Source organism: Mus caroli, unplaced genomic scaffold, assembly GCF_978045245.1.
Source record: "Mus caroli unplaced genomic scaffold, Mus_caroli_1 scaffold_3, whole genome shotgun sequence".
In the NCBI taxonomy this organism is placed as follows: domain Eukaryota; kingdom Metazoa; phylum Chordata; class Mammalia; order Rodentia; family Muridae; genus Mus; species Mus caroli.
Window position 1 is genome coordinate 107,949,914 of NW_028227258.1, and position 72,089 is coordinate 108,022,002.

The 72,089-nt window shown below is 39.9% G+C and overlaps 1 protein-coding gene across 6 annotated transcripts; it reads right to left on the reverse strand.

Moving 5' to 3' along the window:
- Positions 1-19,628: 19,628 nt before the first annotated feature.
- Positions 19,629-48,663, reverse strand: Postn (periostin). 6 transcript variants are annotated; one of them, XM_021157324.3, is made up of 23 exons: positions 48,512-48,663; positions 47,065-47,163; positions 43,844-43,908; positions 42,142-42,299; positions 40,488-40,652; positions 39,460-39,606; positions 38,832-38,973; positions 37,368-37,580; positions 36,678-36,812; positions 35,725-35,873; positions 34,282-34,418; positions 33,291-33,421; positions 32,696-32,826; positions 32,502-32,604; positions 32,304-32,371; positions 31,927-31,972; positions 29,052-29,132; positions 26,358-26,447; positions 25,526-25,615; positions 24,811-24,888; positions 24,342-24,425; positions 21,304-21,345; positions 19,629-20,401 (listed from the first exon to the last, which is right to left on the reverse strand). In XM_021157324.3, exons 1-23 carry the CDS (start codon positions 48,634-48,636, stop codon positions 20,364-20,366), a joined length of 2,517 nt encoding a protein of 838 aa, XP_021012983.1. In that variant the 5' UTR covers positions 48,637-48,663; the 3' UTR covers positions 19,629-20,363. The 6 variants fall into 6 exon arrangements, with proteins under 6 accessions (XP_021012983.1, XP_021012984.1, XP_021012985.1 ...); XM_021157325.2 differs by lacking the exon at positions 29,052-29,132; XM_021157326.2 differs by lacking the exon at positions 24,342-24,425.
- Positions 48,664-72,089: the final 23,426 nt, after the last annotated feature.

A 72,089-nucleotide genomic window follows, 5' to 3' on the forward strand; every position in this document is an offset into this window, starting at 1 on the left:
TAGCCAAATGGATGGACCTGGAGGGCATCATCTTGAGTGAAGTAACACAATCACAAAAGAACTCACACAATATATATTCATTGATAAGTGGATATTAGCCCAAAACTTAGGATACCCAAGATATAAGATACAATTTATCTGCCTTCTTATAGCCCTAGAGAGTCCACAATTTTACTTTCCTACCATGATTAGTTTTCAGGCTCCCACAGTATCACTTCTTCTTGTTATCTCAGTCACTTCCATGGAAACATGAAACCTTTGTCCTTCCGCTTGGCTGTCAATGAGCTGATGAAAAGCACCAGAACCCTTTCAGCTTGCTGCCAGCACAAATAGATGACCTCATCTGCAAAGTTTCACAAAACTCCCAGGCTTTTAGGGACCCTCAAGGAGGGAGGGAGGGCACAAAAAATGTTATATTCCATTGCAGACATCATCGTGTGCAAATGGCTTTCGAAGGGATGAGTTTAGCATGAACTCATAGTACAGAATTAGAGCTGTAGATGTTCCAATGCCTTCTCTCCTGGCATTCTCTGCCCCAACTCTCAGAGACTTTTGCTGACTGTGCAGGCAAACTAATGATTGGTCTAAGGACTGACAAAGTTTCTCGGGGCAGAGGAGGCTAAAGTAGCAATTTTAGTGGTTGGGTTGGCCTGGAGCAACAGATTTGGAAACTTGAACCTGTTATTCAGGATTATTTGCTGACTTCAACAGAAGCTCAGAGAGGTGGAATTTCCCCTCTAGAAAGGCAGAGTGAAAACTGACAGTTTATGTAGTTTGAGAGGCCAACCCTACCAGTGGTAAGACACTATCTGAATTTTACTGATAATGTCCACATCAAGTCAGTCGTCAGAATTTATAGCTATGCTGGCATTTAGTTAGGGAACTGAGTTGAGAACTATTGCTGTTCCAAGCTCTCTCCATTGTGGTTTTGAATATTCATGAGCTAGAAACCTATTGCGTTTTCTATCTAAAGCAAAATATTGTGTCAAGAACAGCTAGAAAGATCTCTCCAAACTACATCTAGAGGAGTCCAGAATCAGCTTATCCTGAGGCTCAACTGATAATAAGATTGGGACTGAAAAGAAAATGAATGATACATTTAATAAAAGTTCCATACAACAACGAAAAAGATAGGATGCAAATAACGCTGATGAATTAAATGCCGAAACTCTCAAAACCTTCAAGTAGGCAGGATGCAATAATAGTTACACATCAGGGAACTTAATTACTGAACACTGGACTGATAAAACCTTGAAGCTATCAAAGCAATGCGAAACTGTAAAATCAAGGGAATAAAAATGTCTACCTTCTCAACAGGACTGCTGGGAGTGAGAAGAGAATATAACAAGCCCTTTAGTTGCAGAGAGACATTCCAATGACTTCATACGATGTCAAGATATCATCCAAAGCTTAAAGCAAAGTAATTTTTTTTTTAATTTTTTGGATAAAGACAAATTGAAGCAATTCAGCAAATGAGAACATTTCAGGATCAAGGCAGAACTAAGGAAAATAACTAAAAGCTTTTGTTCATTTCATGTGGGCTGGAGAGAAAAAGGTTAAAAAGAAGAAAAAGCATGAAAGGAAAAAAGAACAAAATGAGAATAAATAAATGTTAATGTAAAACAGTCACTTTTATTTAGAATTAAAATATCAAATCTAAATTATATATAGAATTAAAATCCATAACAACTACAACATGGAAATAAAGAGCTTAAAGGTTAAGAGATTCTTTGGTGGCTAGCTAACCACAAAAAAACCCCAAACAACCCAATCAAAAATTGGGGTATTCACAACCCAATGGCTGAGAAGAACCTAAAGAAATGTTCAAACTCCATAGTGATCAGACAAATGCAAATCAAAATGACCCTGAGATTCCACCTTATACCAATCAGAATGGCTAAGATCAAAACCTCAGATGACAACACATGTTGATGAAGATGTGAAGAAAGAGGAATACTCCTCCATTGCTGGTGGGATTGCAAACTGGTACAACTCTAGAAATCAATCTGGAGGTTTTTCAGAAAATTGGGAATAGATCTACCTGAAGAACTCTTGGGAATATATCCAAAAGATGCCCCACCATGCCACAGGAGCACATGTTCCACTAACGTTCATAGCAGCCTTGTTTGTGTAATAGCCAGAAAATGGAAACAGCCCAGATGTCCCAGGACAGAAGAATGGATACAGAAAATGTGGTTCATTTACACAATGGAAACTACTCAGCTATTAAGAATGAGGACATGCTGAGCTTTGCAGGCAAATAAATGGAACTAGAAAATATCATCCTGAGGGAGGTAACTCAGACCCAAAAGGACACACATGGTATGTATTCAAAATAAGTGAATATTAGCATATATATATATATATATATATATATATATATATATACACAGAATACTCAGATACAGTCTACAGAACACAAAAAGGTCAAAAGCTGAAGGGCCAAGTGAGGATGCCTCAGTCCCACTTGGGAGGGAGAAGAAAGAAATCACAAGGTGCGAGGGAAAGTAGATGGGGAGGGGAGAAAAGGGGAACCTGATCTGGTATTTGGTGAGGGAAAAGGACTGAAGCCCTGAGGGCCAGCAGAAAGAAAGGAAACAGGCAACCTAGGGGTGTAGAAGGCTGGGGGAACCCTCCAGAATGTATCAGAGACTTGGAAGGTGAGAGACTCTCAGGACTCAAAGGGAGGGACCTTACATGAAATGTCTGACAGTGCGGGGAGAGGGAACTGGAGCCCACATCCAGCAGAAAGACAGGGCATCAAATGAGGGATGGGTTTGCCATCCCACAGTCAAAACTCTGACCCATAATTGTTTCTATCTGAAAGAACTGCAGGGATGGAAATGGAGAGGAGCCTGAGGAAAAGAAGGATCAGCAACAGCAAAGTGGATCCAGCTCAAGGGGAGGTCTCAAGGCCTGACACTATTACTGAGGCTATGGAGCACTCACAAAAAGGGACCTATCAAGACTGCACTCCGAAAGACCCAATAAGCAACTGAAAGAGTCAGATGCAGATATTTGCACCCAACCAATGGACAGAAGCTGCTGATCCCAGAGGGTGGAATGGGAGGGAAATTTGGAGTATAAATAAATAAATAAAAGATTTAATTTAAAAAATGTTAAAACATTCATTTGCATTATGATGTGGATAACTTTTTTTGTGTGTGTGTGACCCCAACACATACAGCAGAGGACTATTGGGTCTGGGTTCTGTCAGAGATGATGCACCTAGCCCTCAAGAGACTGGAAGCCCCAGGGAGTTTAGAGGTCAGGTGGGATGGGGAGTGGGAGGTGGGGACATCCTTGTGGAGACAGAGGAGGGGAGGAGGTATGGGATGTGGAACAGTCAAAGGATGGACCGGGAGGGGAATAAAATATGGAGTGTTAAATAAATAAATAAAGTTAAAAGATTAATTTGTGTTGAGAGAGACATGGGTGACTTTTTTTGTAATTATTTCTATGGTCCTTCCAAGTCTGTATAGTCAATTTCCATCACTTAGTCCACTGTAAGAGATGAACTTGGTTGCCATTAAAAAGTGCTATAGCTTTTTTATCTTGCAGTTACTCTGCAAAACAACAGACAGGGTGTCTGTTATTCCTCAGATGTGGAAGAAGGAAGGGAATTGCTCTCTATGCTAAACACATTTATGAGGTGTCTCCTCAGAGAAACTCCCAGTGTTCCAGTCAGACCTGATGTCAGCATCCATGATTGATGCTGGCATTCCCAGTGCAGCCTCCACACTCTCTTTCTTGTTTGTTTTTCTTATCTGCATGTTACCACAACAGCGATGGTTGTTGATGTCAACTGTCATATGCTCTCAGGGTCTGGCTCCAGTGCGATCCTTCAACCTGGGAGTCATTAATATGTGACTCTGCACACATGGCCTCAAATGTTTAGGTTATTTTCAACCCAAAGGGGACATGCCAAATTTTCTGCTGATGGTTCGTATAACTTAGTGGGAGCTCAAAAAGATGTTTTGCTTTTTCCAGCTAACAGAAAACCAAGGGTCTAGATATTGCCCTTGAATACAAAAAGATAAATCTCAGTGAGCAGATATTTTACAGAGCCTGTCCCACCCGGTAATCTGTCATACAAGGCCACTCACAATTGCTTAGTGAGTTCTCTCTTGATTTCATTTCCTTTGTCCCTCTTGGTCTTTGCATTTATGTTTATTATTATTTTGTTGTGTAGGGGTATATGTGCATGTGTGTGTTTGTGTGTGAGTGTGTGTGGTCTACATACACATGCCATGGACACAGGTGGTGATCAGGACACAACTAGCAGGAGTCATGTTTCTCTTTCTACCGTATAAGTTCTAACTCAGGTCATCTGGCTTGGTGGCAACGCAGTGAGCCTCAGGCCCTTCTCTTGTACTTTTAATTTTAATTATTAAAATGTAAACTTTTTTGAGAATTTCATACATGGCTACTATATTTATATTATCTCATACACACAAATACACACATATCGATATATCTATATTTACATCTCTCTATATATGGTGGTGCATTTTATAGCTCTATCTATTATATCAGTCATTGATGTACATATCAATATCAATCGTCATGTATATGTCAAAGGACTCACCTCTGGAGAAGACTGATTCTCTCTTTCAGCAGCGGTTGGTTGTGTGTAAGCCTTCATGTGTGAGTGGGCCCTCATGAGATTTCCTCATCTCCTCTGGCATGTTGTCTGGTGTTATTATGGCTCAGGTCATGTTTAGCAGGCCATGCTGTTTCAGAGGACCAGGACAAAATTGCATCTTCAACATAAGACAGGGAAATTCTTGTACATTCTATAGCACTAAAACAGGCACAGGCTTGGTTTGATTTTGTGACATAATCACTCCAGGGGTCAAGTTTGCTTCACTTCATTACTTAGTGATGTGCTTTAGTTTTGATGAGAAAATGGTATTTATAAGAAATCAGGATGTTTGGATAGCATAGTTTGAAAATTATGCTTGATCCAGGGATGGCGATGCATGCCTGTAATCCCAGGGGATTTAAAGCTCTGAGTCTGTTTGGGATATGGAGTGAGATTCTATCTCAGGCAAATAAAAGAAAACATTTGTTTGGGTTGTCAAATGAGGACCTTGTTTGTCTCAGATGATTCTGAACATACATAAAAATGATTTTAAGGGCTAGAGAGATGGCTCAGCGAATAAGAGCACTGCCTGCTCTTCAGAAGGTCCTGAGTTCAAATCCCAGCAACCACATGGTGGCTCACAACCAGCTGTAATGAGATCTGATGCCACTTTCTGGCACATCTGAAGTCAGCTACAATGTACGTATGTATAATAATAAAGAAATCTTTGGGCAGGAGTAAGCAGGGTCTGAGCAAGTGGGGCTGACCGGAGTGAGCAGAGGTCCTAAAAATTCAATTCCCAACAACCACATGAAGGCTCACAACCATCTGTATAGCTGCAAGGTGCTCACATACATAAAATAAATAAATCTTTAAAAAAGATTTTAATATTATAAACAATGTTGCTAAAACAAGAATTACAAAATAATTCCTATATGAACAGAGGAAATGCTAGTGCAAAATCATCTTAATAACTTACCTTTTAGCTCAGGGTCTGGCTTAAGCATAGGTGGCAGGACTGAGTCTGTGACCTGACACTGGGGTAAGGTGCAAGAAGTGTTCTCTATCATTCAGAGAGGAGAGGTTTGAACAAATGAGTTTGGTGGTCTCAGTTGGAGATGAGGGCTAATTTCAAATCTGTTAAGACATATTCAAAGGAGAAGTACGGAAAAATAAAAATCCACTGATATTGTTTGCTTTTTAAGACAGGATCTTACCATGTAGCCATGGCTGGCTGCAACTGGCTGTATAGACCAGGCTGGGTTTAAATTTACAGAAATGCTCATTTATGCCTCTGGAATGGTGAGATTAAAGGCCAGGTGTTCTGGATTTCCTTTCAGGAACTAGCCATTTAGAGACTATACAGCATGGTGCATGATTCTAGCAATGATGAGATTTACAAACTCATGAACAGCCAGAAACAGTAGAACAAGAGATAGGCACTATCTCCATGTCCCCTCTGCTCACATGGCATTTGGGTGAATCTGCAGCAGGCAGATGTGACCCAACATTTGTCTGAAGCAAAGCACAGAAGTTCTGTCGATGAAAACAGGAAAGTGCTTTGTTAAACCGAGGTCGTCAGGTTGTAAGTTCTACCAGTGCTTAATCAGCCCAAAGATACACATGCAAGACCATGCCAAAGAGGTACTCAGTTTTATTCTTATGTAGTATTTAATGGATATAGCCTTTTGTCCCCATGTTCCTCTTAGTTTTAGTAAGGAAATCAATCACTTGGACTAGGAAGCCATATGGAGGTAACAGTTTTCTTCAAAAAATCTGCAGCTTGTTTTGAAGAAAATATGGTTAGCATTAATGCTCATTTTTGTTTCCCTCCAATGTTCTATCTGGTTCAAGTAGTGAATATAAATTTTTTTGTTTGGTAAGTTTATTTCAGCTGTGCCAAAACCTGACATCTGCAGTTCTAAGTATATGCTAAGCTAAGAAAAACAAAGTGTTCTTTTAATTAAGGGTGACTTCAGACCTATAAACACAACAGTGAAGTCAGTTTTCCCATGCTTCTCAGGAATGGATGCTTACTCAAGCCAGTCGTTCATGAGTTAGTATGTGAGGACTGGGATTTCCTGAGCACCCTCCATAATCTCTAAATCTCCTTTACTCTGCCTCACTCCCCTCCGGATTGTTTTACCTGTTTTAGGCTAAGCATTGCAGGAAGGCATGACCATCTATTCAGATCGACAAGAGTCATGAAGCATTATCCTTTCCTTAAAAAGAAATTCTTGTGTCGTCCAGCTGTGATATGAAAATAGGTGAGAAGATGGATAAGATGTATGATTGGGTTAAGATAATGAAATACATTGATGTCTGATGAAAACATACTGGAGAAAGGCTGACACAGAAAAGAGAAGTTAGGCATACAGGGGTGGCTCTCTGTGTTGATAGGGTGGGTATGAGTCTGGAAGCTGTTGAACAGCATTACCCAAGTGCATGTTCATGCTAAGCATATTAGAGAAAAACACAGGGCAAACAATATGTTGAGCATTTTATTATAGTTTGGGAAGAACCGACCCAATACGTGGAAAGGAAAAAAATGTTAAAGAGGTAGGGCTGATGAGGAAGAGCTAAAATAAGAGTTTGGCTTGGAAATTGAGGGGTGACTTTAAAGTGACTTTAAAAACATATGGGTGATATTGATGGCATGGAACAGAAGCCAGAGATATGGGATATATGTAGTAATTCATGTAAGAAATTATGGTGAAAATGAGGTAATGCAAATTGATAGAGCAGGATATTAAATATGTGTTTATCCCAACTAGTTACCTGGAAGATTTTAGTAAGACATTTTGCATGTATGTTTAAGCTGCTCGTCTTCCAGAACACTTTCACTGACAGCTGGTGACTTGAAATACATTGTTTCATGTGAAATGTTCACCTAAGCATCCCAGCAAACAAACCTAGTCCTTGCACTCTTCATTTAACCCAGAATCCGTTCTTGGTGTCTGTTCTTAGTGTCCCCAGTAGACCCCACCATGACCTCCATGCTGCAGTGGTCAGTGGGTGCTCCTCTCCCACCATTGCTATTCCTCTCTCAGCACGCCCAACCTCTCTGCTACCCTTGAGCAGTACAACCTCACAGCTGTCATCTCTAGCTATGGTCCCTCTACCTCTGTCCCATTTCATCCTCTCTTAGCCACTCTCCAGCCTCCTAAGTTCAACGGGGTGCATACCCTCCCTCCGTTTGTCTAATTCACCTGCTAAGTTGATTCATCTTATCATTTTATAAAGTACTCTTGTGGCAATATGCACACAAAGGACATTTTCTACTCTAATTGAAAAACCTTCTTATGTCCTCCTGTGCCCAAAGTTCATCTGCTAGATCTAGACATACAATTGTAAATATTCAAGAATTTTTAACAGTGTGAGTCCTCCTGATGATGACACAATTCTCACCAGCTAACTGCCTTCTCAGGGTCCTTAATGCCATCTAACTGTAGTTTGGGATTATATATTAGTTTGGAACAAAAACATTCAAAGAAACAATACTGTCCTAAGTAGGTACATGCTTGTGCATGTTCCAACTTATGACAATATAGGTTTAACAGTTTGGAAAGGTACATTTGGTTGAGAATTAAAATTTCCTGTTGTTGATGATGTTTACTTCTTTGTTGATGATGTATATGTGTATATGTATGTATATATATATATATATATATATATATCACATATGCATGTGATATTCATATACATATTCCATTAGTACTTTATATTTGAAAAAATAAATTAAGAAGATAAGTGTGGTTTTATATCACCTAGGAATAGGTAAAGACACCTAGAAATGAAAATCAATCTATAAGATTTGGTTATTTTTTCATATTTTGTACATATCTTTATATAGTTCAATATTTATGAGACTTGAGTTCTAGGAACTTAAGTTATTAGAATAAACAGTATCATGTCCCCTATCTGGATCATGAATATCTGCTTACAAATGAAAGGAGCGGGAGGAGGAGGGGATGACCATCGTGTGAGTCAGGGGCAGCTCTGTAGAGCTGCAGGACTACAGACGTTCCAGCTGGTTTCATCTCCTGATTTGAGAAAAATGTCTGAACTTTTAACGGAGTGGAGAGCTAGTGACTTTACATTACCATCTATATTGACATAATATCACACTAGTGTTAAGCCTGCTTTGGTTCCTCCAAACGTCCCGACTTCCTGTCTCCATGAAACATGGGCTGCTCTGGTTAAGCTTCCGTATTGCCTTGCTTACTTCGTAAGAGTCCTCAACAGGCTCGAAGCTACTGTACAGTATGATCGCTACTTCAGAAGGTCTGACTCGGAATAATCTTACCTCCACACTGTTCTGCAAGCAGTGATTGGTTCAAAGAACATACACGTGACTCGCAAACAACCAGTTATTTTCTTTCCTAGCATCCTGTTTCTGGTTTCCTTCTGATTTGGTTTATAGATTATCAATAGCTATCATCCATACTATGTAACCATCTAAAACATGAATAGCAACCTTCCATTGAAACCCCAATACAGCCATACAACCAATACAGCAGAAAAGAGCTGGATTTCATTTAGTCCTGAGCCACACCCCCAAATTTCTAGTTTGTGGTTAATTCCTGAAATGTACAAGTTACTTGATTTATATGCTAATATGTAAACAAAAATTTTAAATTACTCTCTTCCTCGGTTTAATAAGGTTTAGTTTCGTATTGTTTGCAGGCTAATGGAGTCTGGCTAGTAAACACATGGATAGAAAAACAGGAAAATGTGACTAAAAATAATGAGTTACAGTCAATCATTTGATGTGAGCATGTAACATTCTAAATGAGTGTTTTCCCTATCCTGTTCCAAGTTACTCATTGAGTTGGGAGAAATGGCATCCCGAGTTACGCTGTAGCATTCTACGCTCTGTGTCTGTACTCTGCATGGACCTGGCGAACATTTATTCCTCTGATTAAGAAGGAATGACAGTGGCCATATTTGGATAATAAAACTCAGCAGGTTTATGAGTTATCAGTGGCCTGTCTTTGTAAGTGGAGCTGGTTTAGTGAAGTCAGCTACACAGCAGGGCAATCAATCCCTTTGCCAAGCACACTTGTTCATTAGGAGCACACCACAGGGAGCCAAATGCTCCACTGCAATGACAAAGTCGGGGAGCAACCTGCAGTGATTTCTACTCAACATTCCTGTGGGAGAGAAGGTCACGTGGAATACTCAGAACCACATTTAACCTGAGGGATGTCATTATGGCAGGAAGCAGTCTGTATTATTCATCTTTTTTGTTTGTTTTGTTTTGTTTTGTTTTACCAAATAGTGGGCAAATGCAACTTTGTTCAGGGAGCAAGGATTCAGGCTGGCTAGTTCTTTCAGAGGGCTGTGGTTGGTTCTGGTGGGAAGGTGGGACAAAGTAGCTCCATCCGTAATGCTGGCACATGTGGCTATGGCCATTATATCCTGGTAGACTCAGGCAGGCATAGACTCAAAAGGCCCTAACTTACATAATCTACCACCAACTGGGTCCCCTCCTAAAGGTTTCACAGCCTTTAAAATAGCAGCAAACCTGGGGAGAGGATTTTTAAACTTGAGTCTATGGAAGACCTTTGCCATTCAGACCACGGCCCGGCTAGTGTAGCCAGGACCTAATGATGTTTGGCCAACAAGGAGAAGAAACTCTGAAGGAGAACTTAAGCAAAACTTGCTAACTCTCAGGCAGTCTCCTGTGACTAATAACCATCAACAGATGTGTACAGATGAACAGCAGCATGGGAGCTTCTCAAGCCATCTTTTTCTCACACTGTGTTTACAGCCTCTACTACTGAAGATGGCAAGAAACTTTACTGCTGAACAACGGGACGTGGCTATTTTGATTCAGGGGGTGGGGGTGGGTAAATAGTTCAAAGTGTTTAACAAGCTTTTTGGAGAAATGAACTTATTTTAACCAGCTTTTGTTAAATACAATTCAGCTGAAACATATTTTGTCTGGCTACAGTGTGTTGTAAGGGCTGCCTCTTACACTTCGCCACGTAAGATGAGTGTGAGATGGAAACTGTAAATGCGGACTGAAAGATGACATTGGGAAGATGCCAGTAGGAAGGAAACATGGTAACTGTAGGAAGACCGAGAGTAGGATAGAAACGTGGTAACCGTCACCTTCGGGCACATCCAGGAGATTGGGAGTGGTTTAGGATTGGTGTCCAACAGATCTCTGGAGGCTTAAAGTGAGGTTAGTTTAAAAATCACAAATATCCAAAGCACTGTAACTAATGAGAGCAAAGGACAGCTTCAGAGAGAACTAAGGAAGTCGACCAAGCAGGCTGTAGGTGTTCGGAAGACAGATCTAAGTCTTCTTCAGAGGCTCCACAGAGAGAACAAAGGAGCCTACTTAGTTCTGTGACCTTGCTTAGGAGCTGACTTAGCAAGGTCAGTCTGGGGCTGGGGCCAGGACTTCAGAGGAATTAAGTTCCTGGGAACTTAGCTTTTTCTTGTGAAAAGGCTGAGGTTATCAGTCCCCAGGCTGCTGTGTGCTTGGTCAGTAATGCTCTTGAGAAACCCTAGGTCCCTTAGTGCAAGATTACCTAACTGGCTTACTGTGAACTCTGTTCTATTTCTCCCCTGGAAGCAGTACATATGATGCTGTACTTCTTAAAAAGCTTGCTGGGCATAAGACAGATTTTGCAGGACCTCCTAGTCTCAAACTTTTCTACTTCCTTACCTTCTGACCTGGTCTTCTCTCTCCAAGACATGTCCCTTCAAAAAGGCCTGCTTGTCCAAGTCATGGAGTTTAAAAAGCCTTTGATGGTAATGGTATCCATATGTTCATCGCCATGCCAGACTTGTCAGCAATGTTTCTCCTAGAAGGAGGTAACATTAAGTAAAAACACATTAATAGTGAATATGTAGGTAAACCAGCATTCATCTACCTGAATAAGACAAATTAAAAATACTTTTTCTTTCATATTGTTGATTATTTCTTTGTATGTCTACATGTGTCATATGGACCATAAAGACCCATGAAAATAGTTGCAGAGGGTGTCAAAAAAATTCACCAATCAAGACATGCACTTTAAAAATGTTATTTGTGTAAACAGCTGTACTTGGCGTGATGACATTCTCGAAGAGTATAACGGAGGGAAGCTCTTGGTTTTGCTTTTCTTATCTACAGGAGTTGATTAATTTTCACATCTTCAGCAGTTCATCTTATTTGCACAAAACAGAGATGAGTTTGGATTTTACAGAGCTGCATTCTGCTTCCAGATAACCCAAGACTGCTTCTCATTAGCCAGTCTACACTGGCTCACATGACAACATTTGCATTTGATATACGTCCATGATACTCCATAGGGCACATCACTGCTGGAGCAAAGTCTCCTGTGCTTCTGAGACCAAGTCACATAAATATGGAAAATTTGTAGTGTGCTTTCATTTTCAAATTAGCACACGAGGAAATATATAATCTGGTAGAGTGTCTTTCCTGTTCAGATTCTACCCTTTCGCCACAACCCACTGGATAACTTCGGTTGTCATTATCTGGTCCCAGTTGCTCAAAGCATCACTTTCCAGTGCTAGCATGTCAATAAAGAGCTCAAACTCCAAAGCCATACCATGGGCATTCAAATTCTGATTCTTTCCTTTTCAAATCTGGAAAAAAATCTATGACAATTTTCTCTTCTCACAAATGCAGATTAAAATTGTGCACATGGCTTTAAACTCAGCACCAGGGAGGCAGGGGCAAGGGAATTTCTGTGAGTTCCAGGCCAGCCTGGTCTACAGAGCACATTTCTGGACAGTCAGTGCTGCACAGATATACCCTGTCTCAAAAAAAAAAAAAAAAGACATACCAAACCAAGCCAAACAATGTCATATCTGTCCAATAGTTGCTGTCTCTTCAGGGCTGGGACGTCTGTCTGGGTTGCACTGCAGATGTGAGATGGCCCTAGTAAGGACAATGGTGTGACACAGGGAGTCACACAAACTCTAGATTCAATCAAGCAACAGCCAAGCGTTCAAGAGATGTGCCAGGAGACTGCAAATCCTGGGTGACAAAATAGGAAGACCACAGTATGCAAATAGCCAGAGAAATCAGAAAAAAATGAAACTGATTTTTTCCTACGGCAAATATTGTGTAGGGTCTTTGGGACAAGAAATCCAAGAATTGTAGGCAGTATTGAAATAGCCCCCTTTCTGAACTCCCAGTGAGCAAAGGCACAGTAGCCTTTCTTATTTTTATTGAAAATAGATTCTCCTCTCAAACAATACATCCTTACCAGTTTCTCCTCCCTCCATTCCTCCAAGCTCCACCTCCACCTCACCTTTCCCTCAGAAACACTCTGCTTACATTTCCTCTTCAGAAAAGAGCAGGCCTCCAAGAAATGACAGTCAAACAGGACAAAACAAGATACAATAATATAATCTCGAGGCTAGAGAAGGCAATCCAATAGGAGGAAAGGAGTCTCACAAGCAAATGAAGAAAAAGTCAGAGAAACACCTGCTACCACTGTTAGGACTCTCACAAAAACACCAAGCTGACAGCCTTAACGTATACACAGAGGACCTGGTACAGACCCATGCAAGGCCATGCTTGTCACTTCATTCTCTGTGAGTCCAGCTGAACCCTGCTTAGTTGATTCAGTGGGCCATGCTCTCCTGATGTCTTCCATGTCCTCTGACTCCTGCAGTCTTTCCTACCCCTCTTCATTGGGGTTCCCTGATCTCTGAGGGGAGTGACCCAATGGAGATCTCCAGTTTTGATTCTATCCCTGCACAATGTCTGACTGTGGGTCTCTGCACCAGTTGCTGTCTGCTGTTGGAGGAATCTTCTCTGATGATGACTGAACAAGGCACCGATCTATGAGTTTAGCAGAATATAATTAGGAATTGTTTTATTTATTTATCTCCAGTTGTGATCAGTTCTACCCTGGTTCCATGGGTTATCCGATCTCTGGTCTCTAGCCATCCAGGCAGTGCAGGGCACAAGCTCCCTCATAGTGTGAGCCTTAAATTAAACCAAACATTAGTTGGCCATGCCCACAAGCTCTGGGCCACCATTGCAGAACATCTTGCAGGAGGGATAGCTTAGATAGGCAGAGGGTTTTGTGGGCTGAGTTATGTCCAGGCTTCTCTTTCCATAGCCTGCAGAGTTCCTTCTCACACGGAAAAGACTAGAACTTAGGGGTGAAAGCTCTATACTCACAGCAGCTCCATTTCTCTACACTCATTGAGCTGTGTTGATGTTTTCCTTGGCCTTGGCAAAGGGGCCCCACAGTTAGTTTTCAGAGAGCAACCTTTTGTCTTAGCATTAGTCTGGGTTGTTTAGGGAATCTCCATGGGATCTCCTCAGCCAACAGCTCAATGGAAAATAGCCCAGTCCTAATACTAGAAGACTTGCATGGTTACGAAAGATGGCCAGTTCAGACTATGCATTCTCTATCATTAGGGGTCCTTCCTTGGGACACCCTCATAGGTCCCATGAAGTTTCTGCTGCACAAGATTTGCACACTGCCCCTCAGAGCACCCCCAAATTTCACCTGTCTCTTCCAGAAATCTTTCCCTCCATCCCTCCCACCTGCCTTCTTCTGCTCCCAACAAACCCAGTCAACTTGTAGAATCTATTCTAGTTCCCTTTATCAGGGAGATCCATGCTCTGCTGACCCACATGCCCAGGTGTCCTCTTTACCTAACCTCCCTAGGTCTGTGGATTATAGCTTGATTATCATTTACTTAATAGCTAACATCCACTTAAAAGTAAATACATACTATGTAAGTCTTTCTGGGTCTAGGTTGACTTTTTTTTTTCTAGTTACATCCATTTGGCTGCAAGTTTCATGATGTCTTTTTTAAAAAAATAGTTGACTAATACTCCATTGTGTATATACATTGATGTACCACATTTTCTTTATCTATTCTTCAGCTGACACACATCTAGGTTGTTTCCAGTTTCTGGCTATCATGAATACAGCTGCAATAAACCTAGTTGAGAAAATGTTCTTGTGATAGGATGGACCATCCTTGTCCAAAAGTGGTATAGCTGGATCCTAAGGTAGATTGATTTCCGATTTTCTGAGGTTCTGCCATATTGATTTTCATAGTGGCTGTACAATTTTGCACTCCTGCAAGCAATGGAGGAGTGTTTTTCTTGCCTTACATCCTCACCAGCGTGAGCTCTCAGCTGTGTTATTGATCTTAGCCATTCTGACCGCTGTAAGATGGATTCTCAAAGTAGTTTTGAGTTGCATTTCCCTGATGGCTATGGATGTTGAAGATTTCTTTAAGTGTTTCTCATCCATTTGATATTTCTCTATTGAGAATTCTCTGTTAAGATCCGTACCCCATTTTTAATCAGATTATTCGATTTGGTGGTATCTAGTTTCTTGATTTCTTTATATATTTTGGATATTAGACATTCATTAGATGTAGAGCTAGTAAAAATCTTTTCCCATTCTATAGGCTCTGCAGTATAACTTGAAGTCAGGGATGGTAACACCTTCAGCAGTTCATTTATTGTACAGGATTGTTTTAGCTGTTCTGGGTTTTGTTTTGTTTTGTTTTTTTGTTTTTTCATGAGAAGCTGAAAACTGTCATTTCAAGGTCTGTAAAGAATTGTGTTGGAATTTTGATGGGGATTTCATTGAATCTGTAGATTAAGTCTGATAGGATGGACATTTTTACTGTTAATCCTACTGAGCCATGAACACAGGAGATCTTTCTCTTATTGATATTTTCTTCCTATTTTTCTTCAAAGACTTGAAGCTTTTATCATACCAGTCTTTCACGTGACTGGTTAGAGTTAGCCCAAGATATTTTATCTTATTTGAGGCTATTGTGAAAGGTGTTCTTTTCCTTATTTCTTTCTCAGTCTCTTTGTCACTTGTATATAGGTGGGCTACTGTGGTTTTTGGTTTTATTTTTGTTAATCTTGTGTCCAGCCACTTTGCTGAAAGTGTTTATCAGCTGTAGGAGTTCTCTAGGAGAATTTTTAGGGTCATTTGTGTATAGTATCATAATAATCTGAAAAATAATGATACTCTGAGTTCTTCCTTTCCAAGCTATACCTCCTTGATCTTCTTTAGTTATCTGTATTTCATTTGCTTATTTACTAGTCCTCTGCCTCTGTCTGTCTGTCTGTCTGTCTCTGTCTCTGTGTGTGTGTGTCTCTCTGTGTGTGTCTCTCTGTGTGTGTCTCTCTGTCTCTGTCTCTCTCTGTCTCTCTGCCTCTCTGTCTCTGTCTCTGTCTCTCTCTCTGTGTCTCTCTTTCTCTCTCTGTCTCTCTGTCTCTCTGTCTCTCTGTCTCTTACAAGCACACAATGGTGTATGTGGAAATCAGGACAACTTGTGAGAATTGGCTCTCCCCTTCTACCATGTGGCCCCAGGTCCTCAGAGTTGGAGACATGAATGAAGCTTTCTCTGCTGATCCCTCTCCCTGCTCCACACATCTGCTTTCTAAGGAGGATGGCTCAGGTTCTTGTTTTACCTTGAGAGTTTGCCCTGATATGTACCCTGTTCAGTGGCAGTGTTGTCTGTTCTAGGCAGTGTCAGGGTCTGGGTAAAGAATAGATTTCAGCCCTGGGCTTTCTTTATTGGGAAACTTTTAATATGGTATCAATTTTATCCATTATGATGTCTATGTGTAAATTGCTTTTACATTCTTGACTTAATTTTGCTAAGACACATATGTCTAGGAATTTATCAATCTCATTTGTAATTTTCATTTTTTTAGAGCAGCAGTTCTTAACCCCTTACAGAACCATTTCACAGGGGTTGCCAAGACCATGGGAAAACAAAGATATTTACATTATGATTCATAACAGTAGCAAAATTACAGTTATGAAGTAGCAACAAAAATAATTTTATGGTTGGGGGGTCACTAAACTACATGGGTATTAAAGGGTCTCAGCATTATGAAGGTTGAAAACCACTGTTTTAGAGTATATATTTCCAAAGTACTACCTAATGAGTCTCTGTATTTTAATGGAACTTGTAGTAAGTACCTATTTTATCTCTAACTTCATTAATATGGATCTATTCTCTCTGCTCGGATAACTTGGCTAGAGATTTGTCAGTCTTGTTTTTAAAAAAAAAGAAGATGAAGGAGAAATCCTCTTTGCTCAGTCCTGTGCATTGTCCAGTTAGCCCTCCATTCCCCTAAATCTCTCGCTGATCTTTGATAATTCTTGCTGCCTACTGCACTGGGTCTTGACTTGTTTTCTATGTTGACTACGACTTTGTGGTGCATTGTTTTTCACTTGGGGAATCTCTGATTATTATAAACACTCATAGCTTTTGAACTTTCCTTTCAGAACCACATAGGCAATACCCCGAAGTTTTAGGGGAGGTTTGCTTTTTTTTCATTTTTATTTAAGAATTTTATTAAATTCCCTTTCTAGTTTCCACAATGACCCATATTCTACGACATTTATTCTCTGCACCTCAGAGTAATTTCTGTAGAATTCTGTGATTTTTTTTTTATTCTGGTTCTGTTGTACTATAATTTATCAAAAATAAAAAAAACATTTTGATGATTTTGATGTATTGTTATGATAAAGAAAAATGCTGGATTAATTTTTAATTTTAATTTTTTATTTTTTTTGAGACAGGGTTTCTCTGTGTAGCCATGACTGTTCTGGAACTCATTCTGTAGACCAGGCTGGCCTCGAACTCAGAAATCTGCCTGCCTCTGCCTCCCAAGTGCTGGGATTAAAGGCATGCACCATCACCGCCTGGCTTTAATTTTAATTTTTAAAAGACTTATATTTTAGTCTGTGAATGTTTACCTGGGTATATATATGTGTGTGTGTGTGTGTGTGTGTGTGTGTGTGTGTGTAATGTGCATGACCTAACAATGGAGGCCAGGAGAATGTGTTGAATCTTGAACTAGAGTTGCTGGTTGTGGGCCACCACGTGGGTGTTAGGAACTGAACCCAGGCCCTCTTCAAGGGCTCTTAACCACTGGATTATCCCTCCAGTTTTTTTTTTTTTAAATAAAAGCAAACACCAAAAAACCTAACATACAGTTTTAAAAGTTTAAACAATTTAAATCAGAAAGCACTTTCCTTTGAGCTGATCATTAAAACATATACTGATGATAGATTCTTCGTTCTCTCCGGTACTGGTTTGTTTTGGTTTTCCCTTTCTACTCTCAAGTCTTCTATCGCTGCCCAGGCCCAGCCTCACAGCACCTGAAGGCTGTGATGTGGAAGTGTCCCCATTTCTTGAAGTTTCTTGGCTCTTTCAGAAATTTCTGTTTTCATAACTCTTTGTGAAACTTCATAAAAACGTAGACTGTGAGGTAGTTAATTGCTTCATTGTTAGATGTAAAAGCCACCTAGCAGCCTGCCTTACATATAGCCTAGTTTTCCAAGTGTTGCTTTTGGAATCCAGGTTGGGGAAAAAAAAATCACCGGACTTTTCTTACGATTTGGAGGCCACCCCCATCAATGAAGGTCATTGTGCATTGTGCATTGACTCAGACTTTACAGATGCCGAGCAGCAATGGTCCTATTTCTCAGAAAAAGAATAACTGGTTAAGATTTCAGGAACTATTTTCTGGTATTTACGGAGGAGGCGTGGCAACTGTTCCGATGGTCATACAAGGGTCTAGAGTGGCTAAAGGATGGGCATAAGTAACTCTTTCTTCTTCACTGCTTTCTCAGTGGGTGAGGGGTTCTGAGTGTGCACACTGTGCAGCACTGACTGTAGGTCAGGTGCTAGATAGTGTGTGTGCATGTGTATACCCCCCCCACACACACATATGTACAGACACACACACACACACACACACGGTTGAAAATTAAAACAATTTTTTTTTTTTTTTGGTACTAGTAACAGATAATGGATGGTAATGGCGCCTGAAATCTGGGGGAAAAAAAGGTGACATGAACGTGAGACTGCACGTTCTGTCCTGTGCGAGTCTCAGATTGGAGTGCTAGAAGAATCTAGGTGAGATCTAGCAGAAATGAGTTGGAGCTAAGTGTCAAAGGTGACTAAGAAGGCTCAAGTTCACAGATCAGAGCACTACAGAGGGGAGGATACTCACAAAGATGCCAGTATCTGCCACCGAAAAGGGTTAGACTCTGATACTGCAGAGCCTGCCTTCCTGCTACGACTCTTTCTGTGGATTCTGGGATAGTGGACATTTCCACTCCTGTTGGGGAGTCTAAATGAGTGGTAGAGGTCATCGCGCCACTCTCCTATGCTCCTCGGGGTCTTAGAAACCCAAACCCACCGAGTGCTTCTTCAGTAAACAGAATCCTTTATGTTTTTATTGCTAGGCTTCCTCACCCCTGTCATTTCTCACTTGAAGAACCATTGCAGGAGATACTTCCTAGCTCCCACAGTGGTACCTTAGGGTTAACCTCAGTTTCCTGAGCCATGTTGACCATTTAGGATGAAGTGTAGGGTCTTCACTCTCCACTCTCTCAGTTTTGGTGTCTCCAGTGACTGGTGTATAGGACAGTGTTTGATTCCAACACACTGTTGCCCACTTTGTTCCCATTGCATTGTGATTGGACTTGTTTTTATCAGTCAGTCCAATCTGCAGATGATACTCATTAGTGACTGAGGGTAAAGGCCAATCTAACGTTCTGGATAAACCAGTTGATTCCTTTTCTTTGACATACAGTAAGCATTCTGGCTACTTAAATCTTACTGAAGGGCATCAGTGACTCACATTACCCTGAGCCCAAGAATAATTAACTAATTGATGTCTTATGACCTGCTTATTTCATGAATGTCTATGGGACATTATGAATAACTGGCTGGCCTTTCGCCTTTTGAGGAGAGTAACTTTCTAAATATGAATACCTTAACACAGTTCCATGGTTATATTAGACACATTATTGCTCTGATTATCCCATTATGTCAGAAGTTTTCTCATTGAGATAAAATCCCTGCATGCTCCTATATTTCCTTAGTTCCCACCCCACAGGAGACTAACTATCGTTTTCTTAAGTTTCTCACGCAGAAACAAAGACATGAAGTCTGTGTTTGGCCTTGCTTTAAGATTGACTTCTGTTGGTTGTCATTTCAGATTCTGAAGTCTATTATATCACACAATAGTTTAAAAAATTTGAGCAACACTTAGTTTATTCAGTTTCCTTTATTGAGTACTTGTTAACAATAAAAAAAGGTATGAAGTCCTATTCCAAAGTCTAAACTCACTTTTAACTTAAACCTTGAGTTTTCTGAATTACCAACTCTGAAGTAATTCTCTTTATACCTGAAGAATGGTTTTATTGAAATGTTTGAGAGAAAACATTTGTATTGCAAGAAGCTTATGACAATCATCTTGAGGATATAAATCAAGTGTAAAAATAACAAAATTTAGCAGGGAACCCACATTGCATGAGAAATACGTAACACCACTGTTTGTAATTTGGTGGGTTTGTTTGCTTGTTGTATAACTGAACACCCCCTTTGATAGCTTAGCCTCCCGTGGAAACGTAACTGTGTGCTTTGGGTTTTTCTAGCCTCTTCTTGAGGTGGAAGGTTATTACTGTGCAAAGACTTAGCTGTATGGATCTAGTCACAATGATGTTCTTTGGTGGATTCTACTTTAATCAGAAGTTTTCTCATTGAGATAAAATCCCTGCGTGGTCCTATATTTCCTCAGTTCCCACCCCCACAGGAGACTAACTATCGTTTCTTAAGTTTCTCATGCAGAAACAAAGACATGAAGTCTGTGCTTGGACTTGCTTGGAGATTGGCTTCTGTTGGTTGTCATTTCAGATTCTGAAGTCAGTGTGGCTCTTACAATTTCCCTTAAAATCAGATCGTTGACTTAGGATTATATAAACTCTATGGTCTGGCCTCTGGGTTTTCACTGAGAACGGCCTTCCCTTGATCGTCTTCTAGACCCTGAGGAGAAGGAAATGAGAGAGGTTAGAAGAGACTAGGACAAAATCTCATGGGTAAGAAGAATGAGGTCTGTGCACACACATATCTGTCAAAAGTGACCATTGCTCCTTGTAATAAGATTTATTTAGATCATGTTGTCTGAATACTATCTTCACTTTAGGGTAAGAAAGACTGAATGCCTTAATTAAAGGTGTATTAAAATATAAAATTCATTGATTTTGAGTTTCTAGAAACTTGAAGTAGTCTTATGTGCCTATATAAATTCTTAATAAATCTTCTAATTAAAACCATATGCAACTGGCTTCTTAATGTCAACATTCTATATGCTGGGTTGGCTTAAGGTCAGATCTTCATGTACTGTATTTATGAATCTTATGAGTTTTTTTATTATTAGTGTGTAATTATCTCAAGAATTCGAGACTTTCAATTCAAAGTTTGTGAGCATTACAAAGAAAATCTTTGCTCTTTCAGTACATATATGTTTACTTACTTAAGAGAAAATTTTAGAAAATTGACATAAATGGAGGAAATTATATTGTAAACATCATATATGCAATAGAGAATTAAGTTAGATAAGTGCTTATTTAACTATTAATTGGCTTCTGTCTCAACTGTAGCGCCAGCATTTCTTTCTGACTTAACTCAGTGGTTTGATACTTTTAACCATTTATACAAGTCTATCTGCCATCCTTTTAAGATTTGTTCAACTTAAGTCAGATAATAAAGGAGAACATATACTGATGACTTCTTGACACGTATCACAGAAAACTTTGCATCAGATCTCACTAAATTTTCTGTCTGTCCAAACCCAAAACTCAACAAACTGCATTAAACTCCCCCTCTCTGTCACTTACATCATAAAACATATCTCAAGCATGCATTAATGTAGTTGATTCACCTACCTTGAACCCTTTTGTTGGCTGGTATCTTCTTTGCAGGTGTGTCTAAAATTAAAGACACATAGTTAGAAATGCTCTGGGATTCCTGGTAAAACCCGGAGGCCCTTGCCAAGTAGAAAAGTGTAAAGTATATGTAGGCATTGCTTCAATGTGTAGTTGTTTGAGTAGTAAACTTACTGATCCTTAGAATTTCACTTACTGACGAGCCATCTGCTTCTCATGCATCATAGTGAATGTTCACCAACATCCCGTGTTTTATTGTGTCTCTTGGAATCCCTTAATTGGTTTTCCTATTGCTGACATTTTGGTAAGATGTGACACTACCTTCCAAGAGAGCTACCCATATTTCAGTTATTATATGCATATATGTGCCTCTGTAAAATTTTCATTATAGACCATGAGCAATTTAGAAGTGTGCCTGTGTCCATTCCCCCTGATTCCATGGTCCATCCAATAAACCACTGACAAATTAACTAGGTATAAAAATATTAAAACTTTTCACTTTACATTTTCTTTATGTTTAGGGATGTTTTAGAAGCACATATGTCTGTGCACCACATGTGTGCCCAATGTCTGCAGAGCACAGCAGCGTAGAGCCCATCGATCTTGAGTTACAGACAGATGTGAGCTGTCATCTTGGGGCTTGATCTCAAACCTAGATCTTTGGGAAGAGCAGTCAGTGCTTTTAACCATCAAGCCATCTCTCCAGCCCCAGTGTTCTCCATTTTTCAAAGTGTTCATATGGTTTGTGTTTTTATAGTTAGAAAACAATTCTCTAATTTTAATCTAACTCCTGACGTGACTACCAAGTAAGCCTAAGATTATGCTTTATCTTCATTTTGAGGGTAACTGGGATTAAAGACTGATTGGTTCCTATGGTAGTTTCATTTTTTGGATTCCCTCCATTTTACTTTCCTTTAAAACTTTACTTGGTTTGTGCGTATCATCAATTTTCAAGAATAAAACCATTTTTCTTTATTGGTATGTTTTTCAATTTTGTACATTTGAAAAATGCTTGCACTAAGCTTAGTGCAAGATGTACAAAAGAAAGCAAATAGAAAAAAAACACTATATTTTAAAGAATTTATGAGCTTTGTTCCAGTCTTAATACATTTCCAACATGTCAATTCTCCATAAGGCATACAACTATTTGTCATAAAATGTTAGCACTATGGCTAGACACAGAAACATAGAAACCCCTTTGAGAATGGCTAATAAGAGGAAAATGTCTTTTAAAAGCCTCATTTATTTATTATGTGTATGTATGTGTGTGCATGTGTGTGAGTTTATATGCATCATGTGTATATAGTACCTGTGGAGACCAGAAAAGGATGTCAAAGCCCCTGGAACTGGAGTTAAAGGCAGTCCAGGCTGCTCTGTGGGAGCTGAGAAACAGAGCCAGTGACTCTGAGAGAGCAATGAGTGTTCTTAAGCTCAGAGCCATCTCTCCAGGACCACATCCTCCTTTTTAAGAAAAGAAAAACCCTTAGCAATAGTTTGCTAAACCTTCTAAATTGGCACTCTTGGAACCCATTCCTCATAGCTCTATAGACAGGTCAGATCCATAGAAGTAAAGAAACTGAGAACAATAGAAATTAAAATAACCCCATTAATTAAAGAGAAAACAGCATTTTTTTAAATGGACATATATCCTGGGAAGGAAAATCAGTTCTTTAATATTTAAGTTCAGTTTCAAAGAAGACTTTCAGAGTCTTTCTAATTAAAGGGGGCAAACGTACTTACCCATCATTTAATCCTACAAGGAGAAACAATATGAATAGGGACAAGCTCTAATAAATTCTCTAGAAAGCACAGCCATTCCACAAAGCTGCTGACTATGGCAAGGGTTAAAAAGAAAAACAAAGGATTCAAATTAAATTCCTCAATGTGTTCACTCTTCCTTTAAGGTCTGCTATGGTTTTATGGCAGGGAGGCACTTAGTGGGTTCTTTGCTGCATCGTCAAGAAGCCATTGGCTTCATTATGGCTGAGGTTATACCACAGGCTCCCTGCAGTCTGAAAAGAAGTCTAATACTTCCCAGATATATGTGAATATATACTTAAAATTCATTGTTGTTTGAATGAAGAATTATTTCACCAATCCAGAAGCATACTTCCAGAAATATACAAGATTTAAGATGGAAGAGAAATTATATTTTCTTAGACATAGTTATACAACTTTTAAAATTATAAACCAAAAGCCATCTGAACTGGATTTTAGGTAAACATCAGATTTCAACTGTCTTCCTTGATCCGTAACATGCTGTAAAGAACATATTTGTTGTAGATATCTATTTGCTTGTACTGTGAATAATTTTTAGTCTGATGTTTTGTTGTTAGTAAATTGAACTAAAAATGCATTTATTTAGCTGTCAATGGTCCCAATGACTTTTAAAACATTTCCTATTTTTGAATAACTATCACTGAGAGTTTGTATATTTTGAATCCTTTTTTCCTTTTGAAAGTAAGTCAATTTAATGCCACAGACAGAGAACATTCCATACTTCAAAGATTAATTTTATATGCTAAAGATTTTGTAATCCTGAGTATAGATTGTCACTCAAACAGTAAGAAGGACTACATACTCACTTGTAAGAATGTAGTTTTGGAAATGCAAGTTGCTAAAAGCACTGTTTAGCTTAACTACGCACTTACAAACTCCCAGACATGCCTGTCTTTGTTATGGGGACAGTGAATACAATTTTTTAGAAACATGAAAAGCATTTTCAAATTTAAACTTGCCTGACAGGTAGGAAAATCATTACTTTTTCATATAGTCAAAATATCTGTTCCATTTTCTGAGTCAAGGCAAAAAAAGTATTCACTGCTTCCTGGTTTACACCATAAAACTTTTTAAAGACTGTTTAAGCAGTAATGACTTTCTGGACTGACCACTTACACACACGAGTCAATTTGCCGAAGACAGCAGACGGCGCTGTCTTTTTAATCGAATGAAAGGAACAGCCTACATGTCCAGTCTTTAAAAAGCTGAAGGTCTCTTCCAGTGCCTGTTAAGGGGGTTAGTTTTCGATGTTTACTAACCTCCCTGAAGCAGTCTTTTAATCTCCTCATCTTCAAATAAGTGACCATCGCCACCTTCAATGAACTTTGTGACCTTGGAGACCTCTGAGAGGACACACGTTCACAGCAGAAATTGGGTCACACAATAAAAAGGAACTTGACACAATGCATGCTGCCACCTGCTCAGTAAGGAATCCCAGACACTTCTCAACAACTCCTAAGTTTTTAGTGTTGGTGCCTGGTACACTGTTTTCATCAGCAGTTAATCAGTATACAGGCAATGTAAGACGGCTGCCATTGCTATACCAGCAAACCATCTGCGTGGGTACCGTATCTGGCATCATCACTATTTTTGAATGACCCCTTATGCTGGTGTGGAATATGAATACTGGAGCAAGGTGGCATAAGACATGTTCTCAGTCTTCAAGCTGATGTGAGATATGGGACAGGTGGCTCAATGCCACACTTTTGCTTCTCTAGACATACTGACCTTTTTGCAAGAATTTCTGCAAGGTCTCTCCTGTTTCTCCACCTCCTGTGGAGATCCTGGTATATTTTATCTCAGGACCTAAAGGAAAGAGGGTTTTAAGCTGTGTGGGCACACGTCTGTGCTGCAACCATTCAGCTCCTCCGAGTAAGTGTAGCTGTTGGCACGATACCAATGATGGCCACGGCTGTGCTCCAGAAAAGCTTATTGCAAAATATGAGGCACAGGCTGTATTTGTGGGCTTCTTTAAATAAAGTATATAGAATATTGAATTTAGAATTTCAGGTTAAATCATCGATGTCTCACACAAAGTTTACTAAATTTGTCAGCTGTTTTAGAGAGACTCATATACATGATGCTATGTAGATGTACAGACTGTAACATGAATAGAACCCCAAAGGAATTTTCTCTTAGTATTCAGTAACTTGGGAAGCTGTAAAAGAAAGGCAGAATATCATAAAGCATGTATATGTACACAAAGTAAAAATGCATGTTTACAGACATGTCTATCAAAAGTCTTAGAGTAAGACAGGGGTAACATATTTTGTACATTTTCTTTTTGTCTTTTTTCTTTTTGTTTGCAAAAACAAAATGGGAAATGGAGAAGCTTCAATTGTCACCATGACAAAGGCTAGATTTGTGTAATGCACACATCCTAAGGTTAATATAACTTGTGCTTATAATCTGGATACAGCTCATATATGAAATTAAAAATTACCTGTAATGATTCGTTCTTCCCGGGTCTGTTTTTCAGTTATTTCAACAGGAACCCCATCTATGATTTTGGTGTACTTTTTAATGACTGGCTCTGAAAGAAGAGAAAGAATACCCCATGGGACTTACCCTCTCACAGTGTCTATACCTCCAGAGCTGGAGATTTAAATCAAGGATGTGTTTCTCATAACACGTTTGTTTAAGAGACAGCCCTAGCCATTGTTAGAACAGACTAGGAACAAATCCTGGTCAGTCTGAGTAACTCTTGTGTCTCAGCTGAGCAGGAGGGTTAACTGGCAAGCTGAGCTGTCATTGGAAAGGAAACCTTCCTAGAAAACCCAGTGCTGGTTTGTTAGGACAGTCTCTAAAAGGTTTATTGCAATTTCATTTTACTTAGGGGTGTGTGTACGTGTGTATGTGTGTGTGCATATGTGTGAATATATGCATATTTGTGTGTGTATGTATTGTGTTCATATGTGTGCATGTATATATGTATGTATATGTGTACATATGTGAATGTGTGTGCAAGTGTCTGTATGTGTGTATATTATGTGTGTGTATGTATTATGTGACTCTGTGTGTGTGTGTGTGTGTGTGTGTGTAAGCTATGGTGTACCTGTGGAGGTCACAGACAACTTAATTCTTTTCACCATTTGGGACCCAGGGATCTAACATAGGCTTGGAAGAAGATATCTTTCCCTCCTAACCCATCTCTCAACTTGTGTAAAGTTTAGATCAAGATAAAATTCACTGTTGAAAAATTCTAAATCAAAACTACTTTAAAACGTTCCAGGGATGCTGCCCCAGCATAAGAAAAAGCAGAAGGCATAAAGTACCTCCGTGGATCACTTCTGTCACCGTTTCGCCTTCTTTAATCAGCCTGAAGTCAGGATCACCTTCAATTTGGATCTTTGTCATTGCAGGTCCTGAGACATTATTTTAGGAGACAGATTAGTGCATTGAAGCAATCCCTTAAACTTTCCCAAAGAAGAAATTTATTTCCACGTTTCTTGTTATTCAGACTTCAGTGTTTCAGGTTTTATGAAACCGGTTTTAAACATTTCCTGTTGTTTTTAGGTTAGACAATATTTGGGGAACCAAAGAATTCAGTATGCTGCAGCTTCCCCACCCCCACTTTAGCATTTACAGTGATGCACGAGCAAGCCGTGCATGCACACCATCATCCCTCGTTAGTGACTATAAGGTATGATTACAGAGAATGTGTTATGTGGCTTTCTCTGGGAATCAACATTTACAGATTGGAGACGCTCAAGCGGCAACTAGTTCAAATCACACTTTGCCAGAGGACATCACGTGCCAATCTTTGCTAACATATTTTATTTAATGCTTTTTATCATTCCTGATCTTACATTATCAATGAGTATAGCACTGGACATAAAGAAATCTACTCTACTTACCTTGAAGATGCTATGTCTAAGGCCTTAGAGGAAAACTGACTTGTGTACTTACCTGGACTAGGGGAAGGATGTAAGGATCAGCATCACTAACAGTTACACATCCTTCAAATGCACAGGGGGTTGAGTTTGACTTGCAAAGTGATTTTGTTCCCAGAGAAAATCAGTTTGAATGTTAGAAAGCTTACTGCTACATTAGTTGATCAGGAATATTTTATGGAGCAGTGAGAATTATTCAGTTCAGTACATTTAACTTGTACTTCCCAATGGCTGAATGGAGTTATAATTAATCATCTTGAGAGGATTGATTTGTTTATTGAGAAATCATCAAAGTACACCATTACCCAGAACTAGGTAATAAATGATAAATAATGTAAGACATTATTGCTATATAGTAAGGTTCTTTCAACCTGTAAGTATTTCAGGCCATAGTGTTTTCTATGTGAGTCCAGTAGGAATGGTTAGCATAAAGGTATGAATAAGTTTTAACATGTGATAACAATCAAAAGGAAGTATGCCCAATGACTCAAGACAAGGAAATGAGTTAGCACTGTGACTAAGGCATTTTTTTTCTTTACAATGGACATTTCTCTGTTTTGAGATGCTGCAACATAGAAATGTGGCTTTATGGTCCTACAATGAAGAATATCTGCAGATGAGATGACCCTATCACCCTCCAGATAATTATGAGGGAGAACCCCAGGTAGACTGATGCTCAAGGATGCTCCCAACTGAAGGGGGACACACAGACCCCTGTTGACAAAGACTGGGAGGACACATGAGTTGAGTGAAGAAGTTGAATGGAAGGAGAAAAGTGTTTGGAAATGGGACCATGGCACCTACGGATGACTTTAGTTTTAGAAGCTGTGTATCAGTTATAGCAAATTTTATTGACTATGATTTAAAAACCATCCAATATTTTTGCCTAAAATTGGTTGATCACTTTTCACTAACAATCAAATATATATTGTCAGCAAAACACTTTAGATTTAATTTCTACTTAAAACCCCAATTTTTTTATTCATCAATAAATAAAAAGCAATGGAATAATTGAAATTCTTTTTTTAAGCTAAGCACAGATTCTAAAGGATGACTCAACTGTATACTCAAGAATGAATGACACCCATAGCTAGCCAGGCAGAGAATCAATGTTTTCAATGAGTTTAAGTCAGGGTTGCCTAAGGGAAGAGACACATGTATTTTGAGTTGGCATCTCATGCTACAGAATGAAAAACAAACACAAAGAAACCCAAATACCAGGATAATTAGAACAACAGAGTTCCTAAGATTCAATAAAGCATAATCTGTTCCTCTTTTGAAAGACTGAGCTGCAATTGGGACGTAACGTGAATTAAAAAAATATAGACAGAAAAAAGAAAGACTGTTTGCATCATTCTCATGGAAGAAAGATGACAGCAGATGTGTTCTCTGTGGCAAATTATCACTGCAACAAGCATGAAAGTGAACACTGGTGCCCAAGGTTGACATCAGTTAATATAATAAGTATAGAAAGACATTGACATTCGAAACATGAGAGGTATATAAAGTATGTTCAGAGATGAAACATAGGACCCAGCATTTGACCTACTAAACAACACTATTTTCTGTTTTTGTAATCTAATGTTTTAAAGGATTCATTAATTGTAATTTTTAAAGCCTTCATGAGTGTACACTTTCTATACCCTTTTAGAATTCTCACTGGAAAGGATGCCTGCATAGTTTTAAGCAATGTTCTTTCAGTGATATAAAGAGAATGTGTGATGGTGATGAAAGGGTGGAAATAAAGCTACAGAAAGTATATTTTCTGAAGGAATCTACAGCAAAAATATTCATGATTAATTTTTAAGTGATTATCTGGGTACCAGTGTTGATACAACCTCAATTAGATCAAAATAAATACAAGCAAATGTACTGAAAATATTAGGGATGCACCATCTACTTTGCTAAAAAAAATATTGCACTCCACAATCTGCAACTACACAAGCATGCCGTTTGTAGAGAAACGTTTAGCATGTTAGTTTCAAAAAGAATGTAGGTATATTCAGAGAGATGAGTTGATTACATGATATGTTTTTTTTCCAGAATGTAAGGAACCATAGAGAGTGTTGGCTTTACCTTCCGTTTTGATAATAGGCTGAAGACTGCCTTGAATGACTTTAATTTTTGGTTCCACGACTTTGGTTATAATTTTAGTTGCTGAAAACATAGAAAGTGGAGCATGAACGAAGTTTAACTAGAAACAACTCGGATAAAGTTGTCCTTTTTGGTCTCTATTGGGCGTTAATTTATCAGCTATGGCGCTAGGGTCAGGCAGTCACAGGAAATAGTCACAGCACATGAACGTCTTCTCGTATCCAGATGCTGAATCCTGCAGGTCAGAGACTTGGCTACATTCCCGAGGGGAAGACATGCTAACTAAATGCCGCATCCCATCTAGAAATCTACCACTCTCAACTGCATCACTAAGGCTCTGACTTCCCTTTGTGCTTCTTGAGAACACTGGCTGCGCAGCAACAGAAGACAAATAAACATGATTAATCTCATGCAGTTCATACTATCTTAAATTGCTTTGTCAGCTTATTTCTCAATTAAAAGGAGGATATGGGAAGAAAAAGACCCATGGAATACTCCCATGCATTTGGCACAGAAAAGAGAATATGGAAATGAATTCACAACTTGAGAGGAGGATAAATTTCAGCCAGGAAGTCATGAGCTTTTTTCAACAGATGTGAGTTGGTCAACATTTAATTTTCAGCCTTGTTATGATAATTTTAAGGTAGTTTTCCATGTAAAGGTGTTATGGTGAATGTATATCACCTCCCAAGTGAGGCTATCATGGATTTAGTTTGGATAGATGGTTTTATGTTTGTTTGTTTGTTGTTTTTATTTTATTTTTTATGTAAGAGCCAGGTCACCAGTTCTACTTAGGCCTCCTCCCTCCTAAGTAAAACCCTTAAAAAGTGATTCCAGTAGAAGGGTTGCTAACTTCAGTCACGCGTGTGACAAAGAGTCAATAGCACACTGTGGATTTCAACCAGTCTCTGCCCCTGATCTTACATGCTAAGCCGTGTCAACCTTTTGAATGGGTGTGGGCTCCTCTTTTATGAGGACTACCTTTCAACCATAGGTTATCTCTTGAAAAACTCAGACTATAAAGCCCTAAAATTTGTCAAATCTGCATGTTCAGGTCTTGATCTCATAAGTGGTTCTGCCACAGAGGACTCTGCCCCTGGAGCAACACAGAGACCTGCTGCTGTTGTTCAAGTGGAAACATCACTTTTAAGGTTTTACGTGCTAGGGAATTTGAACTTCAGTGTCATAATTGGCAGTTTTGCTTTTGTGAAGGCTTAAGTCATTTGAACAGCTCTGAAGATTTCCTGATCTTTGTCCTCTATGTAAAATCATTATGCATTTAACAACTTATAACAAAGTGTGCTCCCAATAAAAATTTAAAATGTGTGGTATTTTTGTGGGGACAAGGAAAATAAGTACCAACAGAACAGAAGAAATAATAGAGACAAATTAACAAATGATTCTGAAAATGGAATCTTTGTTTTATTCGGCCTGTACCTCTATTTGAAACAGCCAGCATAAGGATATAAATCCCAGAGCTCCTTCAGGCCTTTGAGTGGGCTGGCAAGTTACTAGATTTACATAATTTTGTAGACATAATTTATGAAATACTATAATAGTATTTTGGTTCATTATAAGCAATGTTGCCATGTGCAGCCAGTAATAGAACTGATGTAGATAAACTAAGAAGGATAAATACTACTTTCCTAAAGATTTATGGCACAGGGGAGAAGGATGGTGTCATATATATCTGATGGATGGAGGCCATGAAGACCCTTGTATTTATTATAAGATACACTTTTCCATGGCTGGAATTTAGAAAATGCTAAATTATCATGATTCTAGTGGAATCCCTTAGATAGCTCTGGGGTCTGGCACCACCACTGCAGAGGTTATATCAAGTAGAGAAGCAGACATTTTGTTTTGCTCCATACATTGGCTTTTCTCCTTTTTATGACCAGCATTAATTTTGAAGGAAAATGCTCATAATAGATAACAGGATGTTCATGATACTGAGTAGAATAATTTTCTAGTTAGAATAAAGGGGAGTAACATAACATTTTACCATATTTGACTGTTTTGGAGTAGAGCCAAAACAAAATGAAAAGAACTTCAGCTTTAAAAGCTACAGTAAAAGAAGCAGGGTAGGGTGGGGGAAGTAGGAACGAGAAACCATAATGAGGAAGCTATTTGATGATTGACAGCAGCATTTATGATTAGAGTGAAATGTCCTTTGCCATGGTTAAGAAGATGAACTTTGATCTTGATAATCTGGTACTGTAGGGGCTTAAAAAATAACTGCTTAGCAGATTTGAGGTTCCTTTGCCCAGTTTTGGCTGTGGTAATTTTTGAACCAGCATCTCATAAGAATTAGGAGAGAATGTACATAGTCCTGCAGTGACTTGAGGTACCAGAGAGGGCTGGTTCCCCAGGAGGGACCTCTCAGGTTCTCAGAGGGGAAGGAGGAGGGCGAGGGGAGGGGCTATGTGAGGCGGGGACTGGGAGGTGGTGGGCTGCAATGGTGATGTAAAGTTAATTAATTAATTAATTAATTGGAAAATTAGCACCCTCTGCACATCTTCCTATGCACAGCTCAGGCCCAGGGCAGGATAAGTGGCAGCCCTCTGCTGTGCTGCTGTGTTTGTGTACACTTATTAACATTTCCAGAAAGCTCTGGGGTGTCTTCTACTATCCTGTCCTTTTTATGCCCTTTTAATTGACTTCCCTTGGTTCTGTGGACTTGGAGGGTGTGGCTAAGCCTTTAAGGCTTCTTCTGATCTCAGGCCCTGTTTGAAGGATAATGAGTTTCAGAGAATTTGGAATCCTAGATACCAGATTATCAGCAGACTTCGTATATGCAAGGAGAAGTTATTTGCATATCATCGCCATCTGTAGCCCAAGCTGTTCATATACTTACTATAGACAGTCATGGGGATTTCTTTGAAGGTGCTGCCACGAACAAACTGAAAATAAATGTTTATGTTTAGTAGCAGAAAGTGTATTGCACACCAAGAACACTGTAATTCTAACTAAAATAAAAACAGTTAAGGTGACTCAATAGAAATGCAGTCAGATCAGGTGCCATCACAACAATCAGGCTATTACTAAGAGTTTTAAGATTATAAAGTAATTAACCAATGTTAAATATATATATATAATATCCTATATTTTTCCTATTTTCTACATTATACCAATGGTATACTAGTAATCCACTACACTAATTTCTAGTCTTTTATATTAACCCCACAATACCGTCTTGACATATTAGAAATAAAATCTAATAGCGTTCTGTACCTTGATTTGGATGTATTTTATCAGTTTGTTCAGTAATTCCAAGAGCTGATCATTTCCAACTGGAATGTCTATGGAGATAAGCACTCAGTGAGTATGGTAAGAAAATGGGTGATTAAAGAAAACAACAACAACAACAACCCCCCAAAACAACCCAAGCTCATTTTGAGCAGTCTATCAGTGTGTTTAATCTTTACAGACCTGCTGGATAGAGGAGTTTGTCCACGACGTGGATGACACCATTTGTCGTCATGATGTCAGATTCTTTGGACTTCAACTCATTCACTAGAAGCGTTTCGTTTACCTTTCAAAATAAGGGGTTGATGGTAAGGAGAAACCGTGTGTAGACCATTTAACGATCATAAGCACTTCATAAACTCCTGCTAGCAACTTACTCCTTTCAGATAGATTTTGCTTCCCTGTGTGGTCTTCAGGATATTAGTGACTCCGGGTTCGAATCCCTTTCCAATATAAACCCCTGGGGTCAGGTGATAAAGAATGATGTTCTGAAGCGCATTTTTATCCCCTGCAGAAAAGACAGATATTGGTTTAATAATGTGTTGCTTCTCTGACAATTTGATACAAGATCTAAGGAATAAAACATTACACTGTCTCCTTTTCCTCTTCTGTTTTTTTTTTCACAAGGTCAACATTTTCTCACTGATTCCAATGCCTTATCAAAACATTAGTCATTTCAATCAATTCAAACTCTGTCCATTAGTCTTGAAAATAAAACAGTTCCCCTTTATACCATACAATTGTATGTTTTCAATAAATTAGTATGACAGTAAGCAATTTGTGAATAAATATTAATGAATGGCTCTCCTCACATCCCACGTAGGATAAAGGAAACCAAAGTCAGTTAAGGAAACCACTTTGCCGTTCACTGTCCCTCACCAATCAGAATCTGCCATTCACAATCACTCACCAATCAGAATCTGCCATTCACTGCCCCTCACCAATCAGAATCTGCCATTCACGGTCACTCACCAATCAGAAGCTCCCTTTCTTCGTTAGTCATTCCCTTGAAGGCATCATTGGTTGGTGCAAACAAGGTCCAATCTCCGGGCTGTGTCAGGAGATCTTTCAAATCTGCAGCTTCAAGGAGGCTGAGGAAGATGCTAAGCACAGAGAATATGCATGTAGTTTCACATAAGAGTTAGATTTAGATTCACTTAACCATGTACAGCTCAGGGTGGAATCCACATATTATTGAAACAGCGAGAAATCACTGACACATTTTTATGTAAGTGCAATTTCCCTGTTAAAGATGTATAATGGGGAAAGGACTGAAATATATAATTTATGAATTTCTCCACCTTCGCTTTTCTTATAAAAGCATCAAAGTCACATTTTCTGTGACACAAAGCCCTTGTTTCATTTCATATTTTATTGAAAAATCTTTTTTATATTACCATGTATACAAGAATAAGAAAAATCTCAAGCAGTAAATCAGACTATTAGATTTTTTTTCTACCCACCAAATCATACTATGATACCCCAGGAACAAACCAAGTATCATTGAAACGTGTTAATTTTAAAATATTTGCATGATTTTTCAATTTAATTTTAATTTTCAACTTAATTTTTATTTAGAATGACATTAATGAGTACTGTATTCATATCATTTCAATCCCCCATCTCCCCTCTATTGCTTCCTGTGTTGCTGTCCCCACGCTTAAAATTCATGACCTCCTGTTCTTTAATTAGTCTCACACACACACACACACACACACACAGCCTAATGAGTCCATTTACTGTTGCTGATTTATGTGTGTGTTTAGGGCTGGCATGGGGTTAGATGTCCCGTTAGGGGGCTCTTCACTGGAGGAGGCTGATTCTCCTTCTCTCACCAGCCGTTAATTGCCTGTAATTCCCAATCTAGGGGTGCTGTCTTGTGAATGTTTTTGTCTTGGGTGTCAGGGTCATGTTGTGGGTGCATCATTGGAGTGAGCAATACAAGCACAGGTGGTAGGCTTACCTAAAGCGCTTGTCTTGCCGCAGCTTGTCGTGCAGGGATTTCTCTGCTGGTTGGATGATCTCTCGGAATATGTGAATGGCACCATTCCTTCCCTGCTTGCTTCCTCTCACCATGCATGAGTTTTCTATACAGATAGCCTAGCAGTGGGAGGAAAAACCAATGATGCCCCTTTGTGTGTTTGATGGGAGGTCACTAGAGTAACTAGGCCAGAGAAGGCAGTTTCTTCTCTCTTGTTTGTAATGTCTTGAACATTTGACTGTGCATTTCTCATCTGGTCCTGCCTCCAGCCCAGCCACGTTATGTATGCATCAGGCTTCTGCATTCTGTCAGTAAACTGCAGACTTTGCATAGAATTCTAATTCTGTTTTCTCCCCCATCATCCTGTTCCATGTTTAGCTACTCTTTATGCTAATATTAGCTATGAATATTCCAGAATTCAGTGAGTCATATAATATAACATTCATTAAATTTTCTTGACTGTAAGAACAATCAATTATATGTCCAATCCTTAATTTAATTCCACTTTTAAAAACTTGATGTATGCCTATGCTTTATTTAATATGTGCACATGTATAATTTAATGATTTCAGATGTCTAATATAAAGTATAATAAAGTACATGTATATATCACTGTATTCATATGTATAATTCAATGTGTATATATGTGTTGTTTAATATATATATGTATAATTTAATATATGTGCACATATAATTAGAAGTGAAGCTCACTTTCTGAATTATTTGAAACATGTGCCTTGCCATCCTGAAGCCTTAGTAAAGAGCTAGCTACCACCTATCATTTCCATTTCTAGGCAATGCTTCCCTCCCCATGAAGCCTTTTAACTGCATCCATGTGGAGACAGGGTGGGGTATGTGGAGCAGTCAGAGTGTGGATGGGAGGGGTGGGGAATGGAATATGGAGTGTAAAAAACGAATTACAAATAAAATTAATTTTTTAAAAACATCCGTCCTATAAAGTACAAAGTATTCTATGAGGCAAATGCTTACGCTATGGGGAATCTTCTGGGATATAAATGAGTATTTCAAAACATAGTTTCTTGTTAACTGGAACAAGTGCTAGTTATCTGCGATTCACAGCACATTGGTACTCTCTCCTAAGTTCCTTCTGCTGAGATGTCTTTATCTCTGATCATATGGACAGTTAATTTTACAATTGCATTTGCATGTGTGTGAGGAATATTCTTTATTTATTTATTTATTTATTTATTTTTGTTTTTTTTTTTTTCGAGACAGGGTTTCTCTGTATAGCTCTGGCTGTCCTGGAACTCACTTTGTAGACCAGGCTGGCCTCGAACTCAGAAATCCGCCTGCCTCTGCCTCCCGAGTGAGGAATATTCTTAGTGACAATTCTTTGACCAGCATATGCCATGTGACTCTCAGACCACTGTAGATGGATGCTAGATTCGAGTCTGATTCACCTACCGTCCGATACACAAAGACACGGAGTTGTTTGCCTCCAATGGTTTCCAGTATCTGTCCATTGTAGAGGTCGCTAAGGCCAACTTTTACTTTCAATATGTGATTTTGCAGAATTAGCTTAAGAAGGCGTTGGTCCATGCTCAGAGTGTCATCTGTGAATCAATTCATTAGGGAGGAACATTATCACCTCAGAGAGCATGGCAGGGAAAAGAAACTTGGATGTCTCTAATGCTGTTCAAGCAAGTGTACCCCTCACTCACATCATAAAAGAGTCAGTTAGACACCCAAAGCCAACATGGCCATCTGTCAGTACACATTGACCTATCACCCCACCCTTATTGGCAAACAATAACTTCATCTACATAGGGACCATTTAGTTTCATGGTGGTCATTGGCAAAATCTAAACCTTTATAGTGTACCAATATTTTTCTGGCAGGTGTCCATTTGTCACATGGGTGACTGTTGATGAGTCACATGTAAGTTCATGCTTACTACTGGCTAAGGGATCAAAGCACACAGACTCTGAATGTGTCATAGAGCCAGAACACATGCTCATTATCATTCTAAGGGGAATACTGTATTTCTAGAAGTTCTAATCTCTCTAATGAATCATTTTATATATTACAACTTAGTATTTAAAAACATTAAAAATTTGACTTTTGTTCACTAAACATATCCTCCTCATATCCCTGTGAAATAAGGTTTTAGAACCAGATCTCAGCATATACCCTAAATATTGTCAGTGAGTACCAATAACTAGATGACACAAACATACTTCACATCATGATCCCAAGTAACAGTCTCTTGACTTTCTACATTTATAACTTGACACTGGTATATTCTAGATTGCCAAATCTAATCAACATTTTCTAAAACATCTATTATTTCTTGTTGAGAATAATCAAGGGGAAAGAAAGGAAGAAGGGAGTGAGTGGGAACAGAACCCAGCACGTACCAGAGAACGCATTGTTCACAGGTGCTAATAAAGTGTACTCTCCATCTGGCTTCAGAGACGAGGCCAAGCCTAATTGGGCTACCAGGTCGGTGAAAGTGGTTTGCTGTTTTCCAGCCAGCTCAATAACTTGTTTGGCTGTAAAATAAACAGTTCCCATCTCAACAATGTCTTCATTGTTACGATCCCTATCCCAGGGTTCATAAATCAGTGCATGGCTCTTTTCTACTCTTGTAAGCTATTTACTTGAGTGTCAATCCAGTAAACCCCCCACCACCCTTCCTTATTATGAAGGTTCTAGTTTCCACGTGAGGGGTTTGATCAGTTCAAATCACTTTGGAGGCAGTTTTTTTCTCTGTCGTCCTAGTGTAGTTTTCTTGAACATTACTCAACTTTCAGCCCGTTCTACATTGTGAGTGGCAAATCCTTTCTTTTACTGAATGTTTACCATCAGTATGTCATCTTTCTGTTGCCAAGTAATACACTAGCAGTGTGAAAAACCCTTTATAAATACTAGATGCTGGGCCAAGGTCCTGCATGGGCTGTGCATGGTTGCCCAGGCTTTGGAGTTAGCACTCAGTGAGCACACAGACAGTTTGCTGTTTGTTCTTTGGGCTATGCATTTGATCTTCATGGATTTGTTCTCCAGATAACCTTAACTGGTAAGGGGAATGGTGGCTGGGCTCTGCTCACCAGAATCAGGAATGAGGACTTCATCAATCAGGTGGATGACACCATTCTTAGTCACAATGTCTTTCTTGTTCACCATCTTGATTCCATTGATGGAGATACTGTCGCCTTCACACCCTATTTCAATAGTGTTTCCTTCCATGGTCTCAAACACGGCTCCTCCCGTGATGGCCTCGGAGCACTGGAGGGTATTTAGGATGTGGTACTTCATGAGAGCTGGGGAGAGAAAGGGGTGGAAAAAAATCAAACTTCAGGTCAAGGGAAATACCGTTTTATCCTTAAATTGTGCATTTCATTGTAGAACTAAGTTCACCAAGGAAATATGACACAGATGTAAGTATATTAAAATCTTAACTTTGCATGTTCTAGGAATGTGGGTGTTTTAAATCAATGCTTGAACAGAAACAGTTTAGCTTGGAAGAAAGAAAGGAAAGAGAATATTAACTCTCCAAATTATTCTTTGCAACATCAGGAGGAAAAAAAAAAAGGAATGAAAAGAGAAAAAGGAGAAGCCTTGAAGCCTTTAAGCAGTTTGTGAAATTACCCGTTAGTCATGACTCTTATAAAACACTCAAATAGAATGTTGCATTAACTACTTCCAAAAGACTGTTCATGATTGAGAATATAGTTTTAGAACCTGAGGGCAAGGCAGGCCATTTTCCCCAGACAACATTAGAAAATGCAGACAGTTTCATGAAAAGCACCTGGGGGAATCTATCTGACCCTTGATATTATATCGAGGCTTACATCTTCAACGCTTGTTGGCTTAATTTGGAGATTGAGTGTATAAAATTAGTTAGCACAAGGCAAAGACTATTTGGCTGTTGAAAGGGAGGTTGGAAAAGATCCAAGTACATTTGAGAATCGATATGTAGTGGCTAAAAGAACCATATAACTTTCTCAGTTCAGCATAAAATTAGAGCTGAAAAGTATTGTATAATATGCATTCCATATTAAAATCACTCCCCAAATTACTCTCCCACACTTGATTAATTTTCCTTTTTGATTTTAAAAAAGATTTATTTATTTTGTTTTATAAGTGTGAGTGTTTTCCTGAATGTATGTTCACACACCACATACATGCCCGGTGCCTACAGAAGCTAGAAGAGAGAATCCTATTTTCTGGAATCCTCCGGTGTGCTGGGAATTGATTGTAGGTCCTCTCTAGGAGCAACCAGCAGTCTTAAGTGCTGAGCCATCCCCCTGGCTCGTTATACCCTTTCATCACATCTGTAACGGATTTGCTTGGAAACAACACAAATGACTGCAGCCTCACAGCTGTTTTTATTAACAGTGATACTTGCCTATTCTTCCAATCCTTTGCATGATGTTTTCTAGAGCACCTCACATTAAATGCTTTTGGTCTTTCCTATCACAGCTCTCATCATTGGCAATGACTGGTCTTTTTCCATTGCCTCCATCCTAAGTCTCTGGGATTAATTCTGGGAGAGGAAGACATTTTCTTACCTTCAGAAGCCACTTTGTCTCCCATGATCCTTTCTAGGACACCTCGTGGCAGTTTCTCGAAAGCTTCATTGGTGGGAGCAAAGAGCGTGAAGTGACCATCTCTTCCAAGGGACTCCAAGAGGTCAGAGGTGATGGCAGCTGCCTGAAACACAGAGGACTTTTAGAGGATGGCATGGCAAATCCAAAGGAAACTTGCCACACACTTGGCCTAGTGTGTCAGGAGGGAGTTCACAGCTTCACCAGAGACATCTGCTCTTGTTAGATGGTTAAAATAATACTTTTTGGCCCAACTAATTCTCCTCAAACTATTGGCTAGAATGGAAAGTCTGCCAGTGTTTATCCGCCTGTAGCAAAATCCAACAACATGCATAGTCATTGAACCAACATGTTCTAAAGATTCCAATCATAGTGTAACCACACAAAGAGCCTTTCTTTATCAATCATGTTCAAACATGTATTATTACTATATGTGGGATGGTCTCTCGTTTGTGAAATAGAAATGGTTATTTCATTGACTATATTGGTACAGTTTGCCAGATCTGTTGATTGGCATTTTCTGACAGTCTACAGATCTTGTCAGGGGGAGGAAGCGTTTCAGTGACTCATAGGATTCTGCCACAGTTCTTACTCTAAATGATGAAAGGTCATCTTCTGCTTCAAGGAAGTCTTGGATGGAGGTACCAATTTGTGTCAGGACACGGTCAATGACATGGACGACACCATTTGTGGCAATCTGGTTCCCATGGATGACTCGAGCACAGTTCACAGTGACAACCTGCAATCATGTGAAAGAAGTCAGATCTAGTCATTGACTGCTAAGACAGGAAGGCGATTTCCACCTTCCCATTTGTACTAGTAGGTGTGGTGTAAGGCATTACATGCTGAGTGCCTATGCTGGGGATCTAGTAGGTATAATGTAAGAAGTCTGCATGCTGAGTGCTGATGCTTGAACATTGCTAAGGCTTGAACATTGTTGAAGAGAAAACAGAACTGTTTAGAACACCAGTCAATCCAAAGCATTTCTGGAAATCCAAACAATTTTCTTCATTTGAGTTATTTATTTTTACTTTTATTCTTTAATAGAAACAGTTGCAGACTATCTCTGATGTAGACCAGAGTATTGTGTAAAGAACTCAAATTAGCTCTGAAATGAATTCTGAGAGAGGAATGAAAATCACCGTTGCAAAACTGTCATGAGGTCTTAGTACTGCCTCCTCTCTGGAACTTTATTTTCATCTCTGGAAATTTTAATGTCGAACAAAAAAAAACCCCTGAGGCCCTACTGGCAACTTGCCATAGTCTTACTAATACAAAGACACAAGAAGCTCAAGGAGCATGCTATGCAGAGAACGACTAGAGGGCAGCCATCAATCACCCTGCTGATGGTACACTTCACTGTCTGTAAGAACCTGCTTGACACACATTGCCCCTGACTGCCAATCAGTCCGTCTTTAAGAGGAATCAGTTGGATTGAAATTTTACATGGCCAGGGTATTTTTCTTCTTCATCATAATACAAGCATTGACCTCACCTGGGCAAACATTATATCCTTCCTGTGAACAATTTCTGCTCAAGGGAGCAGATAAATTAAAAAAAAAAAGACTCAGAAATAGAAATTTTATAAATGAATGAATAAATAAATAGATAAGTCCTTACCCCATTGGGATAATGGTTAATAAAAAGCCCCAGATTGTTGTACATTGAAGGAATAACCATGCCGTGTTTCAGGTCCTTGGTTAACATTCTCTTATTAACCATGTGGCTGTGTAAAGCATTCAGTAGCTCAACATTGACATTGTTCTCCAGTCCTCTGCGAATGTCCTAGGAAGAATGGAATAAGAGTTAATCTGCTGTGGTTTGCGATTGAAGTCTTCTCTATGACATATTTTCACTTGTGTGTGATTGAAGTCTTCTCTATTTTCACTTGTGTGTGTGCACATGTCTGTGTACACCATGTGGGTGAGAGTGTGTGGAGGAGGCCTGCACCTGTTCCAGGTGGGTGTGAGCTGCTAACGTGGGTGCTGGGAACCAAACTTGGCTCCTTTGCAAGCATTCCTAACTGTTGGGTCAGCTCTCCAAACTCCTGTTTCTACTCTTTTGTGACCTTCCTGTTAGTTACATCATCACTTGTTCGTAGAAAACTGACAAAGATAAGAGGATTATATTATTTCAATTGACTGAGGAATGTTGGAATTCCATGGTGTCAGTGAAGGGTTCCAAATCTGATAGAATGCTTGGATAATTTTAGGGCCAAAAAAAAAAAACCATTTTAAATATATTTATGAAGAGGCAATCTTCCTTTATGTAGCCATATCGTATGTGGAAGAAGTAGTAGTAATGTGCAGATTGGAATTACTGGGCTTCCTAGGGAAACCAGTACCAATCCACAGCTTTCATAGTTGCATACACTAAGGCAAGAGGCAAAGTTTTTAAGGTGTGGGCAATGGGCAGGCTGCAGTTCCGGGAGGAAATATCTAACTTTTACCACTAAGGTGAGGATGCCCAGGTGTGGTCTGAAGGAACCTTGAGGGGCTGAGGTGCAGAGCAGACAAGGGTCCACGACTCAGCATGAACACAGCAAAGCTACAGGACACTGTGCCTCAGAGGCTTCGCTGAGCCACCCTTGACATTGTGAGTTCATCTCCACATGAGCGTAGTGTAGAAACGCATTTCTCTACTAGTTATGTAAAGCTGGAAATTAAGGGATCCTTCCTTCATAGGTTACTCTGTCATGAATTAGTCTGTTCATAAAATCAAATATTGTTTATAACACTTGGTTTAAATATACATAGATAGATATCTACTATTCTGACAATCTTGGAACAGCAATCTATGTGGCAGGTGGCATGTATGTATAAATAAGTAAGTATAAACTATTATAGCTTCTCATTTAATGCAACTATGTTTATAGCTATGTTATTTACAAACTATAATAAAATATAGCTATTGTAATATAGTTCCTAATAGATTTTTAAATATAGCTAGGCATTTTAACTTACCTTTCTAATGGACATGCTATCTGAAATGGCATATATTTTCTTACAGCAAAGAAGGTAAGAGAAGAGGAATAAAATACTCTACTACTACTACTACTAAATATTCTTTCAGTTCATTCATCTTCCCATTAAAGAGATTGTTTCCTATGACAGAGTGAACACATGCCACTGTGCCAATGACACTTTAAAAAATATTTTCAAGTATACAATAGAGAAATATTAAATGTTCTTGGATTGTTCATAAGTTGATCAATTAACATGGAAATGGCAGTGTCCCACAGTAAGTGTCTCAGAGAGTGAAAAGGCTGAATTACAGAATCCAGGTTCTCCCAAGCCTCGTTACTCGGCGCGAAGTACGTGTATGACCCTTTTCCTTCAATCTCTTCTCTCAGCTTCGAGACATCGGAGTAGTGCTGAGTGGTAGTGGCTCCCACAATGCCCAGCGTGCCATAAACATGGTCAATAGGCATCACTGAAAGAGTCAGAATCGAACAAATGCTTAGAAGTTGATTTCCAGAATATTCTTTCACAATCATTCAAACTTTACCTACTCACCAATATATTGAACTGCTCAATTTAAGCAGTAAGAGCCCAGGAATCACCTATTTTACACAAATACACAAAATGTGCGTTTTGAGTATTACGTAATAAAGCTCCATTCACGCCAGTATTTCTTATATTCTTGGCGTTAAGGAAGTGAGCTTTAAAATATCAAACTGAAGTAGCATTTAGTAAATCCTGCCACCTCACTAATAGTTCAGCCAGCATTTTTAGAGAATATAACTAGTTATTTTGCCAAAAGACAAGGTGTTTCTTGCCTTCATTGAGACTGGCAAGGATAACGTGTGTGCGGCAATGCTGGGTCAAGTCTCTGAGCAGCAGGTTAGGTTTATACCTATAATTGTTATGGTTCTTGGTCCCTAAAGCAATAGATGGACATGGCTCTCTCCATTTTGATTTAAGGAAAACATATCTACTACTTTTAGAAGGTTGTCCTGGAGCCAACCTGATGCCAACCTGAAAAGATAGATCTAGCACTCTGCAGGCTGCCTGCTTTTCTGATGCTGTTGATTTTAAAATTAGAATCACTTGGGGCTAGCCATAAAGTAAATGACTACTTTAGTGAATTCCCTGAGACAATTATTAAATTAAATCTTAAAGCAAAATAACACCAATAAGGTTAAATTTAATAAGGTTTCAGGGCAAGTCCATGCCTGCATTGAACAAAACACATCCTAGAGCAAACTGAGTCCAACAGTTTCCATGGGAGAAAGCCTGTGGTATAACATGACCTCATCACCAACAGCATTAACCAAGCACTGGGTCTCAGTGAGGTACTAAGTGAGGTACTCGATAGCCTTTCAGCTGCTCAGGCCTGTGTGCATTGCTGACACCAGCTTAGCTCCTCGTTCTGAACATAATACTGTGCCAGGGGCTGTCTATGGGTTGGTGTCCATGACAGTAAGTGCTTTAGAGTTTATGTGCAATTAGAGGCCTGGAGGACCTGTGTCCGAGAGGAGACCCTTCTGTGGTGGAGAAGGAACCTGGAGAAGGGTGATGATTGGAATTGCATGTCCAGAGAAAATGATAAAGCAACTTCTTTTATTGGCAAAATTCGGGGCAATCACATTGCAAAGCGAGGGCCATTACACACTCAGAGCTGGTGAGCTAGAGATGTTGCCTTCGTAGGTAGATGCCCTGCTTCTAAACGAGCTCAAAGAAGAGCATCTGAGCTAGTTTCAATTAGGCTCCATGTTAGTATCTAGTACCATCAGCTTCCTGTGTGTGAGAAGAACGGTCTAAGATTTCACCATTATGGTAAGCATGTGATTAGCACAAAAGCACGAAGAAATTTCTTAGGTTTATGATTGTTCCAAACCCGTGCATACACACACCTGTACACTCATGCACATGTGCACACCCGCACATTCATGCATGCACACACTGTTGGTGTGCTGAACTGGTTCCTCACGGAAAAGCTCCCATGTACAATCAATCTAGAAATGTAGATTTTACCTGCGGGGCAGCCTTTCATCCCTTCCATTCTCATATAGCCAGGGCAGCATTCATATAGCACAGTGCTGCATAGAGGGGGGAAATTTCAATATTAAAAGAGAGAACTGCAAACCATGTACTTTCACATAAGATGAGCAGAATATTAATTATTCCTACAATGTGCTAAGATTGTAGAAGCCATCTTTTGTTTCTATCCTTCAGATACCCTGCATCCTTGAGGCAGTGGGGGGAAAGTCCTAGATCTTGGTACTGAAGGATGGAGTTTAGTGTGCATTTTCTCTGTATACTAGACAGATGTACTTAAACAATGTTCTTGATATAGCAGAATTCAGTCTCCCAACAGTATAATACGGGAAGAGCAATGATAATATCAAAATACAAATAGTTGTGAATACCGAAAGTTTGTCTTTAGGATAACTGTGTTAGCTCTAAATACCAGCAGAATGCTCATTGGCGTATGGTACCTTGAAACTAGAAATATACTAACCCAACTTTAATGTATGAAATCCTATCTCGTGTAAAATTGTTAGTATGGATTATAGATTTCTCTAGTGTTTACATATATACACATGATATACTTTGATCAGTTTATTCATTTTTACCCTCTTCTGTCTTATTTCATCGCCGCCCCCCCCCCACCCCATGCGACAGTGTCTCATGAGACCAGACTGGCCTTGAGCTCCCTATGAACTAAAGGATGACCCTGAACTTCTGATTCTCTATGGTGAAAGCCATCATAGTGGTTTTATGTGGTGTTGGGGATCAAACCCAGGGCTCTGTGCATTTGGCGAAAGCAGTCAACCAAGTAAGCTCTATTTATAACTAAGATACAGAGTTATTTTTAAAAAATTATCATTATTTATTATTCATTAATTTATCAATTATTGTTATTAATTTAACTGTTCTATACAAATTTAAACTTTCCTATTTTGTTTTAGCTTTTTTTAATATTTTTTGTAATGTCAAGAGTTGTCTCAACTGAAACAAGGGAACTGCATGTGACCCCAATGCAAATCTTCATTTGCCCCCTTGTGACAATTATATTTCTTCATAGAAATTAATTGAATGTTCTTGTGAATTTGATTTAAGCACATCGTAAACAATAAACATAAGATATGTCTATAGTAAGAGACCTGAAGATCAATGAGATGAGGACAGGACACTGTGTTTATGAGACAAATGTCTACACCAAACACTAATACAATCTGATAATCAGCTCTGAAGCAGAAAAAGTCACGCTGGGGAAGGGGTGAGCTTGCAGAACAGTGGCCTGGGATCTCAGCTGAGAAGTGGACAATGTATTTATCTGAGGGGATGTTTCAAATACAACAAAAATGTTTAGGTTTTGTTCACAGAAAGCACATATGCTACACACAAATCCATGTTTTTTATACGGCCAGGAAGTCAAATAAAGCAAGAAAAAGGCGTAATAATTGCTCTGCACAGCTTGGAGATGGGGAATTTGTCCTCACTATCTGAGTAGTAACAAAAATGTCACAGAAAGCCAACTGAACATGTCACTTGCACCAACAGGGAGCCTGTGGAATGCTTTATGGAACGGATTCTACATTATTATAAACAGTGCCTTAAACCTAAGCCTAGGGATGCTAATGCCTTCTTGAGACCTGGCCTGTTTCTTTCTAGTAATTTCCCAATGTCGGTGTTTAACCAGAAGACAACTTAGAAAACTGCATGGCACAAAAGATGCTGGCAAGAACGTGGCAGGAAGGGAGTGGAGGGCAAGCCAGGCTTCTTCCCTGTCCATTCCATTGGTTTCTTTGCTTAGTTGAGATTAGCATTTGTATTTGTCTCAGTGAAGAGATGTAAATGTGATTTTGCAATGGAAGCTACTGGAGGAAATTTTGCTAAGAGGACATTGTTAAGGTTTTGGTAAAATGTCTGGCTACCAGCACAACTTTTGGTTAATGGAAAACAAGAGACTCGACTTTGCTTGTGTGACAACTTTGGCATCTCTAATATAGTTACGTTGTGAAAATAAGATGACCTTAACTTCCAGAAAGAACATGAAAATACTTCCCTTAAATACTCAACATAGGAAGATCACTGACTTCCCAAGGTTAAATAGTTCTGCATTGAGTGTTTGTCCCAATGGCATGAGGATAGAAATTATCTTTCTATGTATGTATGTATGTATGTATGTATGTATGTATGTATGTATGTATTTAAGGGTTTCTCACTTTGGAGCTCAAGGTATCCTAGAGTTTGTAGAGGTTGTAGAGTCTTCTTGCCTCAGCCTCTTTAGAGGGTGCCTGAAGTTCACCATGGTGTCTTAAGTAGATATTCAGATCCTTCAGTCCTCAAGGCTATCTCATAGAAGATCAGGTTGATGGCAGCAAGGGGCCCTTCCATTATTTTCAACACTGGGATGACATGAGCTACCCTACCTTTGAGACAGCAACCTCTTTGTAAAATGATAAATTGGACAAGGGATTAACTTGTATAGACCCAGTGTTCTTATTTTTCTTACCAATAGCTATAGTGAAATAAATCAGCAAATATGTCTACTACATAGTCAATCATGTTTTCCATCTCTAAGTTGATCAGTGAAATATACAACAAAGCCATGGGAGAATCATCCTTTTAGCTACAGGAATATTCGACCAAGTGAAGGGCTTCACTGTCACTGTAATGGTTTCCTGGGGATCAGGCAGCCTGTGGAAAGTGCAACATCTTTCTCACTTTGTGCTTCAGTGAAAATTCAGGGGTAAAGTGAAATCTTTATCATGATGTCTAAATGACTGGAGAAACATCTATTTGTGCTTTTACAATTTGACATTTCATATCAATTTGTTCTCCTTGATTCTGAGTGTGTGAATGTGTGTGTGTGTGTGTGTGTGTGTGTGTGTGTGTGTGTGTGTGTAGATATAAGACGAGCAAATGAAACACAGAGTGTAATAGGTTCTCTTAAGACAGAACAGGACAAAACAACAAAGAGTGTACAATGAGTAGAGACCACATTTTTTCACATAGACTCAGGACGTACCACACGGTCACAGGGTCTGCTTTGGCCTCTTCAGCTTATGGACTTAGAGAAAAATCTACTCTTATAACAGTCTTCCCTGCCTTCCCCTGTGCATGTGCCTTGCTTTAAAAACACATGAGTTTGGACAGTATATGCAACTGGGGTGTGTGCCCAAGAAGAGGCGAATACCATCCTGTAGGAGCTTCAAACTGTCAGTAAAGAAAAGGGTGAGACTCACGTTTTCTTCCCGCAGATAGCACCTTGATACCAGTTCTTACAGGAGCTGAAGTATTTCTTTTTGGTGCCCAGAATTTGCTGGAGGGCACAGACGTTTGGGCTGGAGATAGAGGGGGAGGAAAAAAAGAGTTAATTGCTATGGCACCTGCCTCTTTCCAATTACAGGCCAGGTGACTGAAAGAAATGTTTGGGTGGAGTCCTGACATTCCAAGAGGAGACCTTAACTTTGTATAAAGCTAACTCCTGCCCCACTTCTATTGACCTGCTGGCAAAAGCAGAAGTCTAAGAAAGATAGGAAGAGGAGGGAGAAGAGGAAAAAGGGAGGGGGTATAGGAGGGAGGAAAGAATGTAGGGAGGGGAGGGGTGAGGAGGAGGGAAAAGGAAAGGGGGGAGGAAGGGAAGGCAGGGAAGACCAATGTATACTTGAGACTTATACCAGTATTTCAAGAAGTTAACCTGGCAGAGATATTTAAACAGAATTAGACTTAACAGAGTTTTGATTTATGTACAAACTACTGTTAGTAGTGAAAAAAAAAACCAATTGCTTTAAAACTAAGCATTTATGCATTTGGAAGATGGGCAGCTTCAGGATTTACGGATGGTAAAGGACACAGGTCTTACTTCACACTCTGCTGTGTGATTCCCTAGGTGCTTACAGAAGTATATTGGTGTTAAAAGTAACTTTTGAACAATGCCCTTACACAAAGGAAATTTGTTTCTTTAAAGAGAACAAGTAAGGGTATCCTCTATTGCAATTTTAAGCTTGCTTTCTCTTAAAGGGATGGAAATTCTACTCCACTGCTAAGCAGACTGCTCTGAGAACTCAGAAAATGAAAATCCCCCTAAGGCTTAGGGAGGAATGCCAAGAGTCCCATGCAAAACATGCAGATGTTTGCTTGAGTTACTAAGATGTTTCTAATAACTTTTTAAAATCCTACATTTATCCTAGAAGATTATAAAAATACTCCAAGAAGCCCAGAGTTAAAATTTCACATACAAAACAAAGGAAATTTGCACTGATATCTTGCAGGACATCTCAAAACCTTTGACATGATACCATTAAAGTGCAGACACTCTGATTTTGAAAACCATATTCTGCAGTAATGGAAAGAAATAAAATGCCAAGTAAATTGAATTACTAAGGATTACCAAACTTTATTTTGTTAATTACACTAAAATTAATAATCCACATCAATTAATAATACTTGCTATGTTGATAGCACTTCTTATGAGCTTAAGGCATATATATCATATGTCATAGTAACTGTGTATCTATCTACATTTATATATATGTATATTTATAGAAGACCCATTATTGTTTCTTTTCCTATTACCTTGCAATAAGTAAATCAACAACAGCTACCCTGTGGTGCATTTACAAGGAACTTCATGCATATTTCTAGAACAAGTTAAGTGAGACAAAAAGATAAAACAAGCCAGGGACTTACCCCTGATCCCGACCCCTGATGCGGCTGTGAGCCAGGACCTTGTCATAGTAACTGTTGGCGTTTGCAGGGTTAATATCACACAGGAACAGCAGCAGCAGAGCATATAAGGGCAGGAGAGGAACCATCTTCAGCCCTGAGCTCCGTCCAGGAAGAGATCTGGCCTGTGCTCTGGAGGGCTGAGTTTATATAGCTCTGGGCTGTGGGAGGGAGCAAGGCTGTGGGAGGGGGCGCTGGGCCAACCTGAAGCTTGCAACGGCCTTACAGAAGCACCGGCAGCCCAGGACTGTCCCTGGAAATCTCCTGGGTTCTGGGCAATCTGAACTCTGTCTCCTATTTGTTTTCAATCATGGTGAGCCCGTTTTTTTTGCTTCTATAGGTTTACATTGCGAAAAGAGCTGATTCTGAGTTTAGGGATCTCTCTGGCATCTGTATCTGCCACCACACTCTGTGTCTCTGAGCTCAGTTACTTTCCTGGTTTGATCTGATCGCACTTAAATCACTCCACAGCAGAACACGGAGGTTATTTTTCACCAGAAGAGAAATCACAGGGGGGATTTAACCCAAATCCTGGATAGATGTACAATGCATATAAAGTGTGACTTCCACAGCTTATGTGGAAGAGGCACATGCCCCTTGAAGTCCTATGAAACTTGGGCCATGTCTTTTCAACTCATAATGAGTATAGAGGGTTAAGTAACAAAGATCTACTTTGGGAGAATTTCTCTAACTTTTGAAATATATATATATATATATATATATATATATTTCTCATAATTTTACTTTTTATTGCTTTCCATTACACACACACTGCATACTCTGATAAGCCCTGGAAACAAGTATTACTAATCCAGAAATAATGTGGCAATTAAATGCATATTAAGAAACAGGGTTGCTGCCAAGAGTATCCTTCTGAGTTTTATAAGAACAACTGTACTCTCTTGGTGTTGAACTTCGGCATTCTTAGCTGAGGGACGACACATTTCTCTTTTTAGGTCTTCACACATGACCAGATATCAGATGCAGAGAAGCCTTTCAATGAAGAAGCTGCGAACATCCGAAGCTTCAGTAGGCAAGGAATGGAAACAGCCATCAGTCTCTGTGAATGCACACATTTTAGAGCATCTCTAGAGAGGGGGGTGTTTTCTGTGCTGTGTTGTGAAGCCCCCCCACACACCCATTTATGGGTATCAGTATTGTTTTCCCACTGACAAGGCAAAGACACTATGGCTGGATTCTTTATGTTTTACAGTTGGGAAAGTTGAAGGGAGGCCACATTAGTCCAGAGAGAATTCCTTATCTAGAGAGATGTGTAAGCTTCCCATGGGAAGTTTCCTTTCAGTGTTAAAATAATCCTGCAACTAACAGCTAATTTATTAAGTACACAGCCAAACAACACAGTTTGAAGATGAGTCAGAGGCCTCTGTCACTTCTGAAATTTTGGTATTAAAGGATTGAAAGTGTATAAAACTATCTCGGGAGAACTGGGAGAGAAGCTATCATGGAAAGTAAACTATGTTCCTTCCAGGGTACTTGTGTGATAGAAATCTAATCTCTTATTTATATTTATCTAAATGAAACTATTCTAACTTTAACTGCCTTTTTTTTTCTTGTTTGCTTTATAAATAGCTTTTGCTGCTCTTAGTTTGTACAAATGGTGGGCTGTCGGTAACTGCTCAATGAAGAGGCAGCCCTATCTTATGCACATAAGGTCTATCTGATATCAGCCAACTGGCTGTTAGAATGTTTACTGATGAGGTTACTGCACTATTCTGACAAGCAGCACACATTTACTGTTTGGCACAGGGTAAAGCATACTCTTGTATGACAAAAAAAAAAAAAAAATCTGAAATAGTTCCACTCTGAGCATCACGTTTGAGACTTACCAAACTCCCATCAAGTCAACAAATGCCAACCCTTCGAAAATATTTACCAATTAGGATCAGTAATGACATCAGGGAGGGTCTTCCAAAAAAAGAGCCGGAGCCACACAGACCACCCATAAATCCAGAGAAGAACAAGAGCAGAGATTTTAGATAAAGATGAAGAAGTCAGAGTGCTTGAGAAACAGGCCAGGTCAGGAGAGTGATGCCGTATGTTAATTGTTGGGAGAAAGTCCAAAGCTAAAGCCTGGCTCTGAGCCAGTTTGGGGACGGCTGAGAAGAGGAAGGCAGTTTTGAAACTGAGAAGGGAAGCTAGCTGGAGTTGTGGAAGAGACTGGGGAAAAAAAATCCACAGAAGGGCACACACTCTTCCGGGGCTCTCATCAAAAGTCGCTCTCCACACAGGGCCCTTTCTCTTCAGCTCTGTGAAACTATCCTGACACCACTGACCCCTGCAATTTTCCTACCAGTTGGGAAGATGACGGAAATCATGAAAATGAAGTCTGACTTTCCAGGGCTGCAAAGTCTGACCCAGAGATGTAAGTCATTAATGAGAAAGAAATGGTTCATTATGTAGCTGAAGAGAGATAGTGTGTCTGAGAAACAGGGCCGTTTGTCTCTAGCCACGGGATGCTGATTTATAGGCAGTTCTCTGTTATCTGGCCTCCGGAGACCATGAGGTCATTACACTGCCACGCTTACTCATCACTGTGAAACCAACATCAAACTCCAGCAGTCCCTGGGACTCCTCACGGACTCTGCACTCTGTCAGCCTGTGCACACAAACCATAAGCAGGATGCCCTTGGTCTTGATTGTATCGCTAATTTTAAAAAAATGCTTCTATATTAACACGTGGTCCATAGGTTGCCATGGTACATGAGCTCAAAAGTTGCTTACATGTAGAATAGATAATACGTGTAACTCTTATCACCCAGCCAAGCCTTGGAGTCCACCCTGCACCTTCTTAGGAAACATGCTTCTCACAACCTCCACACCCGATCTGTGTCTCCACTAGCTTTCTCTAGTCCCGTAAATGGAAACTCTACGCAAGACTCGGTGATCTTTAGTGTCTTTGACTGAGGCCACTTAAAAAGAAAGATGGTTAGCTTGAAAGAATTTAAATCAAGAATCATGTTCTAATTTTCCATCTTTAAAATGTTGTGTATACATGAAATAAAATTGAGTATCACCAGCCAGCCTACAGAGGTCAAGAAGGTGAGCTATAGGTTTGGATATTCAGATTGATAGATTGTAAAGGCTACCTTTATGGAGTGGGGTTTCTGAAGCCTTCTTTTCAGTACAATATTTCCATAGCTTTCCACTAGTGCCCCCCCCAACACAGTCTGTAGTGACACAGGAAAGACAATGGAACAATACTCAGGGAAAGGTGGGGTTCTCTGCACACCAGAATAGGAACCATGGTCTCTTGGCTGTTAACTGTGATAGAAGCAGGGCAGAAGACTTTGGGGCGGTGGAGGGTGGAGTGGTGTTTTCTCCCCCTCCTTGGACTCTGCCTTGGAAAGCCTTTTATGCAATGGGTCATTTCCCTATTGAGGAGGCAGCCATGTAAGCTTCACCCTCACTGAACTGAATGCATTTGTGCATTTAAAGCAGAATGTATTTTTATATTGTTGCTATCTACTTTGTATTTCTCTAGAGACATCTAGTGGAGAAAGTGTGGTATACAAATGTGCTTAGAATCACTGGAGATGTCTGTCACATTTTGATTAAACTGATAAATTGAAATTCGTAGAAAACAACTTAATTTCAGAATGCCAACCAACTAGGAATTAACAGTCTCTTCCAAGAAGTCTCCCCTAGGCTCATGCAGAAGGGACTAATGTGTGCTGTCAAATCTGGATGAAGAGGGAAATGTGTGGGAATGGTTGGAAATAGATTGCTTCTCTTTCTGAGTCTTTTTTTCTACACTGGCTGACACATGAAAAGAAAGCATGACTATGTGTGTGCACACATACATGCTGATACACACGTGTGTGCCTATACGTAGAAGCCAAAGGTTGACATTGTGTGTCTTCCTCACTGTCCACCTTAGTTTATTCTTTAAGAATTTTGCAAAAATAAAAACAGTGCATTTTGGATCATATACCCTACTTTACTGTTTCCTGCCCTCTAACTCTTCCCAGACCCCATCCCACTCTCAACTTCATGTCTTACTATTTATTAATCTATCTATCTATCTATCTATCTATCTATCTATCTATCTATCTATTATCTATCTATCTATCTATCTATCTATCTATCTATCTATCTATTATCTATCTATCATCTATCTATCTATCTAAGTCCCAAGTTGGTGTTAAGTGTGCTCATGTGTGAATCCATCCACTGGAGCATGGCAATTGCTCCCATGGGCACACCTTGCCAGGCCAGTCATTACTGTAGTTCATAGGGTCTACACCCAGGTAAGCCTTTTGGTGACTTCTTTCCCCCAGCAGCCTACATGAGGTTCCCATATGAGGTTCCAAAGTCCTGTATTGTTTGGGGTGGGGCGGACCCCTGACCACCAACTTGAAAAGATGTATTCCACATCTGTCACTGGGCTTTTAGTTTGGTGAACGGTGGCTTCTGAGAGAAACATTAGCTCCCATGTATGGTAACCTCACTTTAAGTCTCCTCCCCCCTCTCTCTATGTATGTATGTGTATATATAAACATACACATGTGTGTATAATATTATGAAGCTTACACAATAGTCTATACTACATATAGACAATAGTCCAAGATACACGCGTACATATACATATACATATATGTGACACACTTATACAATAGTAGGTGTCTACATGGCCTTTTCAGACATCCCTTATATTGTCCATTCCTTCCAAACCCTCCTCTACACTACCCTTCCATTCCCCATCCATTTGAACTTATTTGTTCCTTATTCTCTTCCTCCTTTTAGTATTTGCTTCCTTTCTTCTAGCTTCCCCCGCCATGGAGCTTTTCCAGGTTCCTAGCCTCTGCGGGTATTCTCGGTTAAGCACACAGAGATCTAAAGAAGCAGAGCTAGGGTTCACTAAGGACAGGGGAATTCGATGTTTATCTTTCTGGCGCTGGGCTACTTTGTTCTATATAACCATTTCTACTTTCACTTATCTAAGTTTGGGGCATGCGATTTGTCCCTGAGCCCAGAGCACATTGCTTAGGTATGATGAGGACGGTGTGCTAGGATTATAGATGTGTACCACCATGCTAGGCCATTTACCTTGTACTGGAGCTCAACGCCAGGTTCTCACACTTCCAAAAAAAACTTACGCTTTACCAACTGAACTTCTCTCCAGACCCTGGCTAGTGTTTTATTAAACAGACAATTCCGACATTGCTCATCTCCCACATTCACAGTCTGTGCCCTCTTTGGCACTCTTGATATTGTCCACATCAAGTCATTTGTCTTCAAAGCCAAGAGACTGATCATCTGCTCCATCCACAGTGGCTTCTGGTATTCCTCCAGTCAGACACTAAGATGAAGGGAGAATGGTTGCTATAATAAAATTAACTTACTAGAATACTGCTGTCTGCTTTGGCACCTTTAGTGTGCTCAAATCTTGATTAGAATTAAGATAAACTCACAGTGTGGTTATTGTCCTCTTCCCTCGTGAGCTTTTTCTCTTACACAGTGTATTCTAGGGTCCCATCTCACCCTTCTACTTAGGCATACATGCTTTTTCTGTATTTATCTGTTCAAAAATTAATGCCAACCATATATCTGTGACCCCTGCCACACGTGTATATATGACACATAGCTCCAAGATGTGAGAGGAAAGGTGTGATTTTTAAGCTTCTTGAATCTGGATTTTTGTGTTTAACATCACAATCTCCAGCTCCATTAATTTTTCTATGAATTATGTAATTTTGGTTTTCTTTATGCCTAAATAAAGCCTCAGTGTGTCATGACCCAGGTCTCATGACTTATTTATTCACATCTTGATAGTTATTTAAATATAAGATGTCACCTAGCATTAGGGACAATTTTACTTCTTCTTTTTCTACTTCAATTTCTTCCTTACAGATTACTGATCTAAGACAGAGCATTATATTAAGGAATACTGTGATGAATGTAGACCTTGTTATAGATCTGTCAGAGGTCTCAGATCCTAATGGCTTCATTTCCATCATTTCCCCCGCCCCATGTGTGTGTGTGTGTGTGTGTTGAGTTTGGCCTCTGTGTATATGTATGTGGGTAGTCGACCCCACCCCCTTGTGTGTGTGTGTGTGGTTAGTTTGGCCTCTCTCTCTCTCTCTCTGTCTGTCTCTCTCTCTCGTTAGTTCAGTTAAGGGCTTGCCAACCCTGCTTTCACACATTTATCTTTGCTTCACTCATCCTTGTGGTCCTCATTAGTTACTCTGAGGTTCATCCATTTCTATCTTGTTCCTTAGAATTTTATCCTGTTGGCCGTTTCTGAGGTTGGTTTGCTCTTCTCTTCCTAAGAAGTTTAAGAGAAATGTGAATTAAATTATTTGACAACTTTTTGATTTTTTTTTTAAAACAAGCATTCAACAAGTATAGTTCAGGCAAGCTCCACGTTGCTGGGTCCCAAGGATTCGGAGAAGTCCATTTATATTTTAATTTGACTCCAAAACCATTCTCTCTCCTTTGTTCCTTCAGTGACTCGCAAATCAGCCAAGGGCGTATTGTTCAACATCCTTGGATATATACAGCATCTCAAATTTCGTCAGTTATTGTCTTCTACGTTCATTCCACTATCATCTGACTTAAACTGGACCATCGATATCCAAAGTGTATCCATCAAACCCCAAGGAACAGACAGGCTTCTCTGAGACCTATGGGACTTTCTCTAAATACTTTCTGCCATTCGTAAGTCTCAAAACAAAAGAAAAGAAAACAAAAACCCTACAGTTCAAGTCTGAAACTCCGCTGTTGTTTTCTGTTAGGATGATTTACATAGTGATGAGCGTGAGATTCTAAAGTCACACAAAATTATTATCGTTGACCTTTTTGCCCTTAATATTCTGTAAGCAACACTTTTATGCATCTGGGTGACCAGTTTCAGAACGGGGAGGGATGTTCAGTTGGAGCTTGCATCTTTTCTTTCTTGTCTTTTTGCCTGCTGTTGAAATAGAACAGTGAAGCATGAGGTCCACCAGAACCATCTTTTCTGGGTCCTTCTTTCCTTTCATGCCAGCACCCTCTGCTGGCCACATTCGGCTCTGCGGTCTATGGGCTAGAACAGGCTCCTCCAGCTCTCAAGACTTCCCATTTTGTAGAACATTTTTTTCTTTCTTTCTTCCTTTTTAAAAAATACTTATTTATTTATTTGTTTGTTTGTTTGTTTGTTTATTCACTTTAGATACAATATCAGCTTCCCCCTTCTCCCAGTCCCCTCCCCCCCTCACACACACACACTCAGCTTCTTTTTCCCTTCCTCCTTGTCTTCTCCTCTGCTGGGGATCACCCCACTCTGGCAATTCAAGTCACTGTAAGACTAGGAGCTTCTTCGACGACTGAGGCCAAACAAGGTGGCCCAGTTAGGGGAAAGGGATCCACAGGCAGGCAACAGATTCAGGGAGAGCCCCTGCTCCCTGCTACATATGTGTGGAGGGAGGGGCTCTTGGTCCCATGATTGCTCTTTGCTTAGAGAATCCCCAAGGATCCAGGCTGGTTGGCTCTGTTGGTCTTCTGATGAAGCCCCTATCCTCTTCGGTTCCTCGGTTTTGTAGAACATAATAAGGCAGATGTTCTAGCCAAAAGGAGTCTCCAAATTGTCTTAGCTGAGGGAAGCAAACAGAGAATGCTAGGAAGTTAAAACTATTTAGGATAAAATTCCAAGTGCTGAGTTAATGAAAGAAGAGGGATAGAGGAGTAGAAACAAGGAGGCAGAGTTAAATAAAGACAAGATCTGAACAGGAGGGATAGGCTCTGTGTCTTCAAGTCACACAGAGCATTAAACTCCACTCTTTGGAGACAAGGCTGCAGAAGTCACTTACTCTGCCAGGGTCCCAGGGTCCCTAGTCCCTATGGCAGTGGTCCTTGTGACTCCAGAAGTTGGGCTACCTACTGATCTCAGGCTTGGGTTAGCAGACACCATAGTTTTTCTTGGTGATAAGTTCATTTGTGGGTCATAGAAGATAAGGAAATCAACTACCTCCTGGTAATTGTCTCAGTCAAGTTTGCTGCCTATGTGAACATCACGGCATATCCATGTCTGTACTGATCCTTCTTCATAACTAGCTTCTTTACATCCTCACTCAGGAGTGGGGACAACTTACCCACACTCTTTGGCTTATGATTATTCTGTGTTTCAGGCTTCCAGGATGGCTCAGTCTTCAATAGGCTCCTTATCAGGAAGGTCTCTAATCCGACTTTCCTCCTTCAAACAGGGAGAATAGCAAATTGTAGCATAAGTGTTAATTGCTCGTGACCTAGAATCAGCTAGAATTGTCTAGATCAGCGGGCCTGTATGTATTTCTGTGTGAGATGGTCTTTTTTGTTGACTGATGGGGAAGTACCAAACCCACCATGGGAGGCACTATTCCTGGACAAGCAGTACTGGATTAATAAGGAAAGCTAGCTGAGTGTCTGCAGCCTTGCAGGGAGGTAGTTTAGCTACATCTGTTTCTCTCTGCTCTTAACTGTGGACCTTATGTGAAAAATCTGACCTGAGTCCTGCCTTGACTTTGATACACTGTAACCTGGGATTGTAAACCAAAGAAACCCTGTCCTCTCCTAAGTTGCTTTTGGTCAGGATGGCCTATCACAACAGCCCCTTCTACACATCTGACACACCACCCAGGAAAAGTTACTGCTTTACTCATAACACTGCAGTACTTGAGCCTTCTGAAAATATGGACTTATGCTTTTCTGTGGAAATGGACTGCCAGCCTCTGATTATCAGGATTATCTGACAAACCTTTGGTTACCAAGGTTTTTGATGACTGGAGTTCTATCATGTAGAGCAGTGGACATTCCACGCAATATAGAATGTCCCCCACTGGCTATTGTAGCATTAGTGAGAGATGCTAGGACCTTTGAGAATGGGTCTCACAGGGTGTCATTTGGCCTCTTGGGGTCTTCCTCTTCTCCTTGGTTCCTGGCCATCAGATGAGCTGTCTGCACCCTCACATTTCCCACTACTGCCCTCCAGCAACCTGCTGGAGGAGTCTAAGGGTCGATCTTGCCTCACCATGGGATGACGTCTCTTAAGCACTGAGCCTAAAGCCAACTGTTATTTATCTCACGGTTTTATTAGAGTAATGGGAAACTGGATTAGCACATGTGCACCTTTCTGGAATATCCTGGGTAACACTTGAAACTTTTCATACAGATGGTTTTCTGTTTCCTTCCATGCTGAAGCTTAAATCCAGGGCTTCACAGAATTTCAAGGTGATCTTTTTTATTCAGATCAGAGTCTGCTAGCACAGCTAAGGGTAAATCCTAAGTAAATCTTACCACAAAAAGATTAGCACCTCGTCTTTTCCCAAACACGGATCAATTCTATCTCTCTTCTTTCTCAAAAACATAAGCATCACTATAAGACTGAAGGAAGTTTCTGAATACTAAACGCTTTAGAACAAACAAGTTAAAACTAAGAGCTTAGGGCCAAGAAAAAACAGCTCTAGATACTGGAAAGAATCTGTGATTCTGGACGTCAGTGACCCGGGCTGACCCCTAAATTTTTCCAGCCATTCGCTGCATGATCATTAGGGCAATAACTTAACTCTCTGCCTCGACTTCTTAAGCTAAATAATCAGCTAATAATACCTGCCCTTTCAACTCTTCAAAGATGCTTTGAGTTGTTTCCAAAATAGGAGACAAGTTTTAAGTAAATTTACGAATAATTCTTGTGTGTTGTTGAATCTGACAGAGAAGCCATCAGTCTCAAACTGTCAACCATGAATCCCAACAGGTAAAAGCCCAGGGGGAGCTGGACAATATCTGCTTTTCAGCTTTGTCAGGCATGGTGGTTGACCTGAAACAACCATCACTCGAACGCACCAAAAATAACAGTTAAAACGTCTCGTGTTCTTTCTTGTTCAAGATGGAGTGAACTGTGAATAAAGGTTTGTCTTACACTGGGAAGCAGGTAGGTAGTAGCAGATGGCTAACGATTTAGCTGTTGGGATAGAACAGCTGTGTGGAAAGAGAAGCAGAGAGGTGCTGTTAAAGCTCTCCAAGAGTACAGCTCTGGAACAGCTCTGAAAACTCAGAGTTGTACAGGAGGAAAGGCAGGTTGAATGAGAGAGGAGACAAATAATTTTGCTTGGAAAACTGACAGATTATTTTAGTGTATTTCATGTAAGAGAAAAAGACCTTAGTGTTGATATGATTATTATGAAAATGTATTAAGATGCTGGGCAATAATTTTCCCAGTTTATCTATAAATACATGGAAATTAAAGTTTTAGTGGCTAGAGAGATAGCTCAGTGGTTAAGAGCACTGGCTGTTTTTGCAGAGGATCTGAATTTTGATCTCATATTTGGGTGGTTCACAATTGCTTGTGGGGATTCTAACCCCATTTCTAGCCTCTGTAGGCATTCACACACACACACACACACACACACACATACAAATTTTAAAGTTCCTTTCTAGTATTTTCTCCATAAGGTATTAGATAGAGATGTTTTATTGTTTGTGTGTCTTATTTATTTATTTTTGATATTTTGGTTTGGTTTGGCTACCACGAGACTTAGACATATACTCCTCACCTAAAAAGAGCAAGGACCCAACAGTCTGGTCTGCAGGGTGTCCCTAAAGGTTCCTTATCAATGGGTAAAACAGATTCAAAGAGTAGAGTCTGATTTCTTTGTTTGATGATAGTCCAGGTCAGGCTTCACACAGCCTCATGATGCACGTGTGCTAAATTGTAGTGAGTTTTTTTTTTTCCTTAAAGTCTTTGCAGGTCTTGTCTGTATGCCATGTTGGCTTATCAAGAAAAATCCTGGGTCAAAATCAGTGTTGCTATTTTTGGTGATGATGTTGCCATAGCAATACATCCCTTGTGGTTTAGAAAAGCCTTCTTTTGCTCAAGTGCTATTTTTATTTATTTCCAAATGAAGTCGAGATTAGGAACACAATGATTACAGATTTAATGACCATGTCAGGCAGAAAGACTGAGACAACCAATGCATGTCACCTTTTAGCATTCCATCCGTGCTCTGGCTCTTAGGGATTGCAGTGCTGTTAGAGTGGCCAAGGGAGCAAAGGCGTATCTGTGTCTGTTTCATTTCCCAATTGTGGTTATCTGGGGATGGGGCACTGAGTAAACCCCACCCATCAATATTTGGTTTGATGTCAAAAGGTATGAAGCCACACATACACCTCAAGAAGGATAGACCTTGGTGATGGACACACTGTACCTTCTCTGAAAAGCCAGACAGGCTTCCAGGGAGCTTCAACAATAGCTCAGGAGAGTGGGAAGATAAGGACAAACTAGGCCTTTATCGGAAGAATTAGAGTTCTGAGCCACAACAAATGGTTTGAAGCCTCTGAGCTTTCTGATTGGCAGGTCCAGAATCGAAGCAACAGGAGTCAGGTGTTGAGGCTTGTGTTTGTTAGTGATATGTTGATGACAGACCAAACTGTGTAGACCAAACCTGCTTTTCTCATGTAAGCAGAGACTATAAATATGTGAAATAAATTTATACTTGATGGTTATTGATTTATTTGTGATAAGTATGCTATATATGTATACTTCCATCAATTAAATAAAATGGCTTTTTTTTTTTTTTTGGCTGCTGATGACTGAATTACTGGGATGGTTACCGTGCAGTGGCAGAACAATACACCGCAGGCTACTGAAGAATAGAAAGCCTACCCCAGAAGCAGTTCCTTATTTTCTATCTTTTTTTGTTTCCATATTCTGTGTTCCATTTAATATTTTTCCCCCCTAGGACTTGTGGATTAGAGGCAATGACACCACTCCTTAGCCCACAGGACAACCAACAAAGGGAAGGTTAAGGTCCCTTCCTTGTCCTATGTTGTTGTTAATTTCTATTTTTAAAACTCACCCAACATAGCTACCTCTTCTTCTCATGCAAATTTATTTAACTGCAAATCGAAGGTACATGGTTGAAAATACACCATGATTTGCTTCAGTGTGAGCACATTATGAGTTTACACATGTAGCATTTGGGTACACACACACACACACACACACACACACACACACACACACACTCAATACCAGTCTTGATTATCTAAGTAGCCATATGTAGATTCTATCCATATTACTTCTAAGTGCTGATTATCAGTCAATTACATGTGTATAGAACATAGATTCTGCTAGTGATAAGAGGCTAGAGATTTCTTTTGGGTCTACTTTCTTATCAGACATACTAGTCAGTGTTTTATAGAAGAGAATAACTATAATGAATATATCTTACTGGGGAGTTTATATATGACATAATATCTGGATAGTTCAACAATGACTGCCACCTTAATGCAGAAGTTGAGAACCCAGTAACTACTCAGTCCACAAGCCTGGATACTCGAGCAGAAGTCCTGGAGGATTCCTGGAAAGATGCCAGTCTTCAGTTCACACTGGGAGGCTGAGGAAGCTGCAGGCTGATATCAGTCAAGAATCTCTGGGTCCAGCAGGACACCAAGGATGGGGGAGACACCCAGAAATTTATGATAGTGACCCTAGCTGAGAATCTTAACAGCTGGGGATATGATGACTAAACTGACCTCCTCCTGTAGGCAGGAAGGACGTCCAGTGGAGGGAAGGGACAACACACCCATAAATCTTTTAACCCACAATTTATCCTGCCTACAAAATGAGCAGGGATCAAGATGGGGTACAGGTTGAGGGAATGGCCAACCAATGACTGTTCCAACTTGAGACCTATCCCATGGGAGAAAGTCAATCTCTGAGACTATTAATGATACTCTGCTATGCTTGTAGACAAGAAAGAGCCTAGCATAACTGTCTTCTGATAGGCTCATCCAGCAGCTGATGGAAACAGCTCCAGAGACCCACAGCTAAACATTAGGTGGAGCTTGGGGAGTCTTATGGATAAGTCGGGGGAAGGATTGGGGGAGCCAGAGGGGTCAAGGACACCACAAGAAGTCCCATAGTGTCAACTAACCTGGACCCATGGGGGCTCACAGAGCCTGAACCGCCAACCAAAGAGCATGCAGGGGCTGGACATAGGCCTCCTACACATTTGTAGAAAAGGTGCAGCTTGATCTTCATCTCATTAACAATTGGAGTGAGAGATTTCTCTCACTCTGTTGCCTCCCTTTGGATCCTTCCCCTAGCTGGACTGCCTTGTTGGGCCTCAGTGGGAGAGGATGCATTTAGTCCTGCTGGGACTTGATGTGTCAGGGTGGGTTGGTACCCAGGGAGGACTTCTCTTTCTCTGAGGAGAGGAGGGGTAATCGGGAAAGGAGTTTGTGGGGGTAGGAGTGGGAAGAGAGGATTAAGGGCTCTACAATCTGGATGTAAGGTGAATGAATGAATGAATAAATAAATAAATAAATAAATAAATAAATAAATAAATAAACAAATAAAGAAAGAAAAACAGTGGTTGTGGCAGCAGAAAGCAGGCAATGGCCTAGATGAGCTGGGCAGTGTTAGAGGAAGACAACACTAAGGCAATGAAGACAACAGTGAAGCTCTCTCGATTGAGCCTGTGATCTGGTTGCCTCTGGAAGATTCGCTCCACACTGAGGGCACATCATCCCTCTCCAAATAACTAGATTAAGAAAACCCACTTACAGGTACACCAGAGGTTTATCTCTTAGTTGATTTAATATCCAAGTTGACAATCAAATCTGACGATCACAGATGTTCTGGGCTACCACTGTATTCCCAAATCCTTGGCTTAAGGTAAGATGTATGGATGTCTATGTCTTTCCTGTATGTCTATGTCTATATGTACACCTACATGTTAAAGACAGCCTATGGCATGTCTAGTCAACATATTATTTGCTTCTTAAAAAGTCCTTCTGAATACTAATTGCAGTCTACTCTCCTTATTCAGTGAGCCCAGATATGGTTGCCTTCCTTCTCTGACTTAGTGATTAAAATGTTGGTAAAGATAGATTAGGATAAGTCCCAACTAGTAGATTATAGAATAATACTGGTTTCATGAATGTTTACACTAGCCTGGATTAGTTAAAGTAAAGGTCTATCAAGTTGTGATAAATTGGCAAAGAACTGTGGCAGGTTTTAAGTGTAATTAGTGGAGCTTAGTATTACTCAGACCTGGTAGCAGTTGGAGACAGAAGCATCCATTGTTGCAGCGTGGACCTGAATTTGACTTGCTTTAACTAGTCACTAAGTTTTGGTGCAGCACAGATCAGGTCTCAGTACATGGGGTCTGAGCAATCTCAAGTAAATCCCCTGTCAAATGATAGTAAATCTCAGAAATACGGCATTCGTTATAATAGTTGCCTACGACTGATCTTGAAGATGAGACTTGTGATGCCATGTGGGAATCTAAAAACTTCTATTCCTGTGTTCCTTATGTTTTTAATTTGATGGATAACTTTACATATGTAACTTTATCTTACTAACTTGAAGTTGAATTTAAAGCATTGGAATAGATGATTCTGAGATTCCTTCCGATCTAAAATTGTCTAACTCTAGCATGCTGGTAATTTAAATGGGATAATAACTTTCAAATAACTAAGATTTAAAATAGTCTGTATCTTCATTTGCATTGGTACAAGTCAGAAGTAACAATGGTTATCTATTTGGTACCTCATGTTTTGGTAAATAATGTTTATAAATATGCCTTTGTATTGATTTATAGTAATTGAAATATCAATGTACAATATGTATTAATCCTAGGTAAGATTTTAGAGGTGATAGATTCCCTTCATTAGTTGAAGAAACATTTTCCAGTGGTCACTGAATGGCATACACAACTAGTCAAGGTAAGGAGAGTAAGAGACATCAAATGTTCATCCTTACATGTGACTTCTTTATCGTATCTGCTCCTCCCAAGGCTTGGGGATCATTATGGAAGTGGGGTTGGAAAGATTGTAAGATTTAAGAGTGGTAGACAGCTCAAGGAAACATTGCAGGAGTGGTAGATAACTCAAGGAAACCGTGTCTTCCAGACACAGCAGGGTGATTGCACATTCAGTTGGTACAGCATGTGAAGGGCTATCAAATGTTCAGGCCAGTCTCAATCCCAGCATGGAGATAGGAGGTCGACACAAAGTCCCACACCTAGCTGAGGTGCTATTGGCATCCCATAGCTGTTGGGAGAGGGAAAGTCAATTTTCTCTAAAAGTATACACCCTGGTAAGACAACCATACTCCAGTGGAAGACCACACCTCTAAGAATATATGGGCAGCACAAATTAAACTTCATAGTTGTTATTTTTTTTAAAGGACACAAAGTTGGGTGAAGAACGAAGAAGGTTGGATATGGAAGGGGTTGGGGGAGAGATGAATATGACCAAAAGACATCGTACAAAATTCTCAAAGAACTGATAAAAATTGCATGGGCAGGGAATATTTTTGCATTATAAGAGACACATAATATAAGTGGCTACACTGCCTTACAAAAGTCTCCATGGTAGAGAAGGGCACACATGACTGATACTGACTTTGCTGACAAATGTTGAATGGTATTCTTGAGTAAGTTTGTGGACCCAGGAAGGTCTCTACTTACCTGCAGAGGAATGGGAATCATGTGAAAAATCCTTTATGGGATTTTCAATTCATTGTGCAGGGATTATTGTCGCATTTAAACTTGAGTTTCCAATGGACAAACATGGACAGGAGAGGGCAAGAATAAAGACAAGAAAGTATGCAGTCTGGTAAGGAAGTGGCAGAGTTTATTATTCATACATGAGGATGTGATATTTCAGCTATTCAAAAATCTATTGACTTTTTATGCAGTCCATTTTCTCATTGTAACTAGCATGAGATCCCTAAGGAATTCCTGGTTGGGATAAACAGAAATCAGAGAAAACTTAGTTCCACTAGAATATGTTCAAAGAAGCAACTAAGTTTCTTGTCATCAATGAGTTTTCTCCAGTGGGAAGAATTACCTGGGAAGAATTAATGTTGATGCGACAGGTGTCTGTTTGAAGCGAATTGTATTTTCTCCCAGCTGTGACATGCACATGCAGAAACCTGTGCACAGACTCTGCAGAGAGAGATTTTCAAAGGTCAAAGTCAGTGTGAAGACATCCCCAGGGCTCTCTGTTTCTGACTGAAGCTCATAACTCACCCTCTCTCCCTCATAAGCAAAGGGCTTGAGAGTTAGTCATGTCACATGTTTCAAAGCCCCTGGTCACATCTCTAGGACAATTTCCACACAGATGCCAATCGCCATGTCACAGAAAGTGAGAGGTTGGAAGACCGGGCCAGGGGCATAGTGTTTGCTGGAATTGTGAGTGTTGTGGAAGTTGCTGTTACATTTCTGTTGGAGTTAAGAAATCAAACAGCGTTCTGGTAAGAGGAAAAATGCTGCCATCTCTTCATAGAACTGATGGCCTAAATGGAAAGGTAGAAAGAAGACATTAAGAAAGGGAAATTGTCAAGGAATCTGTGTGTCCTTTCTTGTTCCTGCTCTGATTAGCCAATAGCCAATTCTGTTCAATAACTGATATGACAAGAACATAACCATCAGCATATATCAGACAGAAAAGAATATAGAAAAAAATCTCACAACAGAAAATCTCTAAAATGTTATACTCTAAAAAATTATCATTTAAGTTTGTTCTCAGATTAAATGTCTTCAAATAACCTTTGTAAGATCTCATGACAACAGAGTATGCCTTGGCTTTCTGCATTGCAGCAATCTCGCCCCACACCTGTGTCTTGTTCCTCTCTCTCACCTTCTCTCTCCAACCCTCTCTGTTCTCCCCCATTCTCTCTGTTATTCTGCACACGAAACTAACTTTGGTTGCTGTAGCATTTGGCCTTTCATTTGCTTCAATTATATGCACCACTAACCCAATAATCAAATGATTGAAATCTTTATCCTTGTCTGCAATGATTACTGTTGGTAATAGCAGGAAGCAAGGGGGTCGCAGATGAGAACAGTTTCAGTAGGCTCAGCCTGCTGAAATCATTTCTCTATAATTAAGTTAAAATACAAGGATTCAAATGAATCGTTAATGAAAACTGCATTTGCTGTCAAGCTGGGCTTGTTTTCATGGCTCGATCGCTCTTGGGTTGTGCAGGGTGATTTTCTTTAGGGCTTAATAGCCATTCTACATTGAAGTGCTCTGTAGAGACCAGAAATAGGAGGCAGGGCATTCTTTTTAACTTGTATTTATGGTATGGAATTTGACAGGCTCTCAGATGTGAGAAGAAAGAGTTAACTGCAGTTGCATGTTGTGTGATAAGAGCTTCACGTTCAAGCATAATTTTATTATGATAGTGGAATGTAAATGTAAACAGCAACTGCTGATTTATTTTTCCCTGCCTTCCATCTCCCTTACCTCGCTGTCTCATTTTGTTCTTCCTTATGCTTCTTTGGAGTATGATGCATGTGTTAAAATATGCCTTATTCCATAAACACATCAATGGACATGGAGTACATTGAAACTTTCCTCCATTCTGTTATCCAATGACCAAGGATTATGCTAAGTAACATGCATGCGCTCTGGAAGCAGTTGAGCTGTACTCATCCTACCAATCCTATTGTTTTTGTTTGTTTGAGAAACTCTAACGGAAGCATGTGACAGGTAGGATGAAAACACACCTCTGGGGCTTATCAGACATTACCCCAAGCCTGAGAGTCCTCCTGGTTGCTGGAAACACCACAGCAGTGAAGAAGAGACATCACGGAAACGAGCGAAAGCAACAGACACAAGTCTCTCGGGGGAAGCTTTCAGACAGTTGTAATCTGTGGAAAGCATCCTAAACATTGTGAGCTAGAAATGAAATTAACTCATCCAAATGGCTATAAAAATTCAGCTGGGTCGGCTTCTCACTACACATTATGTATTGCTCTGGTGGCAGTTTTTATTGCTTTTGATTTTTAATTAAAAGTATTGCATTATGATGTCAGAGCCCAGTGCTTTGGCTGTGCCAGGCAAAGGGCTTGTTGCTATGTGGTATCCCTAGCCTCTTTATTTCCTTGTTTAACAAAGTTGTAAAATATTTTGGTAATAAACCTTCTTATTCTCTCTTTGCTTGTCTTCAGCAATAGTTCTCTAGAACTATTGATTTCAGATTTTACTTCCAATTAAAAAAATATCCAATCTGCTGCAGTCTAGGGTGTCTCAGACTTAGAATAACACTCTGCAATTAACCTATACCATGCCTGCCCACCTGAGCAAGGATTCTCTCAGAAACAGGGTTAATCAAGAATGAGGCTGATTCTCCTTGTCAGACAGGAAAGTAATAATATAGGTGCTTCAGTGCCCACAAAGGTCCACATGTGTTTGGGGAAGGTATCAATCATCTTAGGATCTTGTGCTATCCCAGAGCCAATCTATTTTGTATCTTTGTTATATAATTACTCCCAATGTTATTTTTTTTAGTCACCTTGTGTGTGTGTGTGTGTGTGTGTGTGTGTGTGTGTGTAGGGGTGTTTATACATATGAATGCATGCCTGAGCAGCTACAAGGATAGGCCAGAGGATGACCTAAGGATGTCTTCCTTGATAACTTCTCCATCTTATTTTTGACCCAGGTCATAATGAACCTGGAGCTTTCAGATTTGGCTAAACTAGTTGACTAGTGAACTCCTGACATCCTCCTTCTTCTGTTTCCACGCCTGAATTTAGGTTGTCATTGCATAGCAAGCACAGCCCTCTGCACCATCTCCTTACACCTCAGGCCTCTCTTCTTCCCCAAGATTTCTTCCATAAATGCACTCATTTTGAGACCTCAAATGATTATTTTCTTGCTTATTTTGTTTGGCAAAGAATTTACATTTATTAAACTACTCTTGAGTTCAGTCCTTAAAAGCACTGGCTGCTCTTTCAGAGGACCTGGGTTCAATTCCCAGCGCTTATATGACGGCTCACAACCATCTGTAACTGCAGGGGATCTGATGTCTTGGCTTCTCTAGGCACTGCATACTTGTGCTATACATAAATGCAGATAAAATGCTCATTCAGATAAAATTAAGAAAGAAGACAGTCTCTGCTTCTAGAATAACCCCAACAATTCCCCATTTTTGTTTCCCTGTCCCTTGTAATTTATTCCCTATGGGACCAGAACTCAAAAGCAGGGATTTTTAAAATTATTATTATTAAACATAGAACAGATGGTATTCTTATATTTCATTTTATTTTATACTTTTTCCCATTTTGTTGAAAATAGCTTTTTTTCTCACATAACTTATCCTGATTACAATTTTCTCTCTCTCTACTCCTCCCAGTTCCTTCCCAGCTCCCAAGCCATCCAGATCCACACTCTTTCTTCTACCCCTCACTAAAAAACAAACATGCTTCTAAGGAATAGGAATATAATAATAATAAGCCTAACACACTGAAATTGGAGAAAACAAGTAAACTAAAAGGAAAAGGTCTAGGAAAAGACATAAGTAACAGATGCAGATGCAGAGTCCCATCATTTGTACACTCAGTCATCCCATTACAACACTAAACTTGAAGCCATAATACATACACGGAGGACCTGCAGTAGGCCCGTGCGGGGTCCTGTGCATGATGCCCCAGTCTCTGAGAGTTCATATGAGCTTTGATCATGTTGACTTACATGGCCTTGTTTTCTTGGTGTCCCCCATCCCCTCTGGCTCTCACACTTTCTTTCTGCCTCCTCTTCTTCCGGTGTCCCTGAGCCTTGAGGGGAATGATGTGAAGAAGACATCTTGTTTAGGGCTGAGTGTTCCAAGGTCTCTCACTTTCTGTGTAATGTCCGCCTGTGGGTCTCTATGTTTGTTCTCATCTGCTGCAGGGGGAAGCTTCTCTGATGATGGCTGAGCAAGGCCCTGTTCTGAGTATAGAAGAGTGTCCTTAGGAGTCATTTTATCGCTACAGCATTTTTGTTTGTGTATTTTAAAACAGTAGTTCCTGGTCACTCAAGCAATGTCAGGTATGAGTGCCATCTACTGAAGTGAGCCTTTAGTCAAATCAGACGTGGGTTGGTCACTCCCGCAAGCTTTGTGCCACCATTGTCCTAGCAGAGCTTGCAGGCTGGACAAGATTGCAGATCAAAGGACTTGTGCCTAGGTGTTGGTGTTTACGTTTCTCCTGTGGTGGTGTGCAGAGTACCTTCCTGTACCGAAAGTAAAGGTACTATGTGGCTCCAGCTCAACTTCTCTATGTTCAACCAGTTCTGTATGTGTTGTCGTCAGCAATGGGGGTCTTGCCCTCAGTTTGCAGAGAGCAACCTATAATCTTGGCAGCAGCATGTGACCTCTAAGCCAACAACTCGATTATATGTAGCCCAGTACTGGTATAGGAAGCTTCATTGAGAAGAGTTGTCCAGTTGTGGCTACGACTCTAATTATTTGGTGATTTCATTTAGATGACCTCTGTGTGTGTGTGTGTGTGTGTGTGTGTGTGTGTGTAAAACGAAACTTCTAGTGTATTAGGTTTTTATACCACCCTTCAAATGGCCCTTAATTTTATCTGTTTCTTCCCACATTCCCTCCCTCCTCCTCCTTTTCCCTTCCCCTCTCTACTTAACCCTTCCATTCCAGTTGCCCTCCTATCCATTTTCCTAGGGAGATCTATATATCTCCACTTAATCCCCTATTCCATACCTAACCTCTGTGGTTCTCTGGATTGTAGTATAGTCATTGACTCAACAGTTCATATCCATATATAAACAAATGCATATAGTATTTGTCTTTCTGGGACTGGGTTACCTCACTCAGGAGGATTTTCCTTTTTAGTTCCATCCATTTACCTGCAAATATCACAATTTTATTTTTTAAATGGCTGAGTACCATAATTACATTCATCTGTTGGAGAAAAATCTATGCTGTTTCCAGTTTCTGGCTATTATAAATAGAGCACCAATGAACAAGATTCAAATGTCTCTAAGGTAAATGAAGCATCTTGCAATATACTCCCAACAATAATAAAGTCAGATCTTGAGGAAGATCCATTCCCATCTTCCTGAGTAATTGCCACTCTGAATCCCATAGCGGCTGTATGAGTTTACACACTCACCAGCAATGGATGAATGTTCCCCTTACCACACATCCTTGCCAGCGTGAGCTACCACTTCTTTTATTGCTCTTAGCCATTCTGATGGGTGTAAGATAAAATCTTAAAATAGGTTTGACTTGCATTTCCCTAATGACCAAGGATGTTGAACATTTCTTTAAGAGCTTTTCAGCCACTTGTTTCTTCTTCTCAGAATTCTCTGTTTAGATCTGTAACTGATTTTTAAATTGGGTTATTTGTCTTCTTCTTGGTATTCAGGTTTTGTTGTTGTTGTTGTTGTTGTTGTTGTTGTGTTGTTCTTTATATACTTTGGATATTAGGCCTCTATCAGATGTGTAGTTGGTAAACCAAACCAAACCAAACCAAACCAAACCAATTAAAAACCTCTTTTCCTATTCTGTAGGCTGCCAAAAAGCCAAATATGTTCCATTTTCCTTGTAGTTTCTGAAGTACAGCTTTTCTATCCCACCCCCAGTCCCAAGTTATTACTCATGCATATGTCCAACCAGGGTAGAGATCTAGGCATACTTGAAGTTTCTTGCTATTCCCATCCACCTTCTTGAGTTGGTCTTTAACATTATCTGTAAGTTTCATCAGCATATGCACTGTTTTAATTCTATGGATGTCAGGACCTAGCCTGAGCCCAAGTAAATGGTATTTTGTGATTTTTCTTTTCTTTCTGAGTTTAGGCAGGTGTGAGATTTGGTAGGGGCTGGAGAGTTGCCTTGGAAATGAACAGCCTTACTACTCTCGCAGAGGACCCAGATGTAGCATCCAGCACCCACATTGTGGCTCAAACTCCAGTACCAGGGTATTCATTGGTCTCTTCTGACCACCAGAGGCGCTACATGCATGTGGTACACACCCAGGCCTACACTCATACACATAATCAGGAAAGAAATTATCTTTTAAAAGTGTAATCTGGCAGTGACAACTAGTATTTGAAGAGTAAAGAGACTTGATGATGCGTGAGACCTTGCAGGCTCCTTCTGCTGCCCTAAAGTGAATTACAGTTTCATTTTATCCAAGTTGTACTAAGAGATGGAACTCACATACCACTTAGTCTTAATTCTTGGCTTTTTTTTCACATTCTTATCCTCAGTCTGGCCTTGCTTGGATAAATAGGACTTAACACAATTTTTTTTTTTTTGCATGAAGACTCTGAAATGCAACTTTGTCTCTGTGTTTGTATCCTTACACAGATCTCTCTCTCTCTCTCTCTCTCTCTCTCTCTCTCTCTCTCTCTCTCTCTCTCTGTCTCTCTGTCTCTAGCAAATGGTCAGGTTTTAAAAATTTTTTCTTTTCTTTTTTATTAGATATTTTCTTCATATACATTTCAAGTGCTATCCCGAAAGTTCCCTATACCCTACCCCTGCCCTGATCCCCTACCCACCCACTCCCACTTCTTGGCCCTGGCATTCCCCTGTACTGGGGCATATAAAGTTTGCAATACCAAGGGGACTCTCTTCCCAATGATGGCTGAATAGGCCATCTTCTGCTACATATGCAGCTAGAGACACGAGCTCTGGGGGTACTGGTTAGTTCATATTGTTGTTCCACCTATAGGGTTGCAGACCCCTTCAGCTCCTTGGATGCTTTCTCTAGCTTCTCCATTGGGAGCCCTGTGTTCCATCTTATAGATGACTGTGAGCATCCACTTCTGTATTTGCCAGGCACTGGCATAGATAGCCTCATACGAGACAGCTATACCAGGGTCCCTTCAGCAAAATCTTGCTGGCATATGCAATAGTGTCTGGGTTTGGTGGCTGACTATGGGATGGATTCCCAGGTGGGATAGTCTCTGGATAGTCCATCCTTTCATCTTAGTTCCAAACTTTGTCTCTGTAACTCCTTTCATGGGTATTTTGTACCATATTCTAAGGAGGAATGAAGTATCCACCCGTTGGTCTTCCCTCTTCTTGATTTTCTTGGGTTTTCCAAATTGTATCTTGGGTGTTCTATGTTTCTGGGCTCATATCCACTTATCAGTGAGTGCATATCTAGTGACTTCTTTTGTGATTGAGTTACCTCACTAAGGATGATATCCTCCAGATACATCCATTTGTCCAAGAATTTCATAAATCCACTTACACAGATCTTGTAGCTCAGTTTAAAAGCTTTGAATCATCCACCCAGCCGCTTCCTTCCTCTTTCCATGTTCATGGCTGTCACTCAAGCACCAATCAGATTCAACATCTCTAGTACGTCCCTGTGCTTGATGAGCAAAACTGTAATAGAGGTAATTAGATTTGGGTGATGTTTAATAAAGGCATCTAGTTAGTCTCCCTATCTAGTTAGTCTCCCTCCATTCATGTGTCTACACAGGTAGGCAGCTCTGTCCATAGAAGCAAATGATTAAAAAGTCCAGCCAATAAAAATTCTTCTTCCCCCAGGGAGAATAAGAATGGTCAGCATCAAAAACAGTCCGTTAAAACTCTTCCCTTTGTTCACTGACATTTCTCCAGACTCTGGCTGTCACTTCATTCTGACAGACACCTTTTTTTTTTTTTTCTATCTAGGGTAATACAGTATATCAGTTTGAGCCCGAGGCTCATTCTGTTTTCTTATGGTGAATTACAGTTTTTATTTGACTCAAGTTGTATGAAAGAGAACTTAATTTAACACTTGATCCTTATTTCTCTGGGCTTTCTCATTTTTATCCT

Coding starts and splice junctions, on each gene's coding strand:
- Postn (XM_021157324.3), bottom strand. CDS start 48,636: ATGGTTCCTCTCCTGCCCTTATATGCTCTGCTGCTGCTGTTCCTGTGT. Junction 36,813..37,367: donor AGTCCTCATTCCTGATTCTG/GTGAGCAGAGCC, acceptor TTTATTTTACAG/CCAAACAAGTTATTGAGCTG. Junction 21,346..24,341: donor TAAAAGACTGCTTCAGGGAG/GTTAGTAAACAT, acceptor CTTTAATTTTAG/ACACACCTGCAAAGAAGATA.